The sequence below is a fragment of the Salvelinus sp. IW2-2015 genome, linkage group LG16, assembly GCF_002910315.2.
Source record: "Salvelinus sp. IW2-2015 linkage group LG16, ASM291031v2, whole genome shotgun sequence".
Taxonomy (NCBI): Eukaryota; Metazoa; Chordata; class Actinopteri; order Salmoniformes; family Salmonidae; genus Salvelinus; species Salvelinus sp. IW2-2015.
The window spans coordinates 26,757,966-26,815,186 of record NC_036856.1 but is presented as its reverse complement, the minus strand read 5'-3'; the positions used below and the strand labels follow the sequence as shown (position 1 = coordinate 26,815,186).

General features: G+C 42.5%; 3 protein-coding genes across 3 annotated transcripts in view; all 3 read left to right on the top strand.

Annotated features, from left to right (window-relative positions):
• LOC111976146 (capping protein, Arp2/3 and myosin-I linker protein 3-like) overlaps positions 1-8,323 on the top strand; it is a 36,596-nt gene extending 28,273 nt beyond the window's left edge. The window contains exons 34-40 of the mRNA XM_024004905.2: positions 4,659-4,854; positions 5,537-6,290; positions 6,398-6,498; positions 6,630-6,753; positions 6,840-6,911; positions 7,159-7,266; positions 7,546-8,323. Of these exons, the coding sequence (XP_023860673.1) occupies positions 4,659-4,854; positions 5,537-6,290; positions 6,398-6,498; positions 6,630-6,753; positions 6,840-6,911; positions 7,159-7,266; positions 7,546-7,586 (1,396 nt within the window). The 3' untranslated portion in view covers positions 7,587-8,323. The remainder of the gene's footprint in view (positions 1-4,658; positions 4,855-5,536; positions 6,291-6,397; positions 6,499-6,629; positions 6,754-6,839; positions 6,912-7,158; positions 7,267-7,545) is intronic.
• Positions 8,324-21,796: 13,473 nt separating this feature from the next.
• On the top strand, positions 21,797-28,540 carry nrl (neural retina leucine zipper). Its single transcript, XM_070447634.1, has 5 exons — positions 21,797-22,330; positions 24,175-24,957; positions 25,143-25,424; positions 26,444-26,662; positions 26,779-28,540. Exons 2-5 carry the CDS (start codon positions 24,361-24,363, stop codon positions 26,923-26,925), a joined length of 1,245 nt encoding a protein of 414 aa, XP_070303735.1. The 5' UTR covers positions 21,797-22,330; positions 24,175-24,360; the 3' UTR covers positions 26,926-28,540.
• A 1,552-nt stretch (positions 28,541-30,092) lies between these two features.
• Positions 30,093-38,286, top strand: LOC111975445 (GTP-binding protein REM 2-like). The gene is made up of 6 exons (XM_024003741.2): positions 30,093-30,172; positions 30,290-30,343; positions 31,102-31,414; positions 31,600-31,673; positions 35,930-36,107; positions 37,866-38,286. The coding sequence occupies exons 2-6, from the start codon at positions 30,290-30,292 to the stop codon at positions 38,156-38,158; spliced, it is 912 nt and encodes a 303-aa protein (XP_023859509.1). The 5' UTR covers positions 30,093-30,172; the 3' UTR covers positions 38,159-38,286.
• The last annotated feature ends 18,935 nt before the right edge of the window (positions 38,287-57,221 follow it).

Genomic DNA, 57,221 nt, shown 5'->3' with positions numbered 1-57,221 from the left:
CAGAAAATTATGCATGCTTTAGAAGCTTCTGATAGCTAATTGACAAGTTTTTAGCCAATTGGAGTGTACTGTGGATGTATTTTCAAGCCTACTTCAAACTCAGTGCCTCTTGCTTGACATCATGGGAAAATCAAAAGAAAAGATCACAAGACCTCAGAAAACGTTTTTTTAGACCTCCCAAGTCTGGTTCACCTTGGAGCAATGTCCAAACGCCTGAAGGTACCACGTTCATCTGTACAAAAACAATAGTAATCAAGTATAAACAAATGACCACACAGCCGTCATACCGCTTCAGGAAGGAGACGTTGCTGTTCTCCTAGACATGAATGTACTTGTGGTGCAAAAAAGTTCAAATCAATCCCAGAACAACAGCAAAGGACCTTGTGAAGATGCTGGAGGAAAACAGGTACAAAAGTATCTACAGTAAAAAACAGTCCAATATCGACATAACCTGAAAGGCCGCTCAGCAAGGAAGAACCCACTGTCCAAAACCAGCATAAAAAAAAGCCAAAACACGGGTTTGCAAATGCACATGGGACAAAGATCACACTTTTTGGAGAAATTCCTTGGTCTGATGAACCAAATAGAACTGTTTGGCCATAATGACCATTGTTATGTTTGGAGGAAAAAGGGGGAAGCTTGCAAGCGAAGAACACCATCCCAACCGTGAAGCACGGGGGTTGCAGATCATGTTGTGGGGATGCTATTAGCTGCAGGAAATCTCTCTTTTTTAATTTAAAGGCAATGCTACCAAATACTAATTGAGTGTATGTAAACTTCTGACCCACTGGGAATGTGATGAAAGAAATAAAAGCTGAAATAAATAATTCTTTCTACTATTATTCTGACATTTCACATTCTTAAAATAAAGTGGTSATCCTAACTGACCTAAGACAGGGAATTATTACTATGATTAAATGTCAGGAATTGTGAAAAACTGACTTTTAAATGTATTTGGTTAAGGTGTATGTAAACTTCCGACTTCAACTGTATATGTCAGTGTTGCTGCATCTTCAGTCACTTTATTACATATCACCCACCACTTTATGAATGTATATATCTCATTCACTCTCTCTTTCTCTCTCTGTCCATCTYCTCGAATGATGGGCATTAAGTGCATGCTCTGTGGGCCCTGTGTGCTACTAGTCTAAATCAGTGCTGGGATGCAGCTCTGTGTTGACATGAGGAATGGGCATGCTGCCGGAGAGCACACKCTTACAGAAAAAAACACATGATTTTACATGTAGAAAATCACATYATTTCACAGGAAATTTAAAGTCAAAACACGTGTTTTTGAAACACTACACCCATTTTCACATGTAGGGTGTGGTGTACTGCAGGGCAGTTCTCTAGGCCCTCTACCTTTTTCTATTTTTACCAATGACATGCCAGTGGCATTTAACAAAGCCTGTGTGGCCATGTATGCTGATGACTCAACTATATAAGTGTCAGCAACCACAGCTAATGAGGTAACAAACACTTAACAAGGACTTACAGTCAGTTTTGGAATGGGTGGCCAGTAATAAACTTGTCTTGAACATCTCTAAAACTAAGAGCATTGTATTTGGTACAAATCACTCCCTAAGCTCTAGACATCAGCTGAATCTGGTAATAAATGGTGTGGCTGTTGAAGAGAGTTGAGGAGACTTGGTTTTACCTTAGATTGTAAACTGTCATGGTCAAAACATATAGATGCAATGCTTGTGAAGATGGGGAGAGGTCTGTCCGTAATATACAGTGGCAAGAAAAAATATGTGAACCGTTTGGAATTACCTGGATTTCTGCATACATTTAACATAAAATTTGATCTGATCTTCATCTAAGTCACAACAATAGACAAACAGTTTGCTTAAACTAATAACACACAAATTATTGTATTTTTCTTGTCTATATTGAATACATCATTTAAACATTCACAGTGTAGGTTGAAAAAAGTATGTGAACCCCTAGGCTAATGACMTCTCCAAAAGCTATTTGGAGTCAGGAGTCAACTAAKCTGGAGTCGAATCAATGAGACGAGATTGGAGATTTTGGTTAGAGCTGCCCTGCCCCATTAAAAAAAACACTCACAAAATTRGAGTTTGCTTTTCACAAGAAGCATTGCCTGATGTGAACCATGCCTTGAGCAAAAGAGATCTCAGAAGACCTAAGATTAAGAATTGTTGCTTTGCATAAACCTGGAAATGGTTACAAAAGTATCTCTAAAAGTCAGTCCACGGRACGACAAATTGTCTATGAATGGAGAAATTTCAGCACTGTTGCTACTCTCCCTAGGAGTGGCCATCCTGCCAAGATGACTGCAAGAGCACAGAGAAGAATGCTGAATGAGGTTAAGAATAATCCCAGTGTCAGCTAAAGACTTACAGAAATCTCTGGAAGATGCTAATATTTATGTTGACGAGTCTACAATACGTAAAACACTAAACAAGAATGGTGTTCATGGGAGGACACCATGGAAGAAGCCACTGCTGTCCAAAAAAAAKATTGCTGCGTGTCTGAAGATCGCAAAAGAGCACCTGGATGTTCTTACACAGCGCTACTGGCAAAATATTCTGTGAGCAGATGAAACTAAAGTTGTGTTGTTTGGAAGGAGAACACAACACTATGTGTGGAGAAAAAAAGGCACAGCACACCAACATCAAAACCTCATCCCAACTGTAAAGTATGGTGGAAGGAGCATTATGGTTTGGGGCTGCCTCAGGGCCTGGACAGCTTGCTATCATTGCCGGAAAAAGGAATTCCCAAGTTTATCAAGACATTTTGCAGSAGAATATAAGGCTATCTGTCTGCCAGTTTGAAGCTCAACAGAAGTTAGGTGACGCAACAGGACAACAACACAAAAGACAGAAGTAAATCAACAACAGAATGGCTTGAACAGAAGAAAATACACCTTCMGGAGTTGCACAGTCAGTCCTGACCTCAACCAAATTGAGATGCTGTGGCATGACCTCGAGAGRGGTTCACACCAGACATCCCAAGAATATTGTGGAACTGAAACAGTTTTGTAAAGAGCAATGGTCCCAAATTCTTCCTGAARGTTGTGCAGGTCTGATCTGCAACTACAGAAAACGTTTGGTTGAGGTTATTGCTGCCAAAGGAGGGTCAACCTGTTATTAAATCCAAGGGTTCACATACTTTTCCCAACCTGCACTGTGAATGTTTACACAGTGTGTTCAATAAAGACATGGAAAATTATAATTGTTTGTGTGTTATTAGTTTAAGCAGACTATGTTGTCTATTGTTGTGACTTAGATGAAGATCAGATAAAATGTTATGACCAATGTATGCATAAATCCAGGTAATTCTAAAGGGTTCACATACTTTTTCTTCTCACTGTATGTTCTGCTTTTTTGACACCACACTCCACAAAGCAAGTCCTGCAGGCTCTAGTCTTGTCTGTCCAGCCATGTGGTCAAGTGCGGCTAAGAAAGACCTAGTTAAGCTGCAGCTGGCCCAGAACAGAGTTGCATGTCTTMCTCTTAATTGTAATCAGAGGGCTAATATAAATCCTTTGCATGCCAGTCTTTCTTGGCTATGAGTTGAGGAGAGACAGACTGCATCACTTCTTGTTTTTATAAGAAACAATGTGTTGAAAATTCCAAATTGTTTGCATAGTCAACTTTCACACAGCTCTGACACACACACTTACCCCAGCATAGTCCCCAGGTCCAGAACAAATGTAAGAAATCATACAGTATTATATCGAGCCATTATTGCYTGGAACTCCTCATCTCATATTGGTCAAATGAACAGCAGACCTGGTTTCAAAAAACAGATAAAGCAATATCTCATGGCACAACTCCTCTCCCCTATTTGACCTAGATATTTTGTGTGTATGTATTGATATATCGCCATCACCATTCTGTTGCATCTCATAATCTGAGTGATAGAAGGGCAACAGCTGTCATCTTCATCTGTGTACACACACTGGTGTCATCTGCTGTCCTTTTGTGTGTGTTCTATCCCAATATTCAGTGGTGTAAAGTACTTAGGTAAAAATACTTTAAAGTACTACTTAAGTAGTGTTTTGGGGAATCTGTACTTTACTATTTATATTTTTGGAAACTTTTACTTTTACTCCACTACATTTCTAAAGAAAATAATGTACTTTCTACTCCATACATTTTCCCTGACACCCAAAAGTTCTTGTTACATTTTGAATGCATAGCAGCACAGGAAAATTGTAAAATTCACGTCTTTTAAAGAGAATCCATGGACATCCCTACTGTATCTGATCTGGCGGACTCACTAAACACATTCTTTGTTTGTAAATTATGTCTGAGTGTTGTAGTGTGCACCTGGCTATCTGTTTTTTTTTTTTTTTAACAAGACAATCGTGATGTCTGGTTTGCTTAATATAAGGAATTAGAAATTATTTATACTTTTACTTTTGATACTTAAGTATATTTTAGCAATTACATTTACATTTGATACTTAAGTATATTTAAAACCAAATACTTTTTAAACTTTTACTCAAGTAGGATTTTACTGGGTGACTTTCACTTTTACTTTACTTTCATTTTCTATTAAGGTATCTTTGCTTTTACTCAAGTATGAGTTGTCCACACTTAATCAAATACAATCCAGGGGCCACAGAGCAAATTCTTGGTTGACTCTGTCATTGTTTCTCTGACTGTCCTCTTCTCTCTCTCTCTCAGGACAGCCACTGAGAATGTCTACACACTGCTGCAGCCCCCTCTCTCTGCTGCCAGGGCAGGCTCTCCTGGTGAGGGGGGTGATGTGGAGGACCAGAGGTTGGAGGAGCCAGTGGGCCTGAGCCTGCAGCCAGTGCAGAGCATACCACCACAGCCTGGCATGCCAGGTAGAAGACACCCCTTCTACTCACTCAGCCAGGTACAGTATATGCTGTATCACTTGTGGTACAAAACACTCCCCCTATTTTCTCTGCTCCTGCACGGCAAGAGGTACCGGTGCATCAGGTCTGACACCAACAGGCTCTTGAACAGCTTCTATCCCCAACCAATACGACTGATAAATAGATAACAAAATAGCTACACGGACTATCTGAGTTAACCTTGTATCTTTATTGACTTTTTATCTACATTTTTGCACTGCCTCTATGCACACTCYCAGCGCCCTACACACCCATATACACTGTCAATCCAACACACACTCACTCCATCGTTTGCTCTCTCACACATAATATGCACATACATTTATACTGACTCTACACACCCGCACACACACTCACATATAAGCTGCTGCTACTCTGTTTGCCTGGTCCCCTTACCCCCCCTCCCCCCAAATACATATCTACTTCCATCACTCCAGTATCCCTGCACATATATGCTTGCTTACTTACTTACTTATTTTATTGTGTATTTCCTATTCTTATTTCTCGTGTTTTTTTCATTGTTACAGTGTTATTGATTATTGCATTGTTGGGTTTTGAGTTTGCAAGAAAGGCATTTCACTGTACTTGTGCATGTGACATTAAAACTTGAACTCGTACTGGTTGATGAATTCTCAATTATAATATCTCTTCCCATCTTTCCTCTGTGTTTTTTTTTTACAGCAATCAGAGCTAGAGACAAAGCACGAGCAACCTGCAGATACAGACAGACAGGTGGACAGACAGTGGACAGAAGACAGATGGGTGGACAGACAGTGGACAGAGGGGAATCACACAGACAGAGAGAGAACATTAATAAGACCGGCTGACAGACAGGCTGAACGGCACTGGCCAGAGGACAGACTGTCAGACAAAACATGGACAGAGGGAAGAACGGCAGAAAGACAGATGGACAGATATTGGACGGAGAGCAGGCATACAGATAGACACATGGAAAGACAGTGGACAGTTGACAGACACACACCGAGACAGATCGACAGACAGTTTGATCGAGATAGACAGTGGACGGTGAGCAGACAACAGACAGACAGAACGTGGGCAGAGGGTCGACCGAAAGACATACAGATAGACAGACAGTGGATAGACAGCAGGCAGTCAGGCAGACAGACTGACAGACAAGCCCAGGGACAACATCTGGCTCAGAGACCGCTGCCCCCTTACCCATCAGACAGGACTCCATCACCTAAAAGTGAGACTGACTCTCAGAAAAACATGGACAGACAGAAGTACTCTGACACACAGACGGACAGACACCTGCYCTCAGACACTGCTGTAGGACAGGTGGAAGGGTGGAGGGATGGAGGAGGGGTTCCCCCTGGACGGGTTTCTACGAGTGCATCTAAACCAGACCCTCCTTCCCAGAGCAGCAAACCCAACCTGTCCAAACTGAGACAGAGACATCTACAGGAGAGCTCTGGTACTGCACCCTTCTCTTACACACCGTGTTGATTTAATGTATCTGTTTCATTATTTATAATATTGTAYAGTGTGGTATTATTGCTCCATCTTTATCTGCTGGTGCAGAGGAGGAAGCAGGCGGAGAGAGGGATTGTGGAAGAATGGAAAGGAAAGAGAGAGAGAGAGACAGAGATGCAGAGGGACAGCCTCCTCCCATTCCTGAAAAGGTGTCTGTCTTTTCATATTCATCTGGCTGTCTTGTTTATGTGAATACATTAGTATACTGGTGGATATGTGTGTGGTTATGTTTAGATTTGAATGTATCATTTTATTGGTTTTGTGCCCCATTTATTTTCAGCCWAAGACATCATCCTATGTGTCTTCTCCAAACGAGTATGCCAATGAAAGGCCGATCCCGCCTCCTGCACCATCTGCATTCAGAAAGCCATTGCTGGGATTGGCCTACAGGGCTGTCAGCCAAGGTATTAACAAATTAAGCCAATATAATTTTGTCATTATAGTCAAAGAGTATGACAGTGTACGATTGACTGTGGTCTATGGTGTGCAGGTGAGGAAGCAGTGAGGCCTCAAGCCCCCGTGAAACCCCAGAGGAACAGAAAGGCTATGTCTTGTGACACAGGTACACCTGTCTGTCAGCCTGTCTGTCTATTGTCCAATAGTGTGTGTGTGTGTGTGTGTGTGTGTGTGTGTGTTGTGTGTGTGTGTGTGTGGTGTGTGGTGTGTGTGTGTGTGTGTGTGTGTGTGTGTGTGTGTGTGTGTGTGTGTGTGTGTGTGTGGTGTGTGTGTGTTGTTGGATATTAAATGTTGTCTCATGATCACACCCTGTATGACTGTTACCTTGTATTTCCTGTTTTCATTTACCCCAGGCACTGACAGGGATAGCCCTAATAATCTTGAGAAGCCCCCAAATCGCAAACCCCCTGTGAAAAAACCTAGACTACCCCAGAACAGAAACAAATCCTTGGACTATCCTGGTATGTCTTTCTCTCTTTATGTGTGTGTGAGTAAATGTGAGTATGTGTTTCCTCTCATACATTATGCATAAAAACAGCTACATTTCTTGGGATACAGCTAAGTTTGTGTGTGCGTGTGTGTGTGTGCATGCGTTTTTGTTTCAGACTAAAACTAAGCAACGCTTTCAATCACCTTCAGTCGGAATAGAATTCAAACATGACTTCGTTGTTGTTAATTATCTTAACAAATCGTGTTTTATGAGATTAATCAGGAATGTCTCTCGTTCGGTTCTATTCCAGACAGTGTCAACTTAGCGTCTGGTAACAGCAAGCTGTTGTGATGGCGATGGAATTCAGCTGCTTCAGACTGACCAACCAGAGGGTTGTCATGACAACTGGGCAGCATTTTGTCCAATGTGAAGAGGAGAGAGACAGGAGGGAAAATCTAGACTCTAGAGAGAGAGGGGACCCAGATAGAGGGGGAGGGAAAGATAAATGGCTGAGAGTGCTAAATGATAAGGACATCGCCAACCATCACTTACCTACTGCATTATTATTGGAACACACACGGCCTATTACTAGTCTGTCTCTGTCTGTACCTTGCCTTCAKTGTCTGTTTTCCTGTCATCTCAATGGAAACCTGCGGAACTGTTTTGCAGCTATTCGAAATGGTAGTTACTACTTTTGAACATCAAATTCATTGTTGTCTGCACTTAAAGAATTGCCAAAACACTGTCATGCTATAATGCGAAGGGGCCAAACTTTGGAACGTTGTTATTCTCATCATTCAGAGTTGCACTTTATTTTGTATTATTCATATTAACTAAGCTATGTGGCTAAGCTGGACTAAAGAAAGGCCTTTGACTTTATTGGAATGTTATGCATTTTGACTGCTGTGAACATTGATTGCCATGTTTGAAACTTAAAAATTTGTTGTTGCTTATTATTAAATGAAACTTGATTATTTCTATTTAGTTCTGCTGTCATGGACTGAAAGGTAATATATTTTATAGAACAATTCAATTGAAAAATTATGTGTGAGTATACTGTATGAATTAATAAAAATGCTGTACTGGAAGACACATTGAATTGTTATATTTTTTATGGTTTGGTTCGTAATAGGATAATGAACAGGTAAATGATTTCTACCTTCCAAGCTGCATTCATTATGCCTTAACCACAGTAATACCACACTGGGTTATATTATCTCAACCAGCAGAGTGGCATCTACAGTAGGTCTCCTGTAATTCTCTCTAACAGCAGGTGGCGACCAACCCCAACGAATGAGAGGAGGACCACTCAGTGACAGAAAGACTCATAGGCTGCGTTCACATAGGCAGCCCAATTCTGATCTTTTTTTCACTAGTTGGTCTTTTGACCAATCAGAACAGCTCTGAAAAAGATCGGATGTGAAACGATCTGATGTGATTGGTCAAAAGACCAATAAGTGGAAAAAATATCAGAATTGAGCTGCCTGTGTAAACGCAGCCTATTGAATACCAAACACATGAGCTGCTGAGAAGTCTTGCTGGTTGCCATTAGCAACCATGTCATGGCCTTATTTCTAAAGATGGTGGAATGAGTCAAATATTGGCTTTGGCTGGCTGGTGTGCTAAGTACGCTGTGATGCCATGAGACATACTAACGAGCTATGCATATGGAAATTAATAAGCTGCTTCTATAAACTGTAACTAAAACTTGAAAGATGCTTCTCATAAATCTCCCACCCTGCCTAACTTCTTATATTGAGGTTGGAATGAATGGGTGGGCGGGGAGCCGACTGAGAAAAGACACTGGATCTTATATTGATCTRTTTTATCATTGGCTTTCATGCACTTGGCAGTTAATCATCGTGATTAGAGACATGAACACTTACTTTAATATCCTGTCTTGGACATATTGACTTAATTTGACTGTCTGGGCTCACTGTTCAACCATCTCTCAATATGAAGGGAAGTATTGTATTAGGCTACATTTACCTTCATTTTTATTACTAACAGCTTATACCAAAAAACGTTGTAGTTCCAAATTAAATACAGCCAGTGTAAGGCAGGTTATCAGGACAGGTTTGGTACCAACAATAACTTGATCATGTTGAGTCAGGATGACGAAGTATGTATTCGAGAGTATCTGTTGTGTGTTTGTGCTTCCCTCTTCCAGTTGTTGGGAAGACACATCATCCATAACAGGAGAAGCCTGTATCAATCCTACCCAGAATTATTATTTTACCGTTACTAAGCAACATAATCACATATCATACAGAGTACTGGGAAAGGGAGAGAGCATGTGTAGGTAGAGCAAAGGGAGAAGCATGGAAATAAAAGCGATGAAAGCAGAGCAATGTGCACACTGTGCAGCATCTAAACATCTTTAACCCATTTTAGTCCCTGTACTGTATAGCTTGAGGAGGGATCTGTGTGAAAAAACAGGATAGACAAAGGGACAGACCCACAGACACATTAGGGTAATGGATTCTGTACTGTATATTACACCAAGTTTATGAGAGACACAGACAACACAAAGAATGTTGTAGAAATTTGATAGACACCAATACAGAGATATGTATTCAGAAACACTGACATATGCAGGGGAATAATATACAGTACATACAGTACATTTTATCTGTACCTCTACTGTACACACACAACCATAGACAAAAAGAGACTAGGTAGGGCTAGAATGTTCTAAATGGTTCAGGCTCTCCCATAGTTCTAGGAGTATACCATCAAATCATATATTGTGGTGGGCAGGGCAGGTCCTTGTCGTTCTGCCGCCATAGGAGAAACCAAAAAATGTACCCCCTGCAAAACTAGAATAGTCCCAGTTAGCAAAATAACGTTGAAAATACGTATTTTCCAGACGTTGAAGTTAAGTTCAATTTAGGTTTTGAATGAAAGGTGAAAATATATTTTACATATGTTTAAAATACATATTTTCCAGGACGTTGAAAAGGCATCTTTTCAGGACGTTGGAAAATACGTATTTTCCAGAAGTTTAAATCAAGTTCATTTTCGGCTCTGAATTAAAGTTGAAAACACTCATTTTCTGGATATTCAAAATATGTAATTTCCCAGATGTTGAAATCAGGCAAATTTTTGGTTCTGAATGAAAGTTGAAAATAAGTCATTCATAGATTTTTTTAAGTGTAACCTTTATTTAACTTGGCAAGTCAGTTAAGAACAAATTCAATGACGGCCTACACCGGCCAAACCGAGATGCTAGGCCAATTGAGCACTGCCCTATGGGACTCAGACACCCTGGATTCGAACCAGGGTGTCTGTAATGGCGCCTCTAGCACTGAGACGCAGTGCCTTAGACTGCTGCGCCACTCAGGAGTCCTTAGATGTTTATGTTTGSGCCAAATCAAGGCTGGTCCAGACCGGACAAAATCTGAACCGTACATAGACATCTATGATTGGTTCAGATTTGGTCTGGACTGGACCAAAAATCTATGTCCGTGGACGTTGAAATCAAGGCCGGTCTGGACCTCACCAAATCTGAACCAAACATAGACATTTATCATTAGTTCAAATTTGGTGAGGTTCAAACATAGACGTCTACAATTGGTTAAGATTTGGTCTGGATCATACCAAAAACCAATGTCTGTGGATGTGGAAATCAAGGCCAGTCTGGAACTGCACCAAAAAAAGACGTCCAAAAGGCGTCGCCTTCGGTCAGTGCTTACTGAGGTGTAGCCTTCAGTGTTGCCTGAAATAAAATTTTATGAATGCTCATCTATGTGGTAAGCGTTCCATTTGTAAAACACCGAAGAACGATGTCCAAAAGACGTCGGCTCGTGCTTGCTGGAGTGTAGCCTACCATGTAGACCCGCAATGGAAATGTATGAATGCCAATCCATGTTGTAGGCTCACCGTTTGTAAAACAGGCCATTACATTGACTTTATTAGTCCTGATTCCAGTGACTAATCAATTTGGCTATTTACGCTCTGAATATCAGTTACCCAAATGTATCAGTAGTTATCGCGAGGCTATTTGCAATGTGTTTACACAGCGGGAAATGCAGAAGTATTTGGTTTTTCGCATTGATCAGCTTGTCAAAAAATGAAGGATACAAACTTGAAACCACTGATCATGACAATGGGGTGAAACTCCTGGACAACAGTTGTGGATTGTTATTCTGTTTGTATTTTATTTGACTGTCCTGATTTTTAGGATTGCTGTTTGTTAACATAGTTCAGCGAATTTTTTTATTTGATTGAGCCAATTTAGGTTAGACTATTTTGATGGAGAAACTGAATGATGGAAATGTCCTCTCATTAATTGTCATACTGTTTTCAGCCGTAGACTACAGAAAAGGACCATAATCTTTTACAGTATCTAATATCTGTACATGCTTTATGTTCCGATTTTTGGGGGGGACAGAACGTTAGTGGAGAGCTTGCAAAGGCGGCTGGAATGGACAAGCCAAAAATATTTTTTTGCGCCCCTGCTTTGATAAAGTGGGAACTTGCTTATAAAGGCGGCATCATCGGTATTTAACAACATATTCACCCCTGGTTGAGAGAATTGGTCATTGTTGTGGGTAGAATTTGTGAGGTTTTATGTGTTGTTGTTTGGAGGTGCGTCTTGGTCAGTTTAGCTCAGAAAAAACGCCTCGCTCATAATCCAGCTAAATACAGGCCGACCGTGGTGGTGGGGTGGTTTGTTTCTGAAATTCCAGGCATCTCAGTATGACACAGGTCTTTCTTGGATTGGTTTCATAAGTATTCTGTTTTGTTGCTCTAATCTTGGAGTTTGTTTGACAGCCCAATAGGACAGATGGAATATATTGACTCTGAAGATGAACTAGTGTGTTGAGACCTTCATTTAATTTTTTCTGTGCCTTCATTCACTTGTATGAATATTTTTTTAAGGTTAAAATAAGCTAAATGATCTGGCAAAGACGTTAGACAATTTATTGTGGTAAAAAAAGTAGAAAAAACTATGTTTAAATGAATTATCACTCAATATAAGATTTAGGTATGCTTAGATTTCACTTTTTGCAGTGTTGGCACTTGGCTTGTTTTTAGAGAGCTTTGGGTTTGAACAAAAAGGCAACCTAGTTCAGGTTCAAGTTCCTCACTCATACTTTCTGACAGTACAGTGTCTGTCACCGCTAAGTGGTAGTCAATAATAATAAGAAACATGTCAATGAAAAGGTTTAAATTGGTTCCCTGGCTAACAGTTTATGAAAGCTCGGGGATTATATGACGAGATGTAGTTTAATGTAATTATAACCATGTCTGCTAAAGGTCAGGAGTGAGCTGTTCACCCTGTTGTCATGGGAACTGTCACCCTAATGACAGGCATGACTGCCTTCAGGGCTACATCAGAGCCCAAACAGCAGCCTCTTTTAGATCTGCCCACGGCTTACTGTAACTTCCACTGTGTTGTTACTCCATGAGGCCCTCAGGGATTCCTTGTGTTTGGTGGTAGTGTAGCTGGGTATTACATCCAAACAATGACAGACAGTTTGTCAGGACCCGGTGCGAGAAACAGTCACTAATAATTGGCAGAACCCAGAAGATGAGGCAGACACAGCAGTACTAGAGATGGTGGTTTAATAAAAAATAGATATCTTCCAAAATACAAAAGAAAATCCACAAAGTGGTAAAAACAGCAAGAGAAAAATGTTCACAAAGGCTGGGGCTGGGTGCTAACATACAAACACTGAGCKAGGAACTAAGGAACACACAGGGTTTAAATACTAACAAGGGAATGACTTACAGGTGCAAACAATAATTAGGGCAAGAAAAACAAAAGGTACAAAAAAGGTGCAAGGGGGACATCTAGTGAACAAAACCAAACAGTCCTGGCCAAAACCTGACACAGTTTGGCAGAGAAGACTTGGGTTTGAAAAACCCTCCCCAATTCTATCATGTATTAATTCTGTTTAAACTGCCAGTAAAAAGCAATTAAAATTGCAATGAGCACAATTGTTAGATGCTCCACCTGAAACTGAAAAGAATGTGTCACCTCCTCATGCCCACTTGTGTACCATCACCTGGCTTATAGCAAATTACACTTTGTACCTGTGTGTTTTTTTCATAATAGGGCTCTATACACCCATAGTAAAGAGAAATGGCAGCCTGTGACTGATGTATGTGATTAATTGTGATCAATAATTTACAGTAGACATTATAGTGTGTCTGAGTGCCGCCCGTGCCCCCGCTGTCGGAGTCTGACAGGTCGCACATGTGTTGACTCACTCCACACAGAGCTGACGCCCTCTCAGTTGAAAAGACTACCGGTAATCACAATCATTATCAGGCTTTAAATACTGCTATTACAATTCTCTGCAGTTACTGTTGAGCTCCTGTCCCTCTGTGTATATACAGTATTACCTTCAACCCCACATGTAGTACCAAGCATTTAAGATGACCTTTTCTATCTTTTAAAACTTTTTCTCAATCGATTTGTCAAAACTGTGCGTTGAGTGTTGTACAGTATTATGTGATTGTCTTAAAGGTATTTTAAAGATTGAAATATAGCTATACAGAATTAACAAAACTATCTCCCTAGCATTGCATTACAAGACCATAATGTTGGTATTAAATTAGATTTTGAGTGTTGAAAGACTACAGAGTAGCATGAATATAGACCAGTAGAAGAGTGATGGGAGGGATAGATGAACGATGAAGGGAAGGGTGGAGAGATCGAGGAGGGAGGGAGGAGGAATAGTGAGGGGAGAGAATTAACAGATTTAGTGTCATCTCTCAGTCTGGGACAGGATCCAATTTATCGACCACCTTAATCCCTTCATCCTTTTCTTCCTCCTCATCTCTGTCTACTCCATGTCTGTCTGTCTGTCTGTCTGTCTGTCTGTCTGTCTGTCTGTCTGTCTGTCTGTCTGTCTGTCTGTCTGTCTGTCTGTCTGTCTTCCTGTCTGTCTGTCTGTCTTGTCTGTTCTGTTTCTGTTTCTGTCTGTCTTGTGTGCTGTCTGGTCTGTCTGTCTGTCTGTCTGTCTGTCTTCTGCTGCTGTCTGTCTTGTCTCTGTCTGTCTGTCTGTCTGTCTGTCTGTCTGTCTGTCTGTCTGTCTGTCTGTCTGTCTGTCTGTCTGTCTGTCTGTCTGTCTGTCTGTCTGTCGTCTGTCTGTCTGTTCTGTCTGTCTGTCTGTCTGTTCTGTCTGTCTGTCTGTCTGTCTGTCTTGTCTGTCTCGTCTGTCTGTCTGTCTGTCTGTCTGTCTCTGTCTTCTGTCTGTCTGTCTGTCTGTCTGTTGTCTGTCTGTCTGTCTGTTGTCTGTCTGTCTGTCCTGTCTGTCTGTCTTGTCTGTCTGTCTGTTGTCTGTCTGTCTGTCTGTTCTGTCTGTCTGTCTGTCTGTCTGTCTGTCTGTCTGTCTGTCTTGTCTGTCTGTCCCCCCCCTGTCTTTTCTTTGTGTGTCTGTTTTTTTAGTCATTCATCTATTAGGTGGAACTAATGGTGATTTAGTGGTACAGCTGTATCTGCAAGTATCCAAATTAAATGAAGAGTCGTTGCCATGGCAAAAAGTGGCAAAGGTGAGTTGCAGCACATAGTATCACAGTCTGTGAGGAATACCCGACATGGAACAGGTACGGATATTTGGGAAATAATTGTAGGGAAGTTATAGAATCAAGATGAGTGAAGTTAAGCGCCTACACATCTAATAGAAACACGTATTAAAACATGTACCGTGATCGTGATTAACATTGGAATGTGTAAATAACTTAGTACCATTGATCTGTGTGGGGTATAGACACTTCGGGGGGGGGGGGGGGGGGGGGGGGTGCAATGGGGACGACTGGACTATTGACAGCTTTTGTCTACATTACAGATGGTTTATTAAAGTGCGGGTATCTGTTAATCTGACACCAGTTACAGAAGCAGAATCAGCTCTCTAATCCCTTGACTAGCCTGATAATCCCACTCACAACAATACTCAACAAGTGGACACACATACACAGACACACACAAAGACAAACAACATACATGCTATACAAACCGATGCCAGACAGCTCAGTCATAGTACTAGAACTAGTACTAGTTTTCTTTTCATTGGTAACTCTCATGGCCATGAAGTGGGGTGAAATCGATTAATCAAATGTGGAATCTACCAGTAATATTGTAATACAGTAGTTTTATAAATTCATGCCAAAGAACTACTGTTTTTGAGAGATGATATGAAAATCATGTCTGTGAGGAAAGGGGAGGGAGGGGTGGGGGAGTGAAGGAGGGAGACTTAAATGGGCTAGATACAGTAGGGTTTAACAGTTGAAGTGGTGGATTAGATCCCTTTTACAATAATAAGGAGATTGACAGACACAGACACACAGGGGATGGAGGGAGGGAGGGAGGGGGGAGGAAGGAGGGGCAGAGGGAGGGAGTGTGGAGGGAGGGAGATAGACGATAAACAACTGTTGCAACAGTGAATAACGGAGATTGATTTGGGGAAATAAATAACTATAAGAGGAGAACAAATTGCAACAACTAAAGGGTGAAACCATGAATTATTTGTAGTAGAACATTATCTGACTCTTTACCTGACGGTTACTTGTGTTTCTTGTGTGTTTTTTACAGTACAATGTTTTATTTGATATTGTTATAGGCACAGGATATATAGTAGGAGAGGCATGGACAAAATCAGTAATTTCATGTCTAAAGCAGAAGAATAGGGGCACGGCAGGCTTTACTGGGTGCATGGGAGGTGAGATAGAGAGTGAAGGAGACAGATCCTGCGAGGGAGGGGGCCCCCTTATGAGGTGAGACGTGTAAGCCTGCTGCTTGTAACAGAGTTAGCCAGGATAAGGACATGTATCTGTGGGATCAGAGGGAGTTAGAGGGAACCTCCAGACCACAGCCTCACACCATCTGTCTCAGTCAGAAAACAGGCCATGTTGCACTTTTAATCCCTCATGTTCAATGTTCCCTCTAATATTTTGGGMCACTGAGCAAATTTTAGGTCTTGTGAGTGGAAATTTGAAAGTTGTGAGAATTTGTGAGAATAGCCTTACAGTTTTAGACAGAAGCCAATAGGCTATTGTGGCTATTTGAGCATAATGCAGGACTACCAACAAAACCAATGGACCAAATCCCATAACATTTTCACATTGAAATACACTACATGACCAAAAGTATGTGGACACCTGCGAACATTTCATTCCAAATTCATGGGCATTAATATGGAGTTGGTCCCCCCTTTGCTGCTATAACAGCCTCCACTCTTCTGGGAAGGCTTTCCGCTAGATGTTGGAACATTGCTGTGGGGACTTGCTTCCATTCAGCCACAAAAGCATTAGTGAGGTTGGGCACTGATGTTGGGCGATTAGGCCTGGTTTGCAGTCGGCGTTCCAATTCATCCCAAAGGTGTTCGGTGAGGTTGAGGTCAGGGTTCATTGCGCATGGTGATCTTAGGCTTGTGTGCAGCTGCTCGGCCATGGAAACCCATTTCATGAAGCTCCCGACGAACAGTTCTTGTGCTGACAGTTCTTGTGCTGATGTTTCTTCCAGAGGCCGTGTGGAACTCGGTAGTGAGTGTTGCAACAGGGAACAGACGATTTTTACGTGCTATGTGCTTCAGCACTCGGCGGTCTCGTTTACACTTCACAATAACAGCACTTACAATTGACCGGCAACTCTAGCAGGGCAGAAATTTCACAAACTGACTTGTTGGAAAGGTGGCATCCTATGACGGTGCCACGTTGAAAGTCACTGAGGTCTTCAGTAAGGCCATTCTACTGCCAATGTTTGTCTTTGGAGATTGCACGGCGGTGTGCTACATTTTTGTCAGCAACACATACTTTTGTATATATAGTATAGCTTTTGATTTCTATGCTATAGCCCACAGTAGCCTATATGTGGTGTTCAATGGAGGCCCACATCGCATGAGACTTTTAAAACGTTTTTTTACATTATGAAGAACTTGAGATTAATTATTATTTATTTCAACTTGGTCTGTAACATTATTGGCTAATAGGTGACTGTAAATTGCATTGTACTTTGTTTTATGATGCAAGAAACCAATTTACTAAATAAAAGTAATTATTATTACCATATTGAGAATTAGACAAGGTTGGCTACCCCTCTGRCTATTGGCTTGTTTGCATATTCAAGCCTGTCTCAAAATACAARACTACCTCTTAACATAAGCTTTTTACCTGACTGGCTTTTCAAATAAATGTGGTCTACACATTTTGTGCTCTTGTAGGAAGCAGTAACTCCCCATTGTTGACCTATACTTATCTATAACAGGGCTAATAACTCGCTAACTAGCAAAGAATATCAACAAATGTGCACATGCTGAACTGATCTGAAAAGCGCATTCATTCGGGGCTCATGGGCTACCATAACCAATAGAATTATACTCCATTGCTCTCTGGCTCTGCCTACAACAAATTCACAGACTCAATCTTGCAAGTTAGATTTGTTTTGGTTTGTTGCATTGAAAAGAGCCTGATATAATGTTCATTTGATCACAGAAAAAGTGTTGATCTGTATAGTGCAAAGTAATAGGGCGAACTCAGTGAAGTTCAATCTCTTGCGTCTCTGTGTGGCCTGACATTTCTTTTGTGCGGCAGTCTAGGTGGAGGTGCGCGGCCGCACACCCGCSCAGCTTAGAGGGACATTGCTCAGGTCCCTCTCCTCCATTCTCCTCTTTCTCTACTATCCTTTTGACACWTTGACCCAGGACAGGAGCTGTTTTAAGGTATTAGGGTAAACAAACCGGGGTGACTGTGGGGTCAGCGCTGTGCTGAGGGATTGGGTGTCACTGGCTCCGTGGCTAACCATTGCCCTAGGCCAAAGCCCTCTGCTCAACTCCATGACACAAGGAGCTGTGAAACTGTTACTACACATATTACACTAATCAAAAATGCAWATGCCAAATAGAGTGATTATTACAGTAACACGTGTGGATAACAGCTAGGAAGACAGACTGATCCATTTTTTAATGCCACAGTAGTCCCTAAAACAAATGCTGCTCGTATTATTTCAGAGAGGTGATGCAAGTATTACTGTTCAGGAGCAAGTGCTCAGAACAAGGGATATTACAAAGGAGAGAAAGATACATGTAGGTTGGATATGGACTGAAACAGAGTGAGCTTTGGGGATTGTGATTTGTGGTATCATACAGTATGTGAGGTGTCTGAGTTATGTTGATGATTATATGAAAATAGTGTTTGAGATGTGGCTCCTGAATGATGAGAGGTGAGGTGAGGAGGAATGTTGGAGCTGTTGTGTGCGCTAGGGGTGGTAATGCATTTGGCATGAAGTATGAGGTAAGTTCCTCTATATCTCCCTCTCTCTCTTTGTCCCTCAGACTCACGGTAGGCCCAGTTGGTTTAAACGTTAAGCTTTCCCCCGGAAACATGACAGGAGAGTGATGGAGAGATAGAGGTAGAGGAAAGGGGGGTAATTGTTTTTGCAGTTCTAGAAACAGTAGGATGGTCTCTGGTGGCTGTACCTCTGTCTGCTTGACTGTGTTGTTCTTACACCCCAAGGCTGAATATCTGATTGATAAATCGACAACATAATTAAATGTTTTGTGATGGACAGAGTTAAATAACATGGCCTAGATTTAAAAAAAATCTCTGTGCGTCTTTTTTTTGTATGTGTGGTTGTCTGTGTGTGTGTGTCTGTCTCGGTATGTTATTGGTTTTGTTTACCCTCCAGATCAGATTTGGGCAGACAATATTAACTCACTGATTCCTTAACGAGACGTTATTAAGACACAAAGAGACTCCGGATTAACGAGTTTAGCTTTTGAGGATCATTAAAAAGTGCTTGTTATGCTTCTCTCAGCTTGATGAATTTCAAAGGGGTGAAAAAACAGAGATTATACTGTTTCTAAAGGCTAACTCCAAGAGACAACAGGGTGTGAGGGGACATGGGGTCTGGGATTTTGGGGGGACAGGCGAAGAACAGAGACATGGACCATGGCCAGATATTTTAATATCTCTTGCCAGTGCCTGTGGCAATTTTGAGTTTATTATTTAATGTGGAAAGTCAAATAATGATTTGAAGTGAATTGGCGTTATTTCGCTTGATTCATTTGCTCCACAAAATAGCTTTCTAGTCCSTTCCCCAGATATCAGATACAAAATAAGAAAGTTACATTTTGAATGAGAATGACTCACTTAAATGACACTGTAGCGCTTCGAAACATTATCATGTATTTATCTTCTTGATTTCTGTCATTACATCATTGTTACGCATTTCTTTTTAGTGTTTCAGTAGCGGTAAGTGGGAAAGGGGAAAGCGGGATTGTCACGTTCCTGACCTTATTTCCTTTATTTTGTCTTTGTTTAGTATGGTCAGGACGTGAGCTGGGTGGGCATTCTATGTTATTTGTTTCTATGTTTAGGTTGGTTAACTAGCCTGATATGGTTCTCAATCAGAGGCAGGTGTTTTACGTTTCCTCTGATTGAGAACCATATTTAGGTAGGCTATTCACACTGTTTGTTTGTGGGTGATTGTTCCTGTGTTAGTGTTTATGCCACACGGGACTGTTTCGTTTGTTAGTTTGTTCCGGTTCGTGCGTTCTTCGTTGTTCTGTAAGTTCTCATGTTCAGGTCTGTTTACGTCGTTTGTTGTTTTGTAATTCATCAAGTGTGCTTCGTGTTCGTCTTTCTTTAAATAAATCATTATTTTCTTCATACTCGCTGCATATTGGTCCGACCATGCTCCCTCTCAGACGAGGAGGAGAACGAACGTTACAGGGATACTACAGTGCTCAGAAGGTATTCATACCCCTTGACTTATTCCACATTTTTGTTGTTACAACCTGATTTCAAATGTATTAAATATATTTTTTACCTCACCCATCTACCACAATACCCCATAATGACAAAGTGAAAACATGTTGTTAGAAATTTTTGCAAATGTATTGAAAATGAAATACAGAAATATCTATTTTACATATTACACCCCTGAGTCAATACATGTTAGAATCCCATTTGAAAGTGATTACAGCTGTGAGTATTTCTGGATTAGTGTCTAAGAGCGTTGCATGCCTGGATTGTACAATATTTGTACATTATTCTTTAAAAATTCTTCAAGCTCTGTCAAGTTGGTTGTTGATCATTGCTAGACAGAGATTTTCAAGTCGATTTACGTCAAAAACTGTAAATAGGCTGCTCAGAAACATTCAATGTCATCTTAGTAAGCAACTCAGTGTATAGTTGGCCTTCTGTTTAGGTTATTCTCCTGCTGAAAGGTGAATATGTCCCCAGTGTCTGTAGGAAAGTAAACTGAACCAGGTTTTCCTCTAGGATTTTTGCCTATGCTAGCTCCATCCTTTCTTTTAATCCTAAAAAACTGCCTAGTCCATGCCGATGACAAGCATTCCCATAACATGATGCAGCCACCACCATGCTTGAAAATATGAAGAGTGGTACTCAGTGATGTGTTGTTGGATTTGCCCCAACACGCTTTGTATTCAGGACAAAGTTAATTTCTTTGCCACATTTTTTGCAGTTCTACTTTAGTGCCTTATTGCAAACAGGATGCATGTTTGGAATATTTTTTATTCTGTACAGGCTTCCTTCTTTTCACTCTGTCATTTAGGAGTAATTACAATGTTGTTCATCCATCCTCAGTTTTCTCCTATCACAGCCACTAAACTCTGTAACTGTTTTAAAGTCAAACATTGGCTCATGGTGAAAGCCCTTAGCGGTTTCCTCCCTATCAGGCAACTGAGTTAGGAAGAACACCTGTATCTTTGTAGTGACTGGGTGTATTGATGCACCATCCAAAGTGTAATTAATAACTTCACCATACTCAAAAGGATATTCAATGTCTGCTTTTTTTTTTTACCCATCAACCAATAGGTGCCCTTGGCGAGGCATTGGAAAACCTCCCTGGTCTTTGTGGTTGAATCTGTGTTTGAAATTCAATGATCGACTGAGGAACCTTACAGATAATTGTATGTGTGTGATACAGAGATGAGATAGTCATTCAAAAATCATGTTAAACACTATTATTTCACACAGAGTGAGTCTTATTATGTGACTTATTATGTTTACTCCTTACCTTATTAAGGCTTGCCATAACAAAGGAGTTGAATAATTATTGACTCAAGACATTTCAGCTTTTCATTTTTTATTAATTCGTAAAAAAGTCTAAAAGCATGATTCCACTTTGACATTATGGGGGTATTGAGTCCAGGCTAGTGACAAAAAAAWCWAATTTTAAATTCAGGCTTTAACACAACAAAATGTGAAAAAACTCCAGGGGTGTGAATATTTCCTGAAGGCACTGTAGTCAGTTGCCCTACTGGATACATTCAACCGGYAATTGGTCTTCTGCATTGAACCCAATGCCTCTGAATCAGTGTCCACTGTGTGGAGGTAGAGAGCCCATCAATCAAGTTTCAATACAACCTTTGTAAAAGCACTAAGAAGTCTCTCTTAGTCTTTCTATTACAAGATCACTGTTGATAAGCTGTCAACATGGCTATCTTCATAAACAGGTGTGTAGCAGTCGCAGTTCACTGTAGCAGCAAATGGGAAGCAAGTATATGTCATGAAGCATTGATAAGGTGACATCATGACATGCCCGGATGAGCACGCTCCTTGTGGTGTTACCACCACACGCTTAACATGGTTTATAATATGATCTGACATGTGACTACTGATGGGTTTGCATGTGTGTGTGGAGAGTTTGTTTGGAGGATGGGTGTAAGTGCATGGGTGTATGTTGATGCAAAAAATATTAAATTTTAAACAGAGTTAATGGTATTTTTGGCAATGACAAAAATGTGGGGGCTAGTGGAGTCGGGGGGACAGAATYAGCGAGAGAGAGGGGAGAGAAGGAGAGAGAGAGAGAGACAGAGAGAGAGAGAGAGATTTGAACCATGATTACAGAGAGCCGTGGCTCTAGAGAGGGATATTGGGGTGAGAGAGAAGAGGGGAGTGTGATGAAGAGGGAGACAGGGATTTGCAACAGAGAGGAGAGAAAGAGAGGGGGCAGTGACACTCAGTGACAGAGTGTCATATGCACTCACATGTGCACACACCCTCTCTTTTTTGTCTCTGTGAACGTGTGTCGGTAAATCCGTCAGTCAATATAGTCACTTTTGTGGGGGGAAATGGTGAGAGGACCTCCAAACCTATCATCCAGTCTATGACCTACGGTAAGAACTTTTTTTTCAACTACACCTCCTCTTCTCCTTCCCTCTCATTCCTCTCTCTTTCAGGCCTTTATCTCTCCTAGTGTCATTCTACTTTTTTCTCTCTCTTTCCCCATGTCTCTCTGTCTTTCTGTTGGTTCTCTCTCCCCCTACTCTGGGCTGAAGCCAGGTTGAGGCCTCTGTGGCGCCCCACAGTTTTCCCTCTCTGTCATGGTCCATAGTGGACATCAGGGGCTACAATTAATGTGTGGAACCAGTAGAACCATCTGTCTGACATGGGTTGTCATTATTATTATTTTTACAGTAAATATGATGATTATCATCAGTATAGTAAGTGCTGATACTGATTAAGTATTCGTTGTAGAAATAGTTTGGGATGTTGTACTACCAATTTTGAGGTTGTTGTTCCGATTTCAAATGTTTTATTTTCAAGAAGAACTATAGTACTATATTTCGAAATGTGCTCTTGTACATGATCAGACAGATTTTCAGTTTGTTTATGTAATTCTTGTGTGGTAATTAGCCCTAAGTTTCAAAGTGTTCTAACATAAAACAAGAATACTAGAAAGACTGAGCATTTTCTTTGAATTTAATATCTTTTGACATGTTCAGTGAATGTTGGAGAATGTATTTGAAGTCTATGTTTTTCTGTCATTAATATCTATTTATAAAATATTCAGTTAGATTATCTTCTCTGTACAAGTGTTTCTTCATTAAATGACCCTTGAGGAATAYAACAGCAGAGAAAAGTTACAGGTCTTCATTCAGTCACAACCTTAGCTTTGAAACAGTTTTTGAAATTTGGGCTTGGAAATCTCTTCTGTTATGGAGATTATGAAAAGTGAATGCTTTTCGAATTACTGAAATGTGCTTTGACCTGTTATGTTATCAAATTAATGAATGTCATTCCATTAAGAAAATACTGAAGCWATGAGATGGGTAGAAGTTCTATCCTATTGCATTGCTTACTGATTTGTCCCTGAAATTTAGATAGCTTTGAAATTTCAGACAGCAAAAAAGTTTAGTTGGACTTGATGATGACCAAATTCACCCCATAGTCAATTATATCAACATCACACCATTCCAGTCATATGATGTCACAGATTGTGTCAAAAAAGTTGACGAAAGTATTAGGTGTATAATATGGGTATACATATCTCTCTTGTTTGATTATGCCACATCAGACATCAGTCTTTGCTGCATAACAGCATGTTTACTACCGGTTTATAACAGGAGTCTGAGTTATATAGTACGACAAGAATGCAAGCTGACAAATGTCTATACAAATATAATTGCTATTAGTGGGTTGAGGTCAATGTAGGAATATCCAAATCATGTTTATTTGTGTGTGTGTACATGTGTGTGTTTGTGGGGGGCAATGGGGATCTAACGAGGATTAGTCACTTAATACTTCAACATACTAACAGACAGTTGGACACATACTCACACTGGAGAAGAACACTACCTCACAAGTGTAAATTCACTTGATTGGGTGCACAGGGTGAGAGTCCTGATTTCTCTACTTTCTAGAAAGTTGCAGTAATTGTTTTGGATCTAGTTCATTACCTGTACATACTCAGACAAATTGTAAGCCATAGAGAGAGAGGTCTGGTAAAGAGCTTCTTCCGTCTATGGCCAGATTGTTGTTCTTGTGTTTGTTTCCCACATCCTGTCCTCTTCTCTCTCCTCTTCTCTGTCTTCATTAGAGATGTTATCTTGACCTCAGTTCCTGTCTACCTAACACATAGAGATGTTGTTTTAATGACTTTACATCAGCTTTGAGAACAATCACCTATGCCATTTTCTCTTCCTCTGACAGGACCAAGAAGAAACACACACGGACACAGGAAGACTGTTTTTTCCACAGAGGACAGTCGCCAGTCAGTCCATTATTGGACACCAGGGCTGTCTGAGAGTCTGGAGGCATCAAGCCTGTTGTTGTGTATGGACTGCTGCTGCACTAAGACAGAGAGGTGGATTAACACACAACCCTGACACACGGACAAACTCAGTCTGCTCCCAAAGCCGTGGCCATGTCATCTCCCTCTCTCCCCATGCCCTCCCTCCCCCCCAGTCCACTGGCCATGGAGTACCTCAATGACTTTGACCTCCTTAAGTTTGAGGTGAAGCCTGACACTCCTCCTCTCCCTCCCCCCTGCACATTCCCCAAGTCTAGCCTACCCCACGACCCCTCCAGTTCCCCTGGTCCCTACACCAGCCTCAGCTCCAGCCCATACAACTCCCTGCCCCCTTCTCCAACGCTGAGCGATGCCCACCCACCTCCCTCAGCCTCTTCCTCCCTCTCCCCTTCCTCCTCCTCCTCCATCTCCTTCCCTCTGTCCATCTCAAACAGCTACACCTCTGGCATCAGTTCTGGATCTCAGGGGAACGTGGAGGGTAGCCCCTCCCATGGGGGTGCCCAGGGTCCTAACCCTGCCTCTTTGGAGGACCTGATCTGGCTCGCAGCGCTGCAGCAGCAGTTTGGAGGGGAGGCGGGGGGACCTGCGTCCCTGCTGGGAGGCGGGCCAGAGCGGGGAGACAGAGAAAGAGGGTCGGTCGGCAGCTTCCTGGGCTGTGAGGACGCTGTGGAGGCTCTACTYAACTCAGCTGCAGCAGCTGTAAACTCACAGGTATGTAACACTGTCTATATTGTCTGTGGATGTCTGTAAATGATATGTTGTTATTCACTTTTGATAGTGGGTTCGTAATGACATAGATAGACTATAATCAATGTTTGTATTTCTCTTTTTCTCTCCCTCTTTCTCTCCCTTTCTCTCCCTCTTTCCAATCCTCCACTGTGTATTCTCGCTCTCAGTTCCCAGTGCTTTCCCAGAGTTCCAGCAGTAACCTGGGGGATTCGGGTAGTGACAGTGGAGGTGACATTTCTTGCGCCAATGGGACAGATATGTGTCATCGTCCACTCCTCTACCTCTCCTCTGGCCCTCAATTGCTCCCCAACACCAACCCCTCTTCAGCATCCTACCCACAACCCCAGAGCCCCTCTGACCGACTTCACCATCCACATCATCATCATCATCACCACCCGCACCACCCCATGCATGGCCATCATCATCATCATCATCATCATCACCTCCAAGTAATTAATGGGGTCAGGGGGCATGACAGTATGAAACAAAATATAGTAGAATAACCGAGATAAGCGAAACGAGAAGGCTAGCAACAGGCTAGCAACAACAGCGCCATTACTGGATGGAGCAGGAGCATATGGGAGAGGGGAGGGAGATGTGATAGAGGGATCATGCTGTAAAGGATTGGGATTAGAACATTAGAACATGATTAAGTGTGCTTGCCGTGTACCTGCTATAAGTATAGAAAACATGCCTCTACTCTGAGATGACAATGAGTTTATCTGTAGACATTCCTTGTTCTAAAATGCATTGTTTGTCCTGCAGGCAAGTACAGAATATTGGATTAAATGTAATAATTCTCCTTTTAATAGATACAAGTAATTGTACTACATCAACATTGATATATGAACTGTGTTAAAGATAATACTTACTAGGCCACATCAATAACTCCAGGGTTTTGAATTGATTTGATTTTGATTTTCCTCTAGCTGTTCTAGAATTGAAGGAGCTATGTGTGGGGCTGGTAATGCTATTGTGTGGAATGTTCAGTACTGTTCTATAGCTGCATTCTCCAACCAGGTGTCTGAGAGAATCTCTGTACAGTATGTGGAGCAGAGTGTGAGCTTATGATAATATCTGCTATTATTGCTGTGTATAACCCTGATTACTGTCACTCACAATCAGTCAGATTATCTGACAGATTATGGACGTGATACCAACATGTGCCCCCTGACACACACAGCTAGGCACACTCTCACATCACGCACAGAACCACACATGCACAACTCAGTCACACACACGCACACACACATGATCACAGTATAATTTTGAAATAGAATAACAGATTGAAGTCTCGTGTCAGTATTGTAGGCCTACTTATAACTAGTCCACTATACACTAGCTCCATCATATTTCCTACTAAATATATTGAAAGTCAGTCAAAATGTTTTAAGTCCTATCTATTCTGTATAACCGTAATTCATGTCAACGTTTGGAAGTAACCACCTCTCCCTGTGTCTGTGTGCAGTGTGGTGGGGTGGATGAGCGTTTCTCAGACGAACAGCTGGTGAGCCTATCGGTGCGGGAGCTGAACAGACACCTGCGTGGCGTCAGTAAGGACGAGGTGGTGCGTCTCAAGCAGAAACGTCGTACGCTAAAGAATCGAGGCTATGCCCAGTCCTGTCGCTACAAACGCTTGCAGCACCGCCACGCACTGGAGTCCGAGAAACACGTCCTCACACAACAGGTAGGACACACACACACACACACACACACATACACACACACAACAAAAACACACCACTGCCAACAACTACAAAATAAAAGCTCTAATAACTCTCTCCTGTCCGTCTCTCTCCTCAGTTGGAACAGCTGCAGTGTGAGCTATCTCGGGTCCTGAGGGAGAGGGACGCCTACAAGGCTCGCTACGAAAAGCTTGTCAGTACAAACGAGGCTCCACCTACCCACGCCAACAACCCCCCCTCACCACCCCCTAACTACTTCCTCTGAGGACATACCCAGAGGAGAGGACATAAAAAGTGAGGGATGAGAGTGGGGTGAAAGAGCAGGTCAGCCTAAATAAGGCCAGCACTGGGAAATCAGACTTTGGGAGGAAGGGAGGGAGGGTTGGGGGTGTGTGTGCGTGTGTGGAGGTTGTGGAGGTTGTCAGGCGAGTAGTGGGGTTAGGACTAGGCCATATATGACTGTGAAATCAACCCGCTGAYCTGGCACTTGACTGTTAACTTAGGGTTCGAATCGAGCCTTCATAAACAGGACTAATGGTGAAGATTTCAGTTTTGATATCACAGTGACGTTCATAGTAGCACAAAGACTCAATGAAACATCTTCAGCATGCATCTTGCACCGGTGAAATCAGGGCATGGAAGGTCACAGGTCATCCTCAAACTGAACAAACACCATCGTATCATTCATCAACCTTAACACTATCAACCTATCTATGCACATTTATTTCAAGCAGAAGAAATTAAAAGATGAACTGATATCCAAAACAATGGTTGGGTTGAATCCAGCCCCTGACATGCACACTGTGATGGTGTAGGTTGACTGGGCTCATTGGAAACCCAAAGGTCTGAGTAGTGCTGTGGTATTGGATGTGTGGTGGTGTATGATCTTCAAGTGTCCATGGCATGCAGTTGTACTCGCCAGCGAATATTTCACAGTTGCCTACCAAGGTGTTTTTGCTCACCAAGACTTGTTACCCACTATCACATTTTTAAGATGAATAATCATAGAAAAATAATGTACAAGGATCCTTTTTCTGATAGAATTCCTGTGGTTGTGCTAAATGAAAAATTTACATAAACACTCATGTATGAAGTAGATACATAAAAAAAGAAAAATTAAAACAAATCCATACTTTGCTTGTTGAAAATAACGTCATAATGACTATGAAGAATAATTGCAGTGTGCTATCTGTGATTCGTGAACAAACCTCCAAGACACTTCTTCTGTCATCCTGTACTGTAGGATTTCCACAATCAATCAGTTGACTCTAACATGTGAAACAAGAAACTGTGGTTGCTGCAGTTGTTGTAGTCAAATAGGTCTGTACAAAGAACATCCCCCCCAAAAAGGKAACAGAGTGCTAAATGGACTGTGTTGCTGTGTTTTGTCTTCAAGCTTTTATAATACAATCTAGGTTGTGCTGAAAACACTTTTGTAAGAGAGCGACAACCATAATGCAACAAGCACCACAGAGCTGGACACTGTGGATTCTTAAAAAGTGGGGTGAAATGCAAGAAAATGTGGACATTCCAAGACACCTCTRTTAACCAGCTCATGAAATGTTACCAGGGTAGCTACATTAGAGCTAATTGTTTTGGCTAGGTGTAGGTTAATTAATTGATTTATCTGTTTTATTTATTCACTTATTTATTCACAGTATTTATTCATTGTTTATTTATGTACCAATTATTATTATTTTACTGGTTTACAATTTAATCTACAAGCTTAGTGTGTACTTTTATTTTCAAGCAGGATGAATCAATATTTTAATTATCTTTTTGATTATTTTCAATAGTATGACTACAATCATTATTGCCATCATGGTTGATGCTCCTACTGTAGTGTGGTTTCCTATGAAATAAAGACAATATTTTTATCATCCTTGGCAGTTTWGTAAATGTTCCAATCTTTTTCTGAATTTCTCTCTTTGTCTGTTTCACATGTACTTTAAACACCTAGTAATCGCTCTCTATCCCTTCTCTGTCCCTCCCACTTTTCCAATCTCCTGTAGACCTGTTCTCTTTACCAAACCTCTTCCATTTCTCTCTCCCTCCATCTCTCTGTCATTCTGTGTCCCTCTATAGAGAGGCAGTGACCCACTGCCTCTGCCGCAGAGCACTGTTTGGGATGACCTCACCCTCGGCCCTGCCTCCCTCTCTGTGTCTCTCGCTCTCTCTGGCCTGTATAATAGGGACAGGATTAGGGCTATAATAGCGCCCTGACTGCTCACTGCCGGAGTCCATTGTAGCATTGTGTGCAGAGGACGTACACAGAAAAACATGAACACTCACCCTACTCACGCTGTTACACACAGCCACTCACACTTACATTCACTTACAACACGACATATGTTGAAATACACATACTTTACAGTGATGCTTAAATTAATTCACATTCATACAATCTCAGCTTGAAAATATCAGAGGTGAAAAATTGCACCCTTTTCCCCCCCAGTGTAAAATAATATTTACAGAGAGCGTGATAGAGAGAGACAAGAAACACCAACAACAGGAAACCCAGTGCTAAGATTTAGATAGCCTAAGAAGGCCTAATATGATAGGAGAAAGGCAGACAGAGYGCGAGAGAGAAAGAGAGAGAGCGAACGTTAGAGGTTACTTCCCAGGGGATAAAGTGACCGCAGAAACGCACACGTGTATGAACACATGTACAGTACTTTGAATGCCCAAAGACACAAACATGTATATACGCTCTCACACACACACGCACGCACGCACGCACACGCACACACAAGCAACACACACACACAACACACACACACACACACACACACACACACACACACACACACACACACACACACACACACACACACACACACACACACACACACACACACACACACACACACACACACACACACACACACACACACACAACACACCACACACACACACACACACACACACACACACACACACACACACACACACACACACACACTCAAAAGGGCAATACATGGTAGAGGTGCTGGAAGACAAAACTGTACTCTGCTGCGCCCTAGTGCCGAAATGTACACCTATTATTCCAAGTATCTGCAGCATCCAAAATATAAATTAGAGTGGAGTGAAATGAGCATCTTATCAGCAGATGATGACTTATGCTTTATCTGACCCATGTAGCTCCTACATTCAAACATTTTATAGAGATGGACTCCACATGACATTTTCTCTACAGGGAAAATCCAGTCGACGCAGCTTTACATTCAATAGCCTAAATCAATTTTGACTAAGYAAATAAAAAGCTGGCAACGATCATTTATTTACACGTCATGTAAGTGAGTCATGATGCAGAAGAGACACTGCAGGAGGACCTAACTTACTGTACGAAAGCACGCTGTGTGGGAGAGAGAAGTGTGTTGTCTATGTAGCCTCTGAGTCTGTGCGTGTGATGTTTGTTTCTGAGCGCGCATGAAATAGAGAGAGAGAGAGAAAGTGGAAAAGAGAGAGAGAGAACCGTTTTTACTTTGTTGGTGCTGCGAGTCTTGTGCCAGGTGAGATCATCCTGTGGCTTTGAGGTAGAGCGCGCGGGAGTGAGAAGAGTGGGAGGGCGGGAAAACGCTCGGGAGTYGGTAAAAGTCGATTTCTGACCGGTGTATTTCACATTGCAGATGCAGACAGATGCGCTCATAGACATTATCAATATCGAGGAAACACTGGCTAAGGTAGGCGGGGARGTTTAAACACAATGTGCCGGGCAGCACGTAGCTTTTTAACTGTTTATATCGATGCAAATATGTCATAGTTTGCCTAACGGTTGCCTCACAAGACATCTGTCATCTGTGAGTGACACGACGTGGAAGGTGCTGGTGACATAATAGAAGGGTTTTGATTATTTGTTTATTTTTGAGCTTTAGATTTCACTAACATCAAATTTGTCATGGGCATGAGACCATTTAGTTCTTGAGTGGTTCTCTGCATCTCTTAATGTGTGTGTGTGTGTGTGTGTGTGAAGCGAGAGACAGACAGAAATAGAGAGGTTAAAATACAAAGGGAGATGGCAAGATAGAGAGGGGGAGACAGGCAGAGACAGTGCAGGTGTTAATGAGGGTCATAGATACAAAGCGGAATACAGTAATGTAAGAGCGTTCTATTTCAGGATCACACGGAAAGTGATAACATGTCAGGTACAGAGTGACTAGCCCACTCCCTATAACAGTCCAATTGGTGTCAAGTCTTCCTGGAGACAGATGAGGTTAAGGTAGTTCATTAGGAAGCACAGGCATGCGGACGCCACATAACCTTCCCTGCTGACGCCACATAACCTTCCCTGCTTTCTAGACAATTGACCATTTCTGTGTGTGTGGAAAACTGCTACAGAGTGTGGAATGTTGATGGAAATGTGAACACAAAGTAAGAATCTTGTTGGTCCATGTTGTATGTGAATGTAATGTGTATATTTATTTATTTGTCTCTCTTTTAGTGTGACAGTATGACTCTGTCCAGTGCCCCACCTTTACGCAGAGGAAGTACCCCTGTGCCAATCAAACACCAGCTCAGACGAGAGGAAGCAGTCCATGATGATTGTGATTGGACATCAGGGTTGGCTGGACCTTCTCCTCCAATCAGTTTCAGCCCGGCGAAGGATGAGACCATCMCCTCAGCGGCAGAGGGGAGACCCCCCTCTGAAGGGCCCTTTCGAATTGCCCTGCTGGGGCAAAATGGGGTGGGCAAGTCAAGCCTTGCTWTCGCCTTGGCTGGGGATTTGGATAGAACTGCTTCTGTGGATTCTGAAGGTACATTGATTGGTGTTTGGATGTTGGACAGTGTTTCAACAAAAATAGGCCTATGATACTAACAGGTAGAGCGTGTGCAATGCATAACATCCCAGCAATGTGTATGTCTTGTAAATAAACATAAGCTKAAACCCTTCTTCCCCTCATCTCCCACCTGAGACTTGCCTGCTGTGTCTCTCCCTRAGGAGAGGGCTATATACGTACTGTTACCGTGGACAACGAGGACTGCACCATCCTTATCTATGACAACTGGAGGCAGGTGAGCCAAACTACATCTCTGTGGCCCCACTCTACCCCAGCCTTCTCTTTCCACTCCTTTYCCCTCCTCCCCTGTCTTATCTCATGGGTTAACTTTTAATGTGGGGGTTTTGGTGTAGTTTTTCTCGATGTTTAGTCATGAAGTGTTGCCCGATCTCCCTGTCTTTGATCAAGCAGTGGAAATATGACATTKCCATGTGGGAGTCTGTGATTGGCTGGGTAGGAAGCCTATTATCAGGTTATTTCCCACAGGATTACCTCTGTTTCTCCTGAGCGTGCTTCAAACACATGCGTTCATGGATGTGTGAGGGACAGTGGTGTAAAGTATTTAAGTAAAAATACTTTAAAGTACTACTTAAGTAGTTTTTTGGGGGTATCTGTACTTTACTATTTATATTTATATTTTGGAAAACTTTTACCTTTACTTCACTACATTCCAAAAGAAAATGATGTACTTTTTACTCCTTACATTTTCCCAGACACCCAAAAGTACTTGTTACATTTTGAATGCTTAGCAGGACAGAAATTGTCCAATTCAGGCACTTATCAAGAGCACATCCCTGGTAATCTCTACTGCCTCTGATCTGACTGACTCACTTAACACAAATGCTTTGTTTCTGAATGATGTCTGAGTGTTGGATATGCCTATGGCTATCCATAAATGTAAAAAAACACGAACAATTGTGCCATCTGGTTTGCTTAATATAAGGAATTTTAAATGATTTATACWTTAATTGTACTTTTGATACTTAAGTACATTTTTGCAATGACATTTACTTTTGTTACTTATGTATATTTAAAACCAAATACTTTTAGAATTTTACTCAAGTAGTATTTTACTGAGTGACTTTCACTTTTACTTGAGTAATTTCCTGTTAAGGTATCTTTACTTTTACTCAAGCATGACAATTGGGTACTTTTTCCACCACTGGTGAGGGAGGGAACTGCTCACTGAGCAGACGTACTGGGTACATTTTTATCCTTCTGCTTGTTCTGACTCAGCTGGAGGTTGGGTATTGCAAAATTATCTCTCTGTAGGAGGTCTCCAGTCTGGAATCACAAGAGCTTGTGAAGTTGTATTTTTCCTTTTCGTTTACCTTAATCAGCAAAATGTGAATTATTGTGTGGATTATAATTAATGGACATTTTTGAAGGGGTTGATACATTTTTTGTTAGGGCAAATGATTACAAACTTTAGAAGCCTTTTTCAACCTTGATTACACTACAAGTTCGGAGTTCCTGCAACCACAGGGTGATCAAATTACAGTGTTTTTTTATCACTTTGGTGCAATTTTCACAAGTATGTGGTACATTTTCATAACTCTAAGCATGAACATCAAAACAGATCATCAAAATGGCTCATGTTTCAAAACTCTAAGCACATTTCAATTTACTGAGTACAACAAATAAATTCACAGTCACTTGTTCACTGCACCAAATCTCTCTTTCAATTCAGATGCATTTTCAATCTAAGTATCTGCTTTTCAATATTCACTTTACTTTTTATATGATTTTCCTGCATTTMTTAACAATACAATTATCTATCACTTAACCATGTAGTGCCTAGTTAACATATATAGTTTGCTAACTGCTTAACACTGTCAATTTCTATATTTTAGCTTATACATTTTACATCAATTTATGTATGGATGTGGCTGTAAATACTACATCATCATTCTCCATKYGCCAGTCTGCTTCAATAGGACAAATTGGAAAGAGTCACTCTATGTGCTACCATTTGGAATTATAGTGCAGTATACAATGCACTGCTGAAATACCTGGGTTGTAACTTGTATATAACAACATTCAAATCATTATCTGACTTTCATTGATATGAATTTCATTGATGCACTGTAAGCTAATGAATTTCAAACAGAGAGACAGGCGATACTGTATCAGTTAACAAGTCARGTAAAAAAGGTGATCTTCTAAAATAATGCATGGGGCAGAAAAATGGCATACAACACTGTGCTACATTTTTACAGTAGTGAACTGATGTACAATACCCTATTTCTGATGATTTGTCCTATGTACAGTACCAGTCAAAATTTTGGACACACCTACTCATTCCAGGGTTTTTCTTTATTTGTACTATTTTCTACTTTGTAGAATAATTTCTACATTGTAGAATAATAATAGTGAATGAGTAGGTGTGTGCAAACTTTTGACTGGTACTGTATGTACTGTATAAGGATAATGAAACTGTGAGACTGACATATTTCTCAACATTCTCACAACCTGCCATTGGATACAAATGATAAAATAATTGTGCATGTCAAGTTTTAGTCAAATACTGTATGGAAAATTATATTTACCCGCTAATATTCTTTCTTGCTATTGGATTAAATGGTAGTTAAAATGACTAAATGGAGCCTATCATTATCTGATGTACAGTATTGGTGACTAAGCAAAATGTTCTCAATGGTATTTCACGGAAAACGTAGATTTTCCATGAATGACTCAGGGGTGAAAGATGTGTGAAACCCCAATGAATGCACAATCTAAGGTCCTATAAGATAGGGGGATTACAAGTGCTATCCGTTTAGAGTTTTGTACTTAAGAGCTTTGGAAATATACAATGTGCAGTGATTGAAAAAAACAGTAAGATCCTACATCTGTAAGTGGATCACTGACGTTCTTTGGTTGTCTTTTAGGAGATACTGATCTTGGTGATGCTGCGCTGTCTCATCTGTTCAGAAGAGTTTGAGTTAACCTTTTGATGCAGTCTCAAGAGTGAAATCTTAAATTCCGATTTTAGAAATCAAATGTAGCTTTGCTCACACAGTGTCCCTGAAGTGTTTTCAGTGACTTATGAAGGATTCACTCAAAGGGCYTCCAGTGTGTGTGTTTGTGTGTGTGTCTCATTGTATTCTCTGTGTGTGTCATCAGTAATTGACGTGGTTCCCAGTTGGTGTGGTATGGTAATTTGTCTCTAGGCAGCAGGGAATCATAGAATGAAAGAGCACAGGGCTTCGCTTTCACTCTTGACTGCTGCAGGCAGCAGGCTTTCACTGTATACCACTAGAACAATCATTCGTTTGAAATGTTGAAAAAACACAAGTACACACACTCTTTGATATGACTCTGTCTGTCATAGAGCACTCATCATGCCAGAGTTATAATTACATGTTCTTACTGACTGTCATTTADAAGGCTCTCAGCACAGCAGTCGGAAAATGTGGACACAAACCACATAAAGAAATATTTTTAGGGAGGGAAGAGCTGCCTCCCTCTACCTCTTCACTTGGTGACTTATGTAGACCCATTGTAATGGGGGGGGGGGGGTCGAGCCATTTACATATCGGGATATTCTTTTTGACGATATATTGTTTTGACAATATCTCAATATTATTATTGCGCTAYTTGGCTGTACCTGCACTAAAATTCCAGAATTTTTCCTTCATAAGTTGTTCTCATCTTCTTTTTACATAGGGAGKCAATTTKTTTTCAGCACTTTAATTTCCTTGATCAAAACTAATTTTCTCATGGCTCTCTTTTGTCCCTCTGCAGTGGACATATGGTGAGCAATATGTTTGGAACATCGAATCGGAATAAAATCACAGTATCGAATCGCAATACTTATAGAATCGTGAGAATAGCAATATGTATCGTATCGGCACCTAAGTATCGTGATAATTTTGTATCATGAGGTCCCTGGCAATTCCCAGCCTGAGTTTCTACCTGGTTTGAACATGCGTCCTTTGGCATGATCTTGTCCACATTCTGATTGTGCCCACATTTTTTGATAGGTGTAGACAATTAAACAGGCACTGTGATCTGATTGTGATCAGATCTTCTTGACCACCTCTTMAGGTAGTCAGACACGCATTGTGTCTGGATGTACAAGTGTAGACCGATCTGGACAGTGAAACCATTTAAATCATCATTATCCCACCCTCTAAAATCATTGACAGGCGGAACTTTTCACATATGCCATCAATATGTGTCTTCAYATAAATAATTAAAGATTGTTTGGAAAATATAGCAGTGAAATKATTTTCTTAAAGGGAAATCTGGTCACAATGCAGACACAGTGGACGGATAAGAGACACGTTTTAATACCATGAGAATACACATTTCTGAAAATGTGGGCACAATCAGAATGTGGACAAGATCAGGACACWGGACCCATGTTAGAGCCAGCTATAAATTAGGCATATGATACATAGAAGTTTATTCTCATTAAAATTCCTATGACTAAATGAAAGATAAAGCGGTATGGTTGTGGTGATCTCTCTCCCTCCCTCTCTCTCTCAGGACCTGTCTGCTCTGCAGTGTGAGGTGTGTGTCCTGGTGTTCTCTGTCACGGACAGGCGTAGTTTCCACCGCACCGCCCAACTTCGCCTCCTCCTCAGGGAGACGCAGCCACAAACTCCCATCATCCTCGTGGGCAACAAGAGTGACCTGGTCCGTTCGCGCGAGGTCAGCACTCAAGGTGAGGCAGATTGGCCCTCTCTTTGTTACAGCACAGTGGTAGAGTGGTCGCCCTTTGTCGCTGCAACCTCAACCTGCAGTATTCCATAGTGTATACCTTTTCCTACAGATGATCTATTCCTATAGATGCTCTCTTTTCTCATTGCCTTGTCTCTGCCTGCCATCTCCACCCAGTGTGTCGACAGGTTGAGTTTTATGCTGTATCTCTGCAGGGTACTGCGGTGAAGGGAGAAATATAGGAATATAGACAGAAAGTGGAACAGCATTTCAGCTGCAGTGCAGTGTGGGAGTATGGGAGGAAGGGACTGTGCATGCTGAGAACTGTGCATGAGATACTAAGAACATACCCACTGGATCCAGATCATCTATAAATCTTTGCTAGGTAAAGCTCCGCCTTATCTCAGCTCACTGGTCACCATAGCAACACCCACCCGTAGCACACGCTCCAGCAGGTATATTTCACTGGTCATCCCCAAAGCCAACACCTCCTTTGGACGCCTTTCCTTCCAGTTCTCTGCTGCCAATGACTGGAACGAATTGCAAAAATCACTGAAGTTGGAGACTTATATCTTCTTCACTAACTTTAAGCGTTAGCTGTCAGAGCAGCTTACCGATCGCTGCACATATATCACTCCAGTGTAAATTGTAATTACTTCGTCACTATTGGTCTTTTKTTGCCTTACCTCCTTACTTCATTTTGCACACACTGTATACATATTTTTCTATTGTGTTATTGACTGTACGTTTGTTTATCCCATGTGTAACTCTGTGTTGTTGTTTTTGTCGCACTGCTTTGCTTTATCTTGGCCAGGTCGCAGTTGTTAATGAGAACTTGTTCTCAARTGGCCTACCTMGTTAAATAAAGGTGATATWAAATAAAAATAAATAAAAATACGCATTAATCTTTTCATCTAGATGTACATATCAACTGAGGATATGGCTGTGTGGTGTGTTAAGAAGACGTACCTGAGCTTGGCTGTATGGTCACCACAACCTATAACACACATGAACACAAAACTCTCTTTCACCCCCACCTGTCTATGTGATGTGTGTTGCTTCAGACTGCAGCTCCTCAGGCCTGGCTGTTTTTGGGATCATGTTATGAGTGTTGTGTAACCTCAGAACCATGTGGCCTTTGACTTATTATGAGGCAGAGAGCAGAGCAAGGCTTTCTGCATAATTACTTTCACAGGAACTGGGTGAAAACTCCCTTCCTTCTCGCTTTATAATATAGCTGAACGAGCGTGCACAGAAGAAAAAACATTAACTATATTGGTTCTCTCTTCCTCTGCTGTCAGGGATAATTTTATCTCTCTAATTAACAAATAAGATTTTAATTAAGACTAATTTGGGCAATTGCTTCTCATCATCTTTCATCATCTGGCTTCTCATTCCCCGTGATTTCTGTGTTGCACTCTATCTTTAATATGTGCTTTTTCCATCTTTTGAATAAATGCGTTCAATTATGTGTGTGTGTTTGTGTTTGTCCTAGGGATAGTAGTCTGTAATGACACAAAAAATCCAGAGAGGCAGGGATGTTTATATTGTAGTGTTTCTGAGGTCAACCAGAGGGGAGCTGGGCTGAGTCACAGCACAATAAGATAATAAGAGGTGCTTCAACATGTAACTAATATGGATGAACCTGTGACAACAGCACATCACCGTGTACCCAAGCTCATCCGAAATGCCCTCATCCTAAATGGGTAATGCGTTTACCACTGACAACTGTGCTTATTCTCTCTCGCTCTCTCTCTCTCAGAGGCCTTCACCAGTGCTACTCTGTTTGACTGTCTGTATGTGGAAATGTCAACCTCTCTGGACCACCGCACAGTGGAGCTCCTGGAGTCTACTGTGAGGTTAGCCAGAGGCCTCAGTCCAGTGCCCCCAGGGGCCTATGGGCACGACATGGCTGGCGGCCTGGAGAGCATCACCCACCGGGCCAAGCGTTTCCTCGCTAGCCTGGTCCCACGCTACCCCCGTGAGAGGGAACGAGACGGGGGCAAGTTCTTCAGACAGAAGTCCCGCTCCTGCCATGACCTGGGAGCCCTGTGATCAGGGATGAGGGAAGGATAGAATGAGGGATGTATAGAAAGAGAGAGGGGTGGCTAGAGAGCGAGCAAGAGGGAAATAGCATGTAAGCAATTGCAAAATAGAGAGGGATTCAAAGAGGTAAATTATGGTGAAGAGAAAAGTGAGTGATGAGAGGAGGATACAGTAATGGGGATGACACATGAATGAAGCAGAGAAGACCAGGAAGAGAGAATGGCATTAAAGAAATGATGGACGTATCTGGGTTGATTCAGGTAGAAATGTTGTTGTAGAGAACCATAGAGAAGAGTGAATTAGCTTTTGAACCCCTGTAAATACAATCCTAAGCATCATACTGCAGTAGTTTGACTGATTCTCCATCTCCATTCCCATGTGATTTCATTGAGGGCCAAATAAAATACTCTGAGAAGTCATGAGAAAGGAAAGTGACTCTTTTTTATCTGGTTATGTGTCTCTGTGTTGTGATACTTCAAAGCCCAGAAACTTAATTGCATGCTTTTTGCAAGTGCAAGAGAGCAATCACAGTAGCAGCCCTGGTATAACATGGTTTTCACAGTGATTCAGATTTTGACGATTCACTTGCTTTTTTTAGTATCCAGACAATCTTGTATCCATGGGGATACAGAGAGGGGGTAGAGAAAGGGCCAGAGAGAGAGACAGAGACTAAACTTAGAAAAGGCATAAGATAGAAGGATTGAGGCGATGGAGAATGGAGCCAGGATTTATTGTATGTAGAGTGATCATTGCCAGGTTACTGTTGTCAAGGAGACAAAGGATCTTTGTGCCATATGAATGTTGTGTTCAACATTTCCCTTACAAAATTAGGGTACACTTTGGGGGGAATTAGATTTCAGAATGTGTTTATTTTGGGGAGGAGGAGTGCCAGATGGCACTTTGTCAGATATCAGTATCACACAACATCACACTACTACCCTTAGTTCCACTCTTCATTCAATCCCACTCACACCCACACTATTGAAGAGCAAGCATAGAAATAGAGTATATCATCATMGGTCTTCATATCATTGTCATGGACTTCATCAAAGAGAATGGGAGAACACTTCTGTAATCAGGAAGAAACAGAGTTGGAAAAATCACCACCTTTAAATGGTGCCATGAAATCATATTTTCTTTGTGACTCATTCCCTTGGCTCCAAACCCCTGGCTGGGAGCAATGGGGGTGGATACTAGATACTGGATACCTGAAACAGGCAACAGGCTCCCCCCTGTGGTTAGATAGCACACTGAASSAGCATACTGTTTTGTCTTAGAATAGCTTTTCTACTCAAGACTAAGCAGGTGTAAAATAAATGCCTGAGCGGAGTTCCCACATCCAATTTTAAGGGCAAACAAAAGCAAAGATGGTGGATAACGATGGGGATCCAGCTTTTGTCAAATTAACAAATWACTTTTTTGCATTTCAGCTAACCTTAACCCTTTTCCTAACCTTAATCTGCCGTTTACCATTGATTTTTTTTTGACAATAAGTAGTCCAGAGTGTCCCCTCCCCGATTAGAAAAAAGTGAGCGAGAGGGGTGTCACACTTAATGGTCGTGTTTGAGAGCATCAAAACCGTAATATATCATGGGTAAATTGTGACTCACTGACGGATCGACAAATAATGAGTAGTTGATGCAAGGTGATTTGTAGATCAGTCAGTCGGCAGCCGCCTGCACCGTCGGCTGAGCTGTAGTCAATGAATAGCATTCTCATGTAGGTGTTCCTTTTGTCCAAGTGGGAAAAGGCAGTGTGGAGTGCAATAGAGATTGCATCATCCGTGGATCTGTTGGGGCYGAATGCAAATTGGAGTGGGTCTAGTGTTTCTGGGATAATGGTGTTGATGTGAGCCATGACCAGCCTTTCAAAGCACTTCATGGCTACAGACATGAGCGCTACATTTACATTTACATTTAAGTCATTTAGCAGACGCTCTACAGGTCAGTAGTCATTTAGGCAGATTAGCTTAGTGTTCTTGGGCACAGGGACTATGGTGGTCTGCTTGAAACCTGTTGGTATTCCATACTCAGTCAGAGACAGGTCGAAAATGTCAGTAAAGTCACTTGCCAGTTGGTCAGCGCATGCTCGGAGTACACGTCCTGGTAATCCGTCTGGCCTGTGGCCTTGTGAATGTTGACCTGTTTAAAGGTCTTAGTCACATTGGCTACAGAGAGCGTGATCACAGAGTCGTCCAGCACAGCTGATGCTCTCATGCATGCTTCAGTGTTGCTTGCCTCGAAGCAGGCATAGAAGTAATTTAGCTCGTCTGGTTGGCTCGTGTCACTGGGTAGCTCATGGCTGTGCTTCTCTTTCTAGTCTGTAATAGTTTGCAAGCCCTGCCACATCCTACGAGCGTCGGAMKCGGTATAGTACAATTCAATCTTAGTCCTGTATTGATGTTTTGCTTGTTTTGGTGGTTTGTCTGAGGGCATTGCGGGATTTCTTATAAGGGTCCGGGTTAGCGTCCCGCTCCTTGAAAGCGGCAGCTCTACCCTTTAGCTCAGTGTAGATGTTGCCTGTAATCCATGGCTTCTGGTTGGGGTATGTACGTACGGTCACTGTGGGGACGACGTCATCGATGCACATATTGATGAAGCCAGTGACTGATGTGGTGTACTCCTCAATGCCATCCGAAGAATCCCGGAACATATTCCAGTCTGTGCTAGCAAAACAGTCCTGGAGCTTAGCATCTGTGTCATCTGTCCACTTATTTGTTGACGAGTCACTGGTGCTTCCTGCTTTAGTTTTTGCTTGTAAGCAGGAATCAGGAGAATAGAATTATGGTCAGATTTGCCAAATGGAGGGCGAGGGAGAGCTTTGTACGCTTCTCTGTGTGTGGAGTAAAGGTGGTCTGGAGTTTTTTRKTTCTGGTTGCACATTTAACATGCTGGTAGAAATGAGGTWAAACAGATTTAAGTTTCCCTGCATTTAAGTCCCTGGGCACTTGGAGCGCCGCCTCTGGATGAGCGTTTTCTTGTTTGCTTATGGCSMWATACAGCTCATTGAGTGCAGTCTTAGTGACAGCATCGYTTTGTGGGGGTAAATAGACAGCTACAAAAAATATAGATGAAAACTATCTAGGTAAATAGTGTGGTCTACAGCTTATCATGAGATACTTCCTTTATATTAGATTTTGTGCACCAGCTGTTGTTTACAAATATACAAAGWCCGCAAACCCTTGTRTTACTGGAGGCAGCTGTTCTATCTTGCCGATGCAGCGTAAACATCGCCAGTTGTATATTATCCATGTCGTCGTTCAGCCACGACTCGGTGAAACATAACATACTACAGTTTTTTATGTCCCGTTGGTAGGATATTCGTGATCGTAGCTAGTCTATTTCATTATCCAATGATTGTACATTGGCTAATAGGACTGATGGTAGAGGCAGATTACCCATTCGCCGTCAGATCCTTACAAGGCACCCCGACCTACGTCGCCGATATCTCTGTCTCTTTCTCATGCGAATGACGGGGATTTGGGCCTTGTCGGGTGTCTGAAGTAACTGGAACATGCTTAACACCCCAGCCATCCTACAATCTAAGCTTGATGCCGTCAATKATTTTTTTTTGTCCATTACGAGGTGAGTAATCGCTGTCCTTTTCGGTCATAAGAGACAGTGGCAGAAACATTATGTTCAAAATAAGTTACAAATAATGCGAAAAAAACACACACAATAGCACAATTGGTTAGGAGGCCATAAAACGGTAGCCATCTACTCCGGCGCCATTGTTCTATATAAACCAAGTGATGTGTCTAGGTAGGTATTGCTCCTGAGCCACACTTCCAAACCACCTCTTCAGTTCTGAAGACATTGGCTCGAATCTAGGTTMTACCTTTAGAATTCAAGAGAATGAACAACTAAAGAATAATTTTTCACTTCTCAAACCCCAGGACCATAGCCCGTAAAAACAAAACACTGGTTTTCCAATGTCTGTGCATGGATATMAGATTTTGAAAGTAGCCAATTCCGTGAACGAGATGCTAAATTTTATAAGGAAGGGCGGTATGGTGGAAGTTTCTGATGAATTGCCAGATACCAGTGCTGTAAACTTCTTCTGGTTTAGTGAGGTCCAGCCTATACTCTGGTGTTTGACACAATGGTGGGTGAGACACTTAGCATTAGCAATAAAAGAGCACATGATAAACTACGTCAAGATTGAACACATAATGTGGAGGTAGCAGCATGCATACATACAGTCACATCGGATATTATTGGCACCCATGATAAAGATGAGCAAAAAAAACTGAGCTATAGTCGTTTTGAATGCAATTTTGTTGTGGGGAAATTCTATTATTTTATAGTGTAACAATTGCTCAGAGAAAAGCTTTATTTAACAAGCAAAAAAAACAGATAGGTGTCAAAATGATTTGTCAACCCTAACGATTCTTATAAATACAATTAACAAAAATGTACTCTGCATTAACATTCTACTTTTAAAAATTAATCTCAGMTTAAGGAACTGTATTGTGGCCTTTAATGGCTTTCTGTTTCACTGGGGTATAAAAATGAGGTAACACATGTCAAATCCATTTGTCATCCATCACCATGGGGAAAAGCAAAGAACTCCGAAAATTAAAAGAGACATACTGTATACCACTTACCACTACTATGGTAACAATTAAAACCACTGGAACAGTGATAAACTTGCCTGGTGAAGGACCCAAGTGTATCTTGTCTTTGTATATAGTTTGTTTTATTCACTGCTTTAGCCTACTCTGCCAACCCGGATGTTCTAGCCGTGTCTGAATCCTGGCTTAGGAAGACCACCAAAWATTCMGAACTCTCCATTRCTAACTACAACATTTTCAGACAAGATAGAACGGCCAAAGAGGGCGGTGTTGCAATCTACTGTAAAGATAGCCTGCAGAGTTCTGTCCTACTATCCAGGTCTGTACCCAAGCAATTTGAACTTCTACTTTTAAAAATCCACCTCTCTAAAAACAAGTCTCTCACCGTTGCCGCCTGCTGTAGACCACCCTCTGCCCCCAGCTGTGCTCTGGACACCATATGTGAACTGATTGCCCCCCATCTATCTTCAGAGCTCGTGCTGATAGGCGACCTAAACTGGAACATGCTTAACACCCCAGCCATCCTACAATCTAAGCTTGATGCCCTCAATCTCACACAAATTATCAATGAACCTACCAGGTACCACCCCAAAGCCGTAAACACGGGCACCCTCATAGATATCATCCTAACCAACTTGCCCTCTAAATACACCTCTGCTGTTTTCAACCAAGATCTCAGCGATCACTGCCTCATTGCCTGCATCCGTAATGGCTCAGCGGTCAAACGACCTCCACTCATCACTGTCAAACGCTCCCTGAAACACTTCAGCGAGCAGGCCTTTCTAATCGACCTGGCCGGAGTATCCTGGAAGGATATTGATCTCATCCTGTCAGTAGAGGATGCCTGGTTATTTTTTTAAATGCCTTCCTCACCATCTTAAATAAGCATGCCCCATTCAAGAAATTTAGAACCAGGAACAGATATAGCCCTTGGTTCTCTCCAGACCTGACTGCCCTTAACCAACACAAAAACATCCTATGGCGTTCTGCATTAGCATRGAACAGCCCCCGCGATATGCAACTTTTCAGGGAAGCTAGAAACCAATATACACAGGCAGTAATAAAAGCCAAGGCTAGCTTTTTCAAGCAGAAATTTGCTTCCTGCAATACACAAACTCAAAAAGTCCATGGAGAATAAGAACACCTCCTCCCAGCTGCCCACTGCACTGAGGACAAGGACACTGTCACCACCGATAAATCCACTATAATTGAGAATTCAATAAGCATTTTTCTACGGCTGGCCATGCTTTCCACCTGGCTACCCCTACCCTGGTCAACAGACACTGCACCCCACAGTAACTCGCCCAAGCTTCCCATTTCTCCTTCTCCCAAATCCAGTCAGCTGATGTTCTGAAAGAGCTGCAAAATCTGGACCCCTACAAATCAGCCGGGCTAGACAATCTGGACCTTTCTTTCTAAAATTATCTGCCGAAATTGTTGGAACCCCTATTACTAGCCTGTTCAACCTCTTTCGTGTCGTCTGAGATTTCCAAAGATTGGAAGCAGCGCTGCGGTGATCCCCCTCTTCAAAGGGGGACACTCTTGACCCAAACTGCTACAGACTTATATCTATGCTCCCGCCTTTCTAAGGTCTTCGAAAGCCAAGTCAACAAACAGATTACCGCATTTCGAATCCCACATACCTTCTCCGCTATGCAATCTGGTTTCAAAGCTGGTCAGTGGTGCACTCAGCCACGCTCAAGGTCCTAAACGATATCCTAACCGCCATCGATAAGAACAATACTGTGCAGCGTTTATTCATTGACCTGGCCAGGCTTTTGACTCTGTCAATCACCACATCCTCTTGGCAGACTCGATAGCCTTGGTTTCTCAAATGATTGCCTCGCCTGGTTCACCAACTACTTCTCTGATAGAGTTCAGTGTGTCAAATCGGAGGACCTGTTGTCCGGCGCTCTGGCAGTCTCTATGGGGTGCCACAGGGTTAAATTATTGGGACGTCTCTTCTCTGTGTACATCAATGATGTTGCTCTTGCTGCTGGTGAGTCTTTGATCCACCTCACGCAGACGACACCATTCTGTTACTTCTGGCCCTTCTTTGGACACTGTGTTAACAACCCTCCAGACGAGCTTCAATGCCATATAATTCCCTTCCGTGGCCTCCAATTGCTCTTAAATACAAGTAAAACTAAATGCTATGCTCTTCAACCGATCGCTGCCTGCACTGCCCGCCCGTCCAACCTCACTACTCGGACGGTTCTGACTTAGAATATTGTGACAACTACAAATATCTAGGTGTCTGGTTAGACTGTAAACTCTCCTTACAGACTCACATCAAACATCTCCAATCCAAAGTTAAATCTAGAATTGGCTTCCTATCGCAACAAAGCATCCTTCACTCATGCTGTCAAACATACCCTTGTAAAACTGACCATCCTACCGATCCTCGACTTCGGCGATGTCATTTACAAAATAGCCTCCAATACCCTACATCAATATTGGATGCAGTATATAACAGTGCCTCCGTTTTGTCACAAGCCCCATATACTACCCACCACTGTGACCTGTACGCTCTCGTTGCTGGCCTCCGCTTCATACTCGTCGCCAAACCACTGGCTCCAGGTCATCTACAAGACCCTGCTAGGTAAAGTCCCCTTATCTCAGCTCGCTGGTCACCATAGCAGCACCACCTGTAGCACGCACTCCAGCAGGTTATCTCTCTGGTCACCCCCAAAACCAATTCTTCCTTTGGCCGTCTCTCTTCCAGTTCTCTGCTGCCAATGACTGGAATGAACTACAAAAATCTGAAACTGGAAACACTTATTCTCCCTCACTATTTAAGCACCAGCTGTCAGAGCAGCTCACAGATTACTGCACTGTACATAGCCATCTATAATTTAGCCCAAACAACTACCTTCCCCTACTGTATTTATTAATTTATTTATTTTGCTCCTTTGCACCCCATTATTTCTATCTCTACTTTGCACATTCTTCCACTGCAAATCTACTATTACAGTGTTTTACTTGCTATATTGTATTTACTTTCGCCACCATGGCCTTTTTAGCCGTTACCCTCTTATCTCACCTCATTTGCTCACATTGTATATAGACTTATTCTTCTACTGTATTATTGACTGTATGTTGTTTTACTCCATGTGTAACTCTGTGTTGTTGTATGTGTCGAACTGCTTTGCTTTATCTTGGCCAGGTCACAATTGTAAATGAGAACTTAACTTGCTCAACTTGCCTACCTGGTTAAATAAAGTTAAATAAAAGAAAATAGATCAGTACTTGTATTATCTATTTTATAGTCTTTATTTCTTATCTTTATCAAGGGTGCCAATATTTTGGATGTGACTACAATACATTGTGACTACAATACATTATATTGCCATGTCAATTATGGGTAGGAAGTATTTTCTTAATGTACACTGCTCAAAAAAATAAAGGGAACACTTAACAACACAATGTAACTCCAAGCTCATCACACTTTCTGTGTCATCAAACTGTCGATTAGGAAGCAACACTGATTGACAATAAATTTCACATGCTGTTGTGCAATGGAATTGACAAAGAGTGGAAATTATAGGCAATTAGCAAGACACCCCCAATAAAGGAGTGGTTTCTGCAGGTGGTGACCAAAGACCACTTCTCAGTTCCTATGCTTCTGGCTGATGTTTTGGTCACTTTTGAATGCTGGCGGTGCTTCACTCTAGTGGTAGCATGAGACAGAGTCTACAACCCACACAAGTGGCTCAGGTAGTGCTCAGGCTCATCCAGGATGGCACATCAATGCGAGCTGTGGCAAGAAGGTTTGCTGTGTCTGTCAGCGTAGTGTCCAGAGCATGGAGGCGCTACCAGGAGACAGGCCAGTACATCAGGAGACGTGGAGGAGGCCGTAGGAGGGCAACAACCCAGCAGCAGGACCGCTACCTCCGCCTTTGTGCAAGGAGGAGCACTGCCAGAGCCCTGCAAAATGACCTCCAGCAGGCCACAGGTACCCACATTGCCAATGCAACAGACGACAACATTAAGATTTCTGCAAAAAGTCAAAGTTGGAACTCCAAGACACCACTGTTAACATTGGTGGAGAAGTCCATGCAGGGCTCATGGACACCCATGCCAGAGCTACAACAGCATCAATGTTGAACTTCACTCGCAGTAACGACGTTTCCATCCAATTCATCCCAGCGAGATACTACATCGACTGCCCTGCCTTCGGGGTCATGTTTGTCACTGGAAAAACAGACAATGGATATCTCTTCGAAACTACAAGGCGGTTAATTTAATTGAACAGCCTAGATCCTTCATCATCACCGCTAACAAAGCCATCAAGTATGCCAAGTCAGGAGAGATCTGGGTGGATGACCAGGGAAAAGATCACAAGCCTAAAACAGCATTTGATGTTTCTACTCAAAGTAAACAAATAACAGAAGATAAGGCAGTACAGATGTCTGAAAAATAATATATATTCTGCAATACAAGCCAGAGATTTGCTCCAAAACCTAAATTTTTAAACGTTTGTAAAATATATTTTTCAGTGGCCTGTGTAATTTGGGAAAATATATGCTTAATAAACACTATCAAGATGATCTTGCATTCTCGATAGTGTCTGTGATATTGTCACCACTTGAAATTCTAGCTAATAAAAACATTTATGATAAATGTGTGTAAATGTGTGTAAATGTGTTACTCATAATAATGTATGTCCAACAGGAAATACAGTGCATTCGGAAAGTATTTAGACCCCTTGACTTTTTCCACGTTGTGTTACGTTGCAGCCTTATTCTAAAATGTATTCATAGTTTTTTCCCCTCATCAATCAACACACAATACCCCATAATGACAAAGCAAAAAAAGGTTTTATCACGACTCAGGATATGACCCAGATGCAGTGCGGATGGTTCAGTTCTCAGATAATTTATTATAACACGGGGGCAGGCAAAGGACAGGTCGAGGACAGTCAGAGGTTTGTAACCAGGTCAGAGTCCGACAGGTACAGGACGGAAGACAGCTCAGTGTCAGGGCAGGCAGAAGTTCATAATCCAGGTCAGAATCAGGCAGGTACAGAATGGAAGGCATGCTCAGGGTCAGGGCAGGCAGAAAGATCAGAACCAAAATGAAACAAGACGAAATGGCAACAGACAAACAGAAATCAGGAGACAAAGGGCTGTAAGACAGAAGTTTAATCCTAGACACATGAAAGTTGGGATGTATATGGAGGGTGCACTGGAGCTGTAGTGAACACTGGAGCTATAGTGAACCGATGCTTGAGGTCCGAGAAGACGAACAGCAGAGGGGCTAAGAATCTTAGAGATTTGGAAAAGGCAGATAAAATGGGGTGAAAGTTTATGGGACTCCACCCGGAGGGGCAGATCCCGAATGGACAGCCATAGCCTCTGCCCGAGACAATAGCGGAGTGCAGGGGTCCGGTGGCGGTCCGCCTGTCGCCGATACCTGGTGGTGGTCTTGAGAAGAGGGGTGGTGTCGCTATCTGATGGAGGGAGACCAGTAATGAAGTCCAGGGATATATAAGACCAGGGGCATTGAGGAACAGGTGGCAGCCGGAGCTTGCTGCAGAGTCTTATTCTGAGCACACACAGTGCTGACGGCGACGAACATGGAGACGTCAGGAACTATGGTGGGCCACCAAAAACGTTATCATACGAGGCCAGGGTCCGACAGGAGCCAGGATGGCAGGCAAGTCTGGAGGAACGAGCCCCTTCCAGGACCGGGGAACGGGACAGAGTCCAGGACAAACATCCCGTTAGCCGGACCTGGTTCTCTAAACCCCAGATGAGTGCAGCCGCTAGACAAGAGGTAGGGAGGGTGGTCTCTGGGTCCAACGGTGTAGCAGCGGGGCTATAGAAGCGTGAGAGCGCATCCGGCTTCACATTCTTGGACCCCGGACGGTAGGAGATGGTACAGTTGAACTGAGTGAATAGTGTCGTGGAAATAGTTCTTAAAAATATCTCTTAAACACTGGAGCTTGTGAGTTCAGAATAGGCTTTATTACAAAGTAACAAGCCGAGCTGTTCCGCGGGCAACTGTCGGGTCCCAGACTCGGAGATCTCTTTATATACAGTTTCAGTTTGACACATCATACATAGTCACTCCTCTTTATGTAAATGACCAACACCTTTTGGCTTTCTGCCACTAGTTTCCTGTTTCCTAGTCTTACTTCTAGTTCGTCTAAGCCCATCGTTACTTGGTTTCCCCTCCTCTTATTGGCACATACTCCAGGGCGTAGATTTTATTGGTGACGTGACCATAGTAATGATACAAAAAAGAATACACATATACACACATAATGCAGGTGCATGTCTGAGGATAATTATAAGGTTATGTATTATCTTCCCTTAAACCCATAATGATTCTGTTTACTACTTTAATATTTCACAATACATGTACTGGAAAATTACCCATAATAGCAGGGCCCATCGAGCTTGCCTAGAGCCTCCACTCCTCCAACACCATTTTCCCACGTCGTAGTTTCTCTCAGCGTGGTTAAGACGATGGGAAAGGAAAGCGCAGGGATGCAGCTTTTGGTCCTGGGCAGAACGCTGGGACAGGACYTCCCCCACTCCGACGTCCGAGGCGTCGACCTCCATCACGAACTGACMGGACAGGTCCGGATAGATTAAGATGGGAGCTGTAGTGAACCGATGCTTGASGTRCGAGAACGACCGGTCAGCTGCTGGAGACCATGTGAACAGAACCTAGGGAGAGGTGAGTGCTGAGAGGGGGAAGCTAAGGTGCTGTAACCCCGGATGAAGCGGCGGTAGAAATGAGCAAACCTCAGGAAACGTTGCAGCTGCACTCTCGATGTGGGTTGAGACCAATCCACCACCGCTCTCACCTTGTCAGAGTCCATCTGAATATTTCCAGCAGCAATGGCATACCCTAGGAAGGAGATGGTGGAGCGATGTTGGAATTCATATCTTTCTGCTTTAACAAAAAGCTGGTTCTCCAGGAGATGTTGAAGGACCTGTCGAACGTGGAGGACGAGTTCTTGAACTGACCAAGAAAATCATCMCCCCCTGGAGAGGCTCGAAAGCCGAGMAGATGAGTGGTAGAGGGTKATTTTTTTTTAACCATGATGTCATTCAGGCCGAGGTAGTCGATACACGGGRGCAGGGTTTTGTCCTTCTTCTCCACAAAGAAGAACCCTGCGCCGGCGGGGGAGGCAGATGGACGAATACTCCCTGCAGCAAGAGAGTACTCAATGTACCTTTCCATGGTCTTGGTCTCTWTACCCGACAGGGAATAAAGCCACCCCCGAGGTGGTGTAGTTTCCGGGAGAAGGTCGATAGCGCAGTCGTAGGGTCAATGCGGAGGGTGAGATGTAGCYCGGGCCTTGTCGAAAACCTCCTGGAGGTCCTGGTACTCTGTGGGAATGGCGGAGAGATCCGAGGAAGARGTACCGGGGKAGGCTGCGCCGACTTCAGACCAGTAGCCCAGTCGATCAGCGGATTGTGCCTCTGGAGCCATGAAAACCCCAAAACTARGGGTGCGTGAGGGGATTCAATGAGCAGGYACTGCATAGACTCACTGTGATTACCTGACACTCTCAGGTTAATGGGAAACYWATTGTGAGTGACTCTGCRAATAGAGCGCCCATCCAGCGCTCTGATGTCCATGGGAATAGAGAGGGGTTGTGTGGGGATTCCCAGCTCCGACACCAGGGTAGRGTCTATAAAGCTCTCGTGGACCCCAGAGTCAATGGGCACCCGGAGAGATTTGGACTGGTCACCCCAAAACAGGATAGCATGGAGAGGGGTACCTACTTGATGAGCCTGGTCTTTTAATAGATAGATAGATATGTCCTGTGTCCACAATACAGACAGCTCTTTACAAAACAAATAAAAACTGAAATATTACATTTACATAAGCATTCAGACCCTTTACTCAGTACTTTGTTGAAACACGTTTGGCAGAGATTACAGCATCGAGTCTTTTTGGGTATGACACTACAAGCTTGGCACACCTGTATTTGGGGGGTTTCTCCCATTCTTCTCTGCAGATCCTCTCAAGCTCTGTCAGGTTGGATGGGGAGCGTCGCTGCGCAGCTATTTTCAGGTCTCTCCAGAGATGTTCGATGTGCTTTGGGTCTTTGTGGTGAAGGTGAACCTTCACCCCAGTCTGAGGTCCTAGGCGCTCTGGAGCAGGTTTTCATCAAGGATCTCTCTGTATTTTGCTCCGTTCATCTTTCTCTCGATCCTGTCTAGCTCTCTGTCCCCGCCTCTGAAAAACATCCCCACAGCATGATGCTGCCACCACCATAATTCACTGTAGGGATGGTGGCCGGTTTTTCCCTTCCAGAACGTTGACGGCTTGGCATTCAGGCCAAGGAGTTTCAATCTTGGTTTCATCAGACAGAGAATCTTTTTTCTCATGTACTAGTCCTTTCGGTGCCTTTTGGCAAACTCCAAGATGGCTGTCAAGTGCCTTTTACTGAGGAGTTCCACCTGGCCACTTTACCATAAAGGCCTGATTGTTGGAGTGCTGCAGAGATGGTTGTCCTTCTGGAAGGTTCTCCCATCTCCAGAGGAACGCTGGAGATGTGTCAGAGTGACCATCGGGTTCTTGGTCACCTCCCTGACCAAGGCCCTTTCCCCCATTGCTCAGTTTGGCCGGGCAGCCAGCTCTAGGAAGCATCTTGGCTCCAACTTATTCCATTTAAGAATTGTGAGGCCACTGTGTTTCTTGGGGACTTTCAATGCTGCAGACATTTTTGGTACCCTTCCCAGATCTGTGCCTCGATACAATCCTCATGGCTTGGTTTTTGCTCTGACATTCACTGTCAACTGTGGACCTTATACGAACAGGTGTCTGACTTTCCAAATCATGTCCAATCAATTGAATTTACCACAGGTGGACTCATCAAGTTGTAGAAACTCAAGGATGATCAATGGAAACAGGATGCACCTTAGCTCAATTTCGAGTCTCATAGCAAAGGGTCTGAATACTTATGTAAATAAGGTATTTTCTGTTTTTTTATTTTTAATACATTTGCTAAAATACAATAAAAAACAGCCTTTTTCCTTGTCATTTTGGGGTATTGTGTGTTAGATTGATGAGGATTTTTTTTTATTTAATACATTTTTTTGAATAAGGCTGTAACATAACAAAATGTGAAAAAGTGAAGGGTCTGAATACTTCCGAATGCAACTGTACAGTCACATCTGGAATTATTGCCTCCCTTGATAAAGATGAGCAAAGAATACTGAGCTATAGGCCTTTTGTATGCAATTTTTTGGAGGGGAATCATGTTATTTTATAGTAAAACCGTTGCTTAGATAAATAGATTTATTTATAAAGTAAAAAACTAAAATCTCAAAAAGAAAGGTGTCAAAATTGTTGGCACCCCTAATGATTCTTATAAATAAAATGAATAAAATGTACTCTACATGTCACGTGTGCTCCCTCTCCGACCTCTAGGTTACCAGGCTGCTCATTATGGCGCAKACCTGGCACAATGGTTACGGGCATCTGCGTACAATGACACTCACCTGTACTCCATCACCTCCTTGATTACCTGCCTTTTATATGTCACTCCCTTTGGTTTCTTCCCCAATCATAATTTTTTCTGTATCATGTTGGTGCGCTGTTCGTGTTTCTTGTTGTGTTTGTTTATTTATTAAATGTATTCACTCCCTGAACTTGCTTCCCGACTCTCAGAGTACATCGTTATAGAATGACGACTCAACAAAGGGAAGCATCAGGGAGTTTTTTTTTTGTTTGGTTTTTGTATTGGAGGTGATGTCGGGTCCGGGTGTTGGAGCCGGAGCTACCTGGGAGGGCTCAGTGGGGGCTCAGTGGGTTTGTAGGCTCCCATGCCTCAGCGGGTTCGATAGGCTCCCATGCCTCAGCTGGTTGAACAGGTTCCTGTGCCTCGACCGAGGCAGCCAGGGAGGTCTCAGCCGGCTCATCAGACTCTCACTCCTCAGCCGGTTCGTCAGGTTTCTGCACCTCAGCGGAGGCGATCGGTTCACTCCTGATCCCCGGGATCGTCCCTGTGGTTGGCGTCCTGCGGCTAGAGCCGAACGCGCCGGGGAGGGGGTACTGTCAGGTATGCTCTCTCTCCGGCGCTCTAGGTCTTCATGCTCCCGCGCCTCAGCCGGATCGACAGGTTCCCGCGCCTTAGCAGAGGTGACCGGTCTGCTCCTGATCCCCGGGATCATCATCTTGGTCGGCGTCCTGAGGCTGGGGCCGTGCGTCGGGGAAGGGGTACTGTCACGTGTGCTCCCTCTCCGGCTTCTAGGTCACCAGGCTGCTCGTTATTGGGCACACGTGTCACCAGCGTTACGCGCATCATGACACTCACCTGGATTCCATCACCTCCTTGATTACCTGCCCATATGTCACTCACTTTGGTTTCTTCCCCAGTCGTCATTGTTTCTGTATCATGTTGGTACGCTGTTCATGTTTCTTGTGTTCGTTTATTTATTAAATGTATTCACTCCCTGAACTTGCTTCCCGACTCTCAGAGTATATTGTTATACTGCATTAACATTCTACTTTTTTAAATTAATCTGTTTAAGATACTGTATTGTGGCCTTTCATGGCTTCCTGTTTACCTGGGGTATAAAAATTAGGTAACACATGTAAAATCCATTTGTCATCCATCACCATTGGGAATGGCAAAGAACTCAGAAAATTAAGAGACAAAAATGCCAATTACACACTATTATGGCAACAATTAAAACCACTGGAACAGTGGTGAACTTGCCTGGTAGGAGGACCCAAGTGTGTCTGTGTATAGATCAGTATTTGTATTCAAATCAAATCAAAATCAAATCAAATGTATTTGTCACATACACATGGTTAGCAGATGTTAATGCGAGTGTAGCGAAATGCTTGGTGCTTCTAGTTCCGACAATGCAGTAATAACCAACAAGTAATCTAACCTAAAATTCCACAACTACTACCTTATACACACAAGTGTAAAGGGATAAAGAATATGTACATAAAGATATATGAATGAGTGATGGTACAGAACGGCATAGGCAAGATGCAGTAGATGGTATAGAGTACAGTATATATCATATGAGATGAGTATGTAGGGTATAAACATAAAGTGGCATAGTTTAAAGTGGCTAGTGATACATGTATTACATAAAGATGGCAAGATGCAGTAGATGTATAGAGTACAGTATATACATATACATGAGTAAGTAGGGTATGTAACATTTAACCTTTTCACGAGCCTCTACCCCGGATCGGGAGCACCCCCACACCACCACTAATTGGCATACCTAGCATAGTTCAAAAGTAGATGTGGCATCTAAATATCATTAAATCACAAGTCCAAGACACCAGATGAAAGATACATCTTGTGAATAAAGCCACCATTTCAGATTTTTAAATGTTTTTACAGGGAAGACAAAATATGTAAATCTATTAGCTAAACCGTTAGCAAAATACACCACTATTCTAACTCCATCAGTTTCTTACTCCTTCAGGTGCTATCACCAATTCGGCTCAACTAAGATATTGATATCACTAACAAGAAAAAACCTTTCAGATGACAGTCTGATAAATATTCATGGTATAAGGTAGTTTTTGTTAGAAAAAAGTGCATATTTCAGGTAGAAATCACAGTTTCAATTGCACCCACCATCACAAATCGACTAGAATTACTAGATAGAGCAACGTGTATACCATTTACTCATCATAAAACATTTCATAAAAATAGACAAAGCATAGCAATGGAAAGACCCAGTTCTTGTGATTTCAGACCAATTTCAGATTTTTTCTAAGCGGTTTTACAGCGAAACACATAAATCGATAAGTTAGCATACCACATGAAACAAACGTAGAGGCCATGATTCCAGCCAAAGAGCGCTATAACGTAATCACCGCCAATATATTAATTTTTTCACTAACCTTCTCAGAATTTTCCGATGACACTCCTGTAACATCATTTTACAATATACATATACAGTTTGTTCGAAAAGGTGCATATTTGCCATTACAAAACCGTGGTTAACAATAAAAATACTAGGAATCAAGCCTCAATATGTCTGACGTCATCTATCAGAGTGATCTAGTTTAATTGAAAGCTAATCAATATACTTGACTAAAAAATACAGGGTTGACAGAATCGAAAGACAAATTAGTTCTTAATGCAACGCGATTTACATTTTTAAATTATCCTTACTTTTAATCAGGGTTGCCAAGTGAAGCTATACCAAACAAATGGCGAATTATGCGTTTTAAATATTTCGACGAAACACGGTTTATTATATTAAATATTGCTTACTTTGAGCTGTTCTTCCATTCATATTCTTGGGCAATGTATCCTTTCTATGTATATAACGTCTTTTGGTCGATAGATGTCCTCTGTCCTTCGAAATGTCCACACAACGACGACTCCTAAAACGTGTGTCCAAACTTTCAAGAACGCACAACAAAGAAATTCCTCAAAATCGCACTAAACGGATATAATTGTATATAAAACGGCTCAAATTAACTACATTATGATGTTTTTACAACTATAACGACTGAAAACATGACCGGAGAAATATTGCTGGTTAGAAAACGATTTGGAACGAGCGAGGTCGATGGCCTTCACGCTTGAGGCGCACGTTGAGAAAGAGGGGTCTCTGTACATTTTTGTCATTTTAATGGCTGTGAAGTCCCATCGACTTATTGAAAACGTGATGACGTACAGACACCCAGAGGAAGACGTAGGCAGTGTCGGTTTCTTCATAGCATTCACTGTGGCCTTTATAACAGACCCCAGATCAGAGGTAAAAATTTCTGAAATCTGAACCCGTGTCATGAAAAGTGCTGTAGAAATTGTTCTGTACCACTCAGAGACAAAATTCCAACTTCTATAGAAACTAGAAGGTGTTTCTATCAATAAAACAATAATATGCATATTGTACGATCAAGAATTTAGCACGAGGCAGTTTAATTTGGAGACACAAATATGCTAATGCGGAAACAGCACCCCTATATGTTGCAAGAAGTTTTAGAGTGGCATTGTTTAAAGTGTCTAGTGATACATTTTTACAATATTTATCAATTCCCATTATTAAAGTGGCTGGAGTTGAGTCAGTATGTTGGAGGCCACTAAATGTTAGTGGTGGTGTTTAACAGTCTGATGGCCTTGAGATAGAAGCTGTTTTTTCAGTCTCTCGGTCCCTGTTTGATGCACCTGTTGACCTCGCCTTCTGGATGATAGCGGGGTAAACAGGCATTGATCGGGTGGTTGTTGTCCTTGATGATCTTTATGGCCTTCCTGTGACATGGTGGTATAGGTGTCTGGAGGGCAGGTAGTTTGTCCCTGGTGATGCGTTGTGCAGACCTCACCTACCCTCTGGAGAGCCTTACGGTTGTGGGCGGAGCAGTTGCCGACCAGGCGGTGTACGAGCGACAGGATGCTCTCGATTGTGCATCTGTGAAGTTTGTGAGAGCTTTGGTGACAAGCGAATTTCTTCAGCTCTGAGGTTGAAGAGGCGCTGCTGCTCTTTCTTCACAACGCTGTCTGTGTGGGGTGAACCAATTCAGTTTGTCCGTGATGTGTACACTGAGGAACTTAAAAACTTACTTCTCCACTACATGTCCCGTCGATGTGGATAGGGGGTGCTCCTCTGCTGTTTCCTTGAAGTCCACAATCATCTCTTTGTTTTGTTGACGTTGAGTGTGAAGGTTATTTTCCTGAAACCACACTCGAGGGCCCTCACCTCCTCCCTGTAGGCGTCTCGTCGTTGTTGGTAATCAAGCCTACCACTGTGTGTCGTCCGCAAACTTGATGATTGAGTTGGAGGCGTACATGGCCACGCAGTCGTGGGTGAACGGGAGTATAGGAGAGGCTCGAACGCCCTTGTGGGGCCAGTGTTGAGGATCAGCGGGGTGGAGATGTTGTACACCTACCTCACCATGGGGGCGGCCGTCAGGAAGTCCAGTACCAGTTGCACAGGGCGGGGTCGAGACCAGGGTCTCGAGCTTGATGACGAGTTTGGATGGTACTATGGTGTTAAATGCTGAGCTGTAGTCGATGAACAGCATTCTCACATAGGTATTCCTCTTGTCCAGATGGGTTAGGGCAGTGTGCAGTGTGGTTGCGATTGCGTCGTCTGTGGACCTATTGGGTCGGTAAGCAAATTGGAGTGGGTCTAGGGTGTCAGGTAGGGTGGAGGTGATATGGTCCTTGACTAGTCTCTCAAAGCACTTCATGATACGGAAGTTAGTGTGACGGGCGGTAGTCGTTTAGCTCAGTTACCTTAGCTTTCTTGGGAACAGGAACAATGGTGGCCCTCTTGAAGCATGTGGGAACAGCAGACTGGGATAAGGATTGATTGAATATGTCCGTAAACACACCAGCCAGCTGGTCTGCGCATGCTCTGAGGACGCGGGCTGGGAATGCCGTCTGGGCTTGCAGCTTGCGAGGGTTAAACGTTTAAATGTTTTACTCACCTCGGCTGCAGTGAAGGAGAGCCCGCAGGTTTTGGTAGCAGGCCGTGTCAGTGGCACTGTATTGTCTCAAAGCGAGCAAAAAAGTTATTTGTCTGTCTGGGAGCAGACTTCCTG